This window comes from Armigeres subalbatus, chromosome 3 (genome assembly GCF_024139115.2).
Source record: "Armigeres subalbatus isolate Guangzhou_Male chromosome 3, GZ_Asu_2, whole genome shotgun sequence".
Lineage (NCBI taxonomy): Eukaryota > Metazoa > Arthropoda > Insecta > Diptera > Culicidae > Armigeres > Armigeres subalbatus.
The window spans coordinates 229,833,539-229,905,627 of NC_085141.1; the positions used below are offsets into that span (position 1 = coordinate 229,833,539).

A 72,089-nucleotide genomic window follows, 5' to 3' on the forward strand; every position below is an offset into this window, starting at 1 on the left:
CCATGTGGCCTTGTGGATATTCTTGCGGGGTAAGAAAGTGCCTCGGACTACCATTCCGCGGGAGGTTGCAAAGTTTATGCATCGTTGGCCATTATCATTCGATACGGTATGCAGAGTATCCGGTCCGATGACCGGTCTATACATTTCCTCCCTGCCAACCTGAGCGGTCATGTCACCGATAACGATTATGACGTCCCGCAGTGGGCATCCATTGTATGTCAGCTCCAGCTCTGACACTCCACATCGAACCAACCCGTCCTGGGTCGCCTCTGTGCAGTGCCTAACACTTCTCGTCCTGCTGTGCTCACCGCTCCATGGATCGACTCCCATAGATCGTTGATGTTGTCGCTAACGATGATTGCACTTATCCGTTCGTCGAGCTTGTGGCGGTACTCAGCCGGTACTCCTTCCGCCGACAATCGCTGGATATTGTAACGCATCGTTCGCTGTGATCTTTCGTTCGATACAGTTGACAACCGTGATCAAATTTTGCTGACAACGAGGTAGTGATCAGAGTCAATGTTCGGACCTCTGAATGTCCGCACATCGATAACATCCGAGAAATGGCGCCCATCCACCAGAACATGGTCTATCTGGTTGCAAGTTTCACCATTTGGGTGTCTCCAGGTGTGCTTTCGGGTGTTCTTTCGTGCAAAGTAGGTGCTACTGATGGCCATCCCTCTGGCAGAGTGAAGGCTCTCCCTACCGATTATGGGACGGAAAAAGTCCTCTCTACCGACCTGAGCGTTAGCGTCTCCGATAACAATTTTCACGTCATGCTTTGGGCACTCTCCATAGGCTTTATCAAGACATTCATGAAACGTGTCCTTCACGTCGTCGGATTTATCGTTTGTCGGTGCGTAAACGTTGATTAGGCTGTAATTGAAGAATTTGCCCCGTATCCTCAACACACAGATTCGTTCGCTAATGGGTTTCCACCGCATCACTCGCTTCATCTGCTTGTCCATCACTACGAAACCAACTCCATGCTCTGCTTTTTCACCGCCGCTGTGATAGATTTTATACTTGAATGCAGTGTTGGTCGTGGGGTCCACGGCTCGGAGCTCACGTTCTCCGGATCTAGGCCATCGGACTTCTTGAATAGCGGCCACGTTCACTCCAACCTTCTGCAGTTCGCGAGCCAGAAGGCTCACTCGTCTAGGTTCATTTAGGGTCCTGACATTCCAGGCACCGAGTTTCCAATCATAGTCCTTATTTCGTTGCCGGGTCGGTTGCCAAAAATAACGTTCTCTTTTTCTTCTATCTCCATTTTTCGTGGTATTTGAGAGGCTTCAGTAAGCTACATTACCGGGGTCGCGTTACCTACATCGCGATGATGGGGCTGCCACCTGACGCGATACAGCATTTCGTTAATCAGCCGCTGGGTACCAGGCCGCACCTCCTGGTGAACAGACGCTCGAGGTGTACCTTCTCACTCTACCTGATATTAGAAGGACAACAGTGCCCAGGCTGCACTACTAGCTGAGTACACAACCCTTAGCTGGCGGTCTTTTGTCATCGGACGACCCGTGGAAGCGTGAGATAGGGACTTGTGGGGACCAGAGCTCTGTTGGGCGCTCCTTCCTTGATGTCAACCCACCATTTTGCAGCCCAGCCCATTTTTCGGAACTCATAAGAAGAAGCAAAAATATGTTTGAACTTCAGTACCGATGCATGGTCAAAATCAGTATTATCCCACTTTTTGTTGAGCCAAAACTGATTGAGGGGCGCGCCTTTGAGAGTTGGTATAAACCATTTCTCGAAGGGTATAAATAGCGGTACCTTAATCTAAAGAGGCCTTACATGACACGGGTATACTACAAAAGTCCAATGGAATGGACGCAGTGGTTCATCCCGAAATAAATGCTGGTAGTCACTGATCTTGATTGAAAAGTGAAAGTTATCCAGTTCTTAGAATGATATAAATTCTAGTAAACTGTTCAATTGATTTATTATGCAATGCAGATTACGGTCAAACACTTAGTGGCAACTATGCATCCCAAGTAACATTTTAAGTTTTATTCCTCTCTTTGAACGGTTTTCAAGATCAAATTATAAAAACTCACAATGAAACCCACTACCACACGACGACCTTGTGATGACCACTATAAGAGTACGATATGACCAAGTGGCCCATAAACTTATTATAAGAGTATTCGGAAACGCTTTTCAAGCCACCCGCAAGAAAGGGAAATTGGCTGCGGCAGCTGTCAAAAAGGTTGCTTTGAAAAAGAGACATCACAGAAAAATAATAACAAAATGGATTGTAGATAAAAATGACAACTACAAAATATATTTTTTGACGTAGGACTTACGTCTCTCTTTACTATACCGGGTGTCATTTCAAAATATTCAAATCGACCGCGTTACGCTGCACAGTGATGCCACTCCATACAAAACATGGAAAAAAGTCTTTTCAATCACTTTTTGTCAGCCGATTTTCTCGCAACAGGTTGCATTCGCTGCGGAATATTGTCCCATTCTTTCCAATTGAAAATTGGCCGGATAGGACTATGGGCTCAAAAGCTGTGGCCAAAATACATTTTTTTCAAACAAAAAACGTGTAAAACCACATCACTCATTTTTTTGGCACTTATCCTCAACCGACTCGCTCGCAACAAACTGCATTCAAAGCAGAATCCTGCTCCATTGTTTCTTATTGAAAATTTGGTCAGATCGGACAATGGGATCAAAAGTTATGGCCAAAATACTAATTTCATTATTACAATACAAAATCACTTTTTTGGCACTTTACTTCCTCCGGAAGTTCCTCCAGGATTTTTTCCGGAAGTTCCTCCAGAAATTCCTCCGGAAGTTCCTCCAGGAATTCCTCCGGAAGCTCCTCCAGGAATTCCTCCGGAAGTTCCTCCAGGAATTCCTCCGGAAGTTCCTCCAGGAATTCCTCCGGAAGTTCCTCCAGGAATTCCTCCGGAAGTTCCTCCAGGAATTCCTCCGGAAGTTCCTCCAGGAATTCCTCCGGAAGTTCCTCCAGGAATTCCTCCGGAAGTTCCTCCAGGAATTCCTCCGAAGTTCCTCCAGGAATTCCTCCGAAGTTCCTCCAGGAATTCCTCCGGAAGTTCCTCCAGGAATTCCTCCGGAAGTTCCTCCAGGAATTCCTCCGGAAGTTCCTCCAGGAATTCCTCCGGAAGTTCCTCCAGGAATTCCTCCGGAAGTTCCTCCAGGAATTCCTCCGGAAGTTCCTCCAGGAATTCCTCCGGAAGTTCCTCCAGGAATTCCTCCGAAGTTCCTCCAGGAATTCCTCCGGAAGTTCCTCCAGGAATTCCTCCGGAAGTTCCTCCAGGAATTCCTCCGGAAGTTCCTCCAGGAATTCCTCCGGAAGTTCCTCCAGGAATTCCTCCGGAAGTTCCTCCAGGAATTCCTCCGGAAGTTCCTCCAGGAATTCCTCCGGAAGTTCCTCCAGGAATTCCTCCGGAAGTTCCTCCAGGAATTCCTCCGGAAGTTCCTCCAGGAATTCCTCCGGAAGTTCCTCCAGGAATTCCTTCGGAAGTTCCTCCAGGAATTCCTCCGGAAGTTCCTCCAGGAATTCCTCCGAAGTTCCTCCAGGAATTCCTCCGGAAGTTCCTCCAGGAATTCCTCCGGAAGTTCCTCCAGGAATTCCTCCGGAAGTTCCTCCAGGAATTCCTCCGGAAGTTCCTCCAGGAATTCCTCCGGAAGTTCCTCCAGGAATTCCTCCGGAAGTTCCTCCAGGAATTCCTCCGGAAGTTCCTCCAGGAATTCCTCCGGAAGTTCCTCCAGGAATTCCTCCGGAAGTTCCTCCAGGAATTCCTCCGGAAGTTCCTCCAGGAATTCCTCCGGAAGTTCCTCCAGGAATTCCTCCGGAAGTTCCTCCAGGAATTCCTCCGGAAGTTCCTCCAGTTCTTCTGGAGATTCATTTTGAATTTTCTCCGGAAGTTCATTCTGGAATTCCTCCGGAAGTTCCTACTGGAATTCTTCTAGTAGTTCCTTCTGGAATTCTTCCGGAAGTTCCTTCTGGAGTTCCTACGGAAGTTCCTTCTGGAATTTCCCCGGAAGCTCCTTCTAGAATTCCGCCAGAAGTTCTTTCCAAAATTTCTCCGGAAGTTTATTTTAAAATTCTTGCGAAAGTTTATTTCGGAATTCCTCCGAAAGTTTCTTCTGAAATTCCTCCGGAAGTTCCTTCTGAAATTCCTCCGGAAGTTCCTTTTTGGAAAGCTTTGGAAGTTATTCCTGGAATATCTTTGGAAGTTCCTTCTGGAATTCAACTGGAAGTTCCTCTTGGAACTCCTCTGAAAGATCTTTCTAGAACTCCTCCGGAAGTTTTTTTTTTGGATTTCATGCGGAAATTCTTTCGGAAAATTTCTTTCAGGAATCCTTCTGGAAGTTCCTCTAGGAATTCCTGGTAGACCAATTGATACGAACTCCAAAACAGTTTGAAAATTTTTGAACTTCTGGTTTAGATGAGGTGCGAATCATATACGCGAGCTCGACGGACGTGTATGGACATGACTGCTCTATGTCAGATTTTGACCTGTTGAACCAATTGTTCCAAACTTCACAATAGTTTGGACAACCTAGAACATCTGGTTTGGGTATAACTGAAACGAAATTTGTAAGCGTGGTGTCTACGGACATGTATTAACATGAATGTATGATATCATGTTTGTATCGAGCGCAGTTGACCTTGTAGACCGATTGATTCCAGAACATTTTGGGTAGATCATAACATCTGGTTTGGATATAACAGAGTTGCAAATCACACATATAGGCTCTACGAACTTGTATGGACATGACTGGTTGATGTTAAAGTTATATTGAGCGCAGTTGACTTGATAGACTCCAGAGCAGTATGGAGTACTTCGAACATCTGATATTGGTTTAACTGAGTTCCAAATCGTATGCATGGTCTCTACTGACTTGTATGGACATTGTTATTGCTGTCAGATTTGTACCGAGCGCAGTTGACCTGGTAGACCAATTAATCCAAACTCCAGAACAGTTTGGAGAACCTAGAACATCTGATTGGAGTATAACTGAATTGAAAACTATACACGCGGGCTCTTCGGATGTGTGTGAACACGACTTGTCAATTTCAGATAGCTATCGAACGCAGTTGACCTGGTAGACGATTGATCCAAACTCCAGAACATCCAGAGATCCTAGAACATCTGATTTGGGTAAAACTGAGTAGAATATCATTCCCCTGGCCTCTATTGACCTACATGGACATGACGGGTTTCCATTGGCGCGGGTTTCCGTAGTTTTCATCGTCAACATTTGCATATCATCTTTCATTACTATAGAGGTCATTTTGGAGTCGCTAGGGATGTACAGAAGAAACATTTTGTTGACATATAGTACAGTCAATGCTAGAATAGTGTTATAACATATTTTTTGAACCTGTAAATTCCGACTGAAGAATGTCATGTAAATCAAATTTTACTATATTTTGAATAAAAAAAAACATCCTTACTCACGCCCCTTTTGGGACAAATTGAGCATCCCTAGAAACATATCTCACCAGTATGAAGAAACTAGATGAGATAGGTAAGACAAACGTAAAAGAATTGTGAAAATCGGTCGAAAGACGCTTGATATACAGCTGTTTGAAAATTTAGTTTCCACGATTTTCTGATCACTTTATTCGGCGTGTTAATGCTTATGTTTACTTCAAGAATGCTTTGAAGAACAATGCTATTTGCGCAGATTTGCGCAAAACAATCATCATATCGCCGAAAAGCTGAATAAACAAGCTTTGAAATAAGCCCAATTCGGCATGCGTGCGATTGCGTGCTCATAGTTAAAAATCAGGTTGAACAACATCATGTCTTCGCCATACATGTTACAAGCAATTTTGAAAAACATCTTTGATTTACCATTGGATCCACATGATGCACCCCGTGTAATTTTCATCCAATCTTCGTGAAATTTTGAGGAAAGACATTTCAAACATTATGAAAAATTATAAAAATACTTTCGAAGCTGTACGCTCAACTCAATTTTCTTCACTTTTTTCCGCCTTGGCATTACTGTGCGCTGTGTTGAAAGATTTTAAACGTTAATAGCGTTCGTCTCAGTGAACGAATTTCTGCGGTAAGCCCCTCAACCGACAGGTTTCAAGTATGCCTTTCATGTCCATGCTTGATAAGACCCGAAAAACTTGTTTCAATAGGCATGACACTGTTTTCAATTAAAAACATTGAGATCAAGGGAACCTATAAATATGGGTACCGCATAATTCTTGCATCATTCCATTACCATGTTCTGATTGGTGCAGACATCAGCGAATGAGCAGCCGCTGGGTCTGCCGAAAAGCCATAAAATAGCGCAACGCGATTTTTTCCTTTCATTCTGACCGGGACAAGCGAAGCAACCGCATCATTGATTGAACAGCACTCACACCTTTTAGCAGGGAATGAAGTCATCGAAGCCACCATCATCAGCCGAAACCTAGCCAGTACAGCAGCAGTCCACCCTACAGACCCGGCAAAGCAGCAATGCTGAGCAGATACCAGCAGCAGCAGCAGAGTCGAGCCAAGACCGGGCGGCATCGGTGATGAGCCGAGACAGGCTGAAGAAAAGCAACATGATGTAGCATGTATGTCCAAAAAACAAACGGTTCTTCAGAGAGCCATGAGCCATGATAGAGATCAATATCAAAGCTTTCAATTCCCTTCGGAATAGAAATTGCAGGGTTGTTACGGAGATCCTGAAATATTTTCCGCGCCAAATCCGCGCCGACTAAATTCAAATCCACGCCATTTCCGCGCGACATGAAAATCCATTCTGCGCCAAATCCGCGCGACCCAAAACTAAATTCTAAGCAAATACACGTTAAATATTAATGTTAAATATTACGCTGAACATTACAACAATTTAGTGAACGTCTTTTTTCGAGTTCGTTTTTATAATATTTCTGATTTTAAGTTTATGTTTTAACTTCAACGTTACACATGTTTGTACAAAATAGAAAATAGGATTAAGGAAAAAGCAATTGATTTAACAACTCATCTAGATGGTCCTTCTTGGAATTTCTGAAGAAGTCGCTCCAAAATTGTCTGCGGGTGTTTCTCCGAGAACATCTGTGGAAATTTCTCCATTCTTGCAAAAGGTTCCCCGGAAATTTATGCGGAATTTCATTTTTTCATAAATTTTTGTGTATTCCTCAAAAACAGCATGCAGGAAATTTTCGGAAACTGTATGTGGACACCCCTAATTAATTCCAACATAAATCGCTTGGGAAATTCTAACAGAAATTGGTTGGTGACTTCCTGCTGAAAAACTTCCGAAAAATCTGTTGTTAAATTTTCAGGATTTTTCACAGAAATTCTTGTGATCATAGCTAAATAAACTTCGAAGGAAATCGCAACGTGAATTCTTGCGGGAATTTCTCGGGAATCTCTGCAAAAACTCTTCCGGGAAAACATTTTCAAAAATTTTCAACAATTTTTTTTCAAAATCAACATCAAAAACAATTTCTGCGGAAGCACTTAAAAGACGGGTGTTCATGTCCTTCAACAGACATGTTTTGAATGCGCCATGCTTCAGAATGGTTTAAAAATGACAAATAGTGGCGCCCCTCTCCTCATAACATTTGTTTAATCAATGCTCAAGAGTGTAAACATGGAATTTAAACAGGGTTTGTTAATATCCGAAAATTGATGTTAGTAAATGAATCATTTGTTTGAGAAACTACATAAGTCCATTTTACACTATTTCGAGAAAACAACAAAAAACTGTTTTTTAAAAAATTTGCACCGAATCGTTCGATTTCTTCGATACAGATCAATAGTTTTTGGCAAAACTCAACACCCTGGGGCACTTTCAGTGCAAAAAATGTAAACAGTACTCCACAATTGCTCTTCAAAGTACGTGGACATATGTAGTTTCTCAAACAAACGAATTTTTTTTCATACATTCCTGAACAAAATTTTTTTTTTCGTATTTTTTGCCAGAATATGTATTTTTGGACGAGGATTCAGAATATATAAAAATCTCATTTTGGCCAAAAATGTTACATATGCAGTTTCTCAAACAAACGGTTCAAATAACTACAAACATTAATTTTGTTTTCGAAAACATTTGCTAACGAGAATAAAGCCCATCTAGATAGACATAAAACTAATTTTCCAATAAACGTCCTTAGATATAGAATTTCATTTGTTGAAATACTCCTAACACTAAATCCGCACAAAGTCCTAAAATCGTTATGTAAATCCGCGCCGAATCCGCGAAAACCGCAAAATCCGATTAGTCGTAACAACCCTGAAATTGTACTTGAGTGCCAAATCCAATATTCTAGAGATAAAATTTTATGCGTGATTTTCATAAATAGCGTTAAAACTAACAGTGGATAATTTTTCCTACTTAACCGCGAAGTGGACGAAGGACTTCACTTGACCATGCCTTTAAAGATTCATAAGATGTTCAAATCTTTCAATCTTATTTGGATAAAAAAAACCACCGATAACAGCTCAAACATTAATAAACTATCAATCGATTTTTCATCAAATGTTGGATTTTTTGGCCTTGATAAAAAAAACATGTAGAAAAACATTAGGGGTATTCACTTAACAGCGTAAGCAGCTGCGTATCTGATTATTGAAATGTTTCATACGCAATCACATGGGACATATTTCAAATCACCTGTGAAACATTTCTATGAACAGATACGCAGCAACCTACGCCGTCAAGGGAATCCCCCTATTGTTTGATACTGACCGCACACAAAGCGAACGTGTTTGAATGATCGTCCCATGTTATGAATTCTAAATCTTATCACCCGAAATCCCATGTCCGGGTGTTTCCTTCCTTCTACTACTAACAATGTTGTCTCAGAAAAGAACACCCTACTTCCCACCTGAACTGCAATTCTAAGCTCGCTTGCCCGGCTTATTGGCCTGTATCAAGCGAAAAGTCCCGTTAAGAAATAGACGCCAGCAGCGAGCAACAAGCGTAAAAAAGAAGAAGCCCTTCTCGAACGCGTTGATGATGATGACGCTTTGGCTGACAAAGAAGCGGGATACAAGACACTAGCTGATTGGCCCACCAATTGGGAAGCAGAGAAGATTCAAAATTAAGTAGTATAAAAGAAAAGTGCATTCGCTCGCAGAGCATTCAGTCTTTTTTATACCATCACTAGAAACTCGCGGTTATTTGAAAAGATCGTTTTCTTACTTTTTGCACTTATCCGAAGCAAACAGCCTTTTTCAAGGCTCTAAGAGTTAAAAATAATGTTCTCCTGCAGTCGCTATCGCACGGATTAGAAGGCCCTTCAGTGGAAGGGCTGAGATACAGTCTACATCCCCTGCTTAGCCAACTTGTGGTTTATTTCAGGCAGTCCTTCAGTGGGAAGGTTGCCACTGTCGAGGCTAATATTTCGTGACCGGACAGATACTTCCTGAATTTTTTTTGATGACTTTTGTTCGAGGTAGATTTGATTTCTGTGTCGGTTTAATGAGAAGATTTTGCCAAGGAATGATATGCAACGACGATTATGTATCCAAAATAGTTGATGTGAGAAATTTGGACATATTATGTATCTTAAAGGCATGGTCAAGTCAAGTCCTACGTCCACTTAGCGGTTATGTCACAGACATTACCCACTGTTCGTTTTTTCTTCAAAATATATTTATTTTATTCATTCAGTTTTATTGTGAAACTTAGAAAAAAAAATGAGATTGGGCACTAAGCGCCGACAAAATTCTGTAGTTGTGGGCCATAAAATTGGACATAATTATAACATCGGTATCCCAAATATCCACTTAATCTATTGATTTTCCTCACCAATATATTTGTAAATCAATTGCTAAACAAGTTTTTTACGAGGTGTAAATATTGTCTAGAAGTGACTTTCAGTAAAAAAATTCACTGACTTGGAAATGCTTTTCTATTTTCAATATGGCAATCATGCATATCGAACAGAAAAACGTTGCTCTCAACGAACACCGTAATAAACTCGTTGACATGCAGGTATTCTTCCTTGGGGTTATTTATTCGACCACATTACGACCAAACATTGTGGCTTTGATCGAGTTTTGAGAATATGACAACCGTCACAACCGTAGAGCTGCCCATAAGAACAATCAGTACTTGACGTTTGAAGCTTTTTCAGCAGATTTATGAGAGGTTTATTGATAGTAATTAGAACGCCAATAAAACTTAACATCTAGTCTTGGTGATTGCTGTCATAAATCCGATATAAGAATTAAATTAAATCCAACAAGCATTGAAATTGTTACTTGGGATGTGAGATGCTTCTATGGGTTTATTACAAAATGTCGATCGAATCCGGAGACGAGCCAGCCTAGGGCTGAAAGTCTCCTTAATAAAGACAAAAAAAAATTTCGATCGGTATTTCATTGAGCTTCGCTTTTCCAAATGAAACAAGCTTTTAAAATAGACTTGGTGTTTTACGTTTCTCACACTAATCGAACAAAATCAATTCGTAACAGCGATAAATCGGCATGGGGAATTTTAAGGCTAAAATGAATATCGCCCCCTTGACATGCACTGTCCAATTATTCACAATTCTCATGACAATCCTTGAATGGGTGTAATTGGCAAAATTTGTCGCAAACTGCGAATTAATTGCTCTGGCGCACGTCCATCCACAATCAAAAACCATCAATATCCCATTCGCCGGGCTATCGATTATGATGGTCCTTCCAGTGTCGTTTTGATCCATCGGATCGAACTGAAATCGCAGATATCTCTAATGATGACCCTCGCGCTGCAACCGAAACTTAACAATCTGTCTAATATTTCTGCTTCGGTTCATATTCCCAGGCACATTGTCCCCAGACTCAGTCAGACTCAGCGAGTCCTTTCACCCGAGGCCTTTCGCCGCCGCATTCACCCGGTCGGACCGTGCAGCAAATCCGCTGCGATGACGGTGGGATCCGTTCGGCGTTCATCGTTGCCGTACCGGAAAAGGTCACGTTTCATGCTTCCTTTATCCTTCATTAAAATCTTCCCTTGCTAGGCGCGCGTAGTGGCGTGTTCAACTGTCTCGTTGCTGTACTGACTGGCAACAGCAGCAGACGCTACACTCTGTCAGCGGAAACTGTGCCTCGAACGACGACGATGCGCTGCACACGTCCGTCAGCGAGGAGTCTCGGCACAGTTCAGTGGAGGATGTGGACGAGAGTAGGATGAATTTTCCACGCCAGTAACAAAAGCGAAAATGCGAGGATGATTTGTCACACGCGATTCGCCCCATTTCGCATTGGGTGGCAAATTGATTGGTCCGTGCACGCTGGTAGGACAATTTCCTGTTTTATTTCACGCCTTTTTTGTTACGGCGAGGTGAGCGGGAAGCGACGTCACTTCCAGGCAGGGTTGTAAATATTCGGCAGCACTGGATGAAGGTGATGTTTTTTTATATCATTTTTTTATTTTCTTCCTGCTTTGAAATCCACCTCACATTCCCGGAGAGGCAGAAAAGTAAATAACAGAACTCACATCACCCACAGCGCCGCGAAGATGAAATTTACCACAGCAAAATGTACACATTCACCCAGCAAATTGAAAAAATTCACCACGCGTTTAAATGGGCCACTCACAGTCATACGGTAAGGCGCGAACTGAGCAGCATGTCAGAGCGACTTGTGAGTGGCTGAATGCGAAATTGAATAGTCGGTGTTGGAAATGATTTTTCGGCTGCACCCAGTCGCACTCACCACGGCGGCGATGAAGGCGACAGCAGATTTTACTGAGATCCATGTTTTTCACTGCATTGACTGTGAAATATTTCTACCCTGCTTCCAGGTCCGCTGTCGGCAATACGAGCGTGACGAGGCAGCAGCAGATCGATCCTTGGTTGATTGGATGTGTGCTGAGTCAGTTGGAAAATACTGAAAAATTTACGGCGGATTTTGCTCCAGGGTAAAGGTTACAATGTAAAGTCGCTCTACTGTTTGTAAAATTTGACGTATGCGTTGTTTTGAGTTACTGGTTCTCAAAGTTCTACGGTAAGACGAGTGATTACACAAGACGATGCTGGAAGTAACTAAGTTTGAATCCGATTCAGGCAATTATATCGAACTTAGCAAACACATTTGTCGTCAATTACTGAAAATACGTTTAACTGTAGAATTAATCACAAATCGTAATAGATATTCCTTGCAAGGATATCTATAACAAATGATCGCATAAACTATGATCGTAAAAACTGAAATAAACAATGGCCGGTCAGTTTAAGAGGCGTTTTATACCAAATTGAACAAATCTGGTAATTGAGTCCAATAACTTTAAATTCAAATGCAGTCAAATTAGGTCAAGTAAGACTAAAATAAAAAATTACGAACCCTATATAATGCTATGAAATGCCCTCAATTCACTCCCATGGCATCAAGCTCATTGCATATCGCACGTTAATAATGTCGTGTATCACAAAGAGAATTGAGATGAAAAGTGATGCTCAATATAAAATAAGTACAATCTCACCACGTGGCATGAGTTAAATATCAATCATAATTTGAAACGCTTTTTAATTAAACGATTTATCAGCTTTATGTAATACGTTTGAATCCTCATTTCGCAGCAAGCATCAACCGCCGGTTGCCTCAGGGTGAAGTGCAGCGCAGTGTATCGAAAAAATATCGTGAAACAAGAGCCAGCTTACCAATGATCGCCGCACACCTCTCCTGTGGGTAAGGGAGGAAATATCGTTTAAAAAACATTTAGGCAGGCCCGATCGTGCGATGATGATTCGATGAAACATTTCAGCACTGTGGTAGCAAGAAGCAGGACGGGACAGGGAAGAAATCGCATCTCAAACACCCAACCAACGAGCCACCGCCAATCGAACGAATCACGTGAAGGATAAGTGGGATAAAAACGGCACTTGAACTATGAAATTTAATGACTGCTGCACAGAGCTGCCAATAATGTTCGAGTCGTGAGATAAGTGATGAAGTTTGCACATCACTTTGCATCAGCAGCGATGATGGCTCGAAGACATGGCGGAGGTTTCATGGCATCAGCGGAACATTATGTAACATCGTGTTGCTCGTTAGTATGCATTTTGTTGGAAAGCGAAAACAGGCTAAATTGGCATGGGAGAAGCTAGGACGGGAACTATGGGGCATACCAGGACCTGCTATTACTTTTTGCTGACATGCATATGTTTTTGGGGTGCTCAAATCATTTGATTTTATGATCATCAGAGCATACTATAAGTTGTGTTCGAAAAATATGTCAAATTATTTCACACCGGGGTCAATTGGAATAGAATTCCAAATATTTTCAGCAGAAAACATCCTTCCGACGTCAACGAAAAAGTTGTATGCACGTTGCGGATAAAAAAAACAAGCTTTTCCTACTATCGAGATGTGATACAAATTGAAATTGGAGCATGGAGCTGGTTACGTGAGGTCATGCGATCCATCGGAATTAATAATTTGTTGATTTATCGTAACGAGAGCAAGTGCACGTGGATGTCCATCGATGCACGATATTAAGTTAAATTTCACATGTTGTTGCCGTGTGGGAGGATATCACATGCACAAACATGGGACGTATCAATTACTATCGATTGTGAAGCTTGTCAATTTATTCTCGACCCGAGTAGGCGCTTGATTGTGGTGAGTTACTTTTTGGTACATATTTCAAACATTATTTAATTATTGATTGCCTAAACGCTTGAACAGTTTTTCGTAAATTACATGACACTGTAAAAAGAGTGAGGGCTCCAACACAAGTTGTGCGATTAATACATGTAATATCTGTGTATCTTTGCGTTTTATAATTAGGATTGTGTTGTGCACATGGCATACTTAAAACTAGAAACTTAAAACATAAAAACCAGATTAATGGTGATGATATCGAAAAAAGATCATTAGGAAAGTTTAAACATCACAAATAAAAATCAATTTATGCCTATGCGGTGAAAATATATACACGGTATATTACGCCAGGCACATGTTAATGATTGTATAAAATAGACTTCCAAAAAATTCGAATAATTCTTCCTCAACAAACTTCCCAAGTAATGCAAAATTTGAATTACGTCTTAATTACTATCTTGATGTCAAAGTTCACACATCTTATTACGCATAGTTGATTATTATGTCGAGTTAAAAAGCTCGAAATATGAACACTTAAGCATGATTAAGTATTTTTCATTTTAGAAAACCAAGATTGTTTAAACGCTTGGATAAGGAATTGTGACAAACTATATCCTATTTCAAATTTTATTTGCAATTCCGATGCACGCGCCACGAGTGATCGATTGGCCAACTAATGTTTATTTGAAATGACCAGTAAATCAATGAACGATGGAAATTTGTCGAGTGCTATGTCTGTTTGTCTGTGCTTTCACCGAGATTCGCACAGTCGTGCCCCAGCAAACATGTTTTTTCCCAAGATTTCTGTCAAAGTTGCTGAAAATCAACAACTGCTGGCGCACGGCTGTACGTATTTTTGCCGTGCTGTATGGTGATGGGATATTTTGATAGTCGACTAAGAATCGTTTACATCGATGTCTAATTAGTCCCTCAAACAATTTTAAAATTACATCATCTGAGTTACCGAACTTTGGATTTTTGTAAATTTGCGATGGCTGGTCTGTTTATAATTGGAAAGCACAATCAATAGGGCAAATAACATTGGCGTAAATAAGAGGGGCTAGGGGGGCTAGTTCTCCCTAGAAAAAAATTAGCCAATCCCCCCCCCCCTAGGATTTGAGAACTTAATTGGCAGTGATATAAGATTTCCACATAAGGAGTTTTGGAACAGTTTGAAGACAAAAAAGTTATCTCCCATATTCATCCTATCATAACAAAATAAATGGATGACTTATGGGCGATGTGCTTCACTAAAGGTGTGGTACAAAGTCCTCTTTGTCTATATTAGTCAAAAAAATAACGTAAACATTGCCACCCACAGTGGGCGGACGGAGTTAAACGTCACGTCTGTTATAAAAAATGTACTGAGTATGCCAGACGTGACGTCACATTCGGTCGCCATCGGCCATCTTCGGCAACCCAGCTGAGAGTTTCTCTCTCAAAAGAGCGAATGTTCGTTGAACAAATACTACTTTAGGGTTTGACAGACACCTGTAGTAAAGCACATCGTCTTATGGGCTAAAGATGTACGCCTCATTTTCTTGGGAAACTCTGTAGTCCCAGCTTCGTGGACATGTTCCCACAATCTGTTGACGTCGCCAGATCCGGTGGCATCTCCTATCCGCTCGTCCAGCTTCTGATGGTGCTGTTCAGCAGCTCCTTCAACTGACAAACGTTGGATATTGAAACGCATCGCTCTGTAGTTTGGTGAATTCGTGACGCTGGAGAGTCGCGCCCGAATTTTTTCAACTACAAGATAGAGATCCGAGTCGATGTTCGGACCTCTGAAAGATATTACTTCTATAACACCCGAGAGCAAGTGTCTTCAATTGGATGTTGCCAGGTGTGTTTGCGGATATTCTTACGTGCGAAGTATGTACTGCTGATTGCCTTCGCTCTAGCAGCAGCGAAGGTTACAAGTCGCAGACCATTATCGTTGGTAGCAGAATGAAGGCTTTCCGTACCAATGACAGGGCGAAAGAAATTTTCTCTTCCGATCTGTGCATTTGCATCCCCGATGACAATCTTTACATCGTGTGTTGGGCACTCTCCGTAGGCCTTATCAAGGCTCTCAAGAACTCATCCTTCACGTCATCAAGCTTATCGTTCGTTGGGGCATATATGCTGATAGTTGAAGTACTTGCCCATCATTCTCAACACGCAAATGAAGTTGCTTATCGGCTTCCAGTGGATAACACGCTTCATCTGCCTCCCGATCATCATGAAGTCAACTCCTCGTTTTGCTCTGTCACCGCCGCTGTAGTAGATGTGGTACTTGAATGAAGTGTTCGCTATTGGATCCACCTCCCGGAATTCACGTTTTTCAGTTCTGGGCCACCGTATTTCCTGGATTGCTGCCACACTCACGCCGACCTTCTACAGCTCACAAGCCAGGAGCCCAACACGTGCGGGTTCATTCAAAATTATTACGTTCCAAGATCCGACTTTCCAATCGTTGTCCTTTATTCGTGACCGGGTCTGTTGCCGTTGAATCAATCCGTTTGCTCTACTTTTCCCTTTCTTGGTAACTGTAGAACCTTCGGTAGGCTACCTTACCAGGGTTGCGCTACCTACATCGCGTGGAAGGGGCTGTCTTCTCGATGTTGACACGTTGCAGCATGATGTGCAGATGCACGATCGGATTTGCACCTCTGGAAATTGAATCCATTGGTCAACCAGGTCAACTGCGCTCGACAATAAGTCAAGTCCATATAAGTTCGCAGAGTCCACGCGTATGCTTTGCAACTAAGATATACGTACACCAGATGGTCTAGGTTCTCTAATTTGATCTGGAGCATGGATCAATTGGTCTACCAGGTCAACTGCACTCGATAGATATCTGAGATCAACCAGTCATGACCATGAAAGTCCTTAGATCCCATGCGTATGTTATTCCACTTTGTTTTTCTCGAACCAAATATTCTCGGTTCTCAAAACCGAGAAATTCCTCCAGAAGTTGCTCCAAGAATTCCTCCGGAAAATCCTCCAGGAATTCCTCCGGAAGTTCCTCCAGGAATTCCTCCGGAAGTTCCTCCAGGAATTCCTCCGGAATTTCCTCCGGGAATTCCTCCGCAAGTTCCTCCAGGAATTCCTCCGGAAGCTCATCCGGGAATTCCTCCGGAAGTTCCTCCAGTTCCTCCTCCTTCTGGATTTCAACAGAAATTCCTCCGAAAGTTGTTCCAAGCAGTCCTCCAGCAAGTTGTTCCTGGAATTCCTACTGCAGTTGTTCCAATAATTCCTCCTGGAAAAATCTTCCTTGGAAAATTCTGAAAGAAACAGCGGCATAAGAAAATCATCGGCGGACTACTAAGGACTTGTATGAACATGACTGGTCTTTGTCAGATTTGTATTGAGCGTTGTGACCTGGTAGTCTAATTGATTACATTTTCAAAACAGTTCGGAGAACCTAGAACACCTGGTTTATAAGACCGGTAGTTCTCTACGGACACGAGACCTGGACGATGCTCGTGGAGGACCAACGCGCACTGGGAGTTTTTGAAAGGAAAGTGTTGCGTACCATCTATGGTGGGGTGCAGATGGCGGACGGTACGTGGAGGAGGCGAATGAACCACGAGTTGCATCAGCTGTTGGGAGAACCATCCATCGTTCACACCGCAAAAATCGGAAGACTGCGGTGGGCCGGGCACGTAGCCAGAATGTCGGACAGTAATCCGGTGAAAATGGTTCTCGACAACGATCCAACGGGAACAAGAAGGCGAGGTGCACAGCGGGCAAGGTGGATCGATCAGGTGGAGGACGATTTGCGGACCCTCCGCAGACTGCGTGGTTGGCGAAGTGCAGCCATGGACCGAAGTGAATGGAGAAGTCTTTTATGTGCAGCATAGGCCACTCCGGCCTTAGTCTGATAATAAATAAATAAATTGTAACATGATGTTTTGTGCTCAATATCAAACCGGATGGGGATCTCTACTTTGAACTAGGAACAAATCAATTTTTTTTACAAAAAAACAACACGAAAGTATGTTTGTCCTTAAGTGTCAAAAAAATGGAGTGATTTAATTCAAAAGTGAGTTACAATGCATATTCATACAGTTAATTTAATCTATTTTGAGGCTCAATAACGATTGTTATTGAAATTTTAGCTCGAATTTGTTTTTCTCCATTTTCCAAAAAGGCTGCGAAATTCGGCTGTGGACACCTTTATTTTATTGACGAATAATTTAATATCGTTTTAGTTGTCCCCTAGCTTATTTCAAATGACGTTTTTATACAGTTTTTATAATTATTTAGACCTAATTGATTGAAATAATGAGTTTAATTCATATTTTTGTTCTTTGGGTATGTCTAGTTATTATATTCACTCTTTTTGGAACAAATCGTTGACTGATTTGCTTACAACAAGTTGCATTTGACGGGGAATCCTTCCCCATTATTTCCTAGTGAAAATTGGTCACATCGGACTATGGGATTAAAATTTATGGCTAAAATATAAATTTTTGTAATGTACGAGAAAGGCACTATTACCGCTAGGGTGACTAATCAAGATTAGACTTGACTTATGTGTTTTTTTTTTAATATCCGCCGTAATGCACCGATGGAGGCACCGATGGATGGAGGATTGATCTGATTGTTTAGTGCCTCCTGGCTATTAGAATGAATAAATTATTCCTTTTTTTAATCTGGGTGGTTTCTATTCATGCTTCATTATTTTTAGCTGAGTTTTCAAGGGTGCCCACAACAGAACCACAAAATTGAAACGCCCAAAAAATGTGAAATTTGCAAAATTGTCAATATTTTTTTCAAACCGATAAAATCAAACTATTTGCTCATGAGCATCTCTAGAGTCATAACTCACCAGTATGGTAAAACTAGATTAGATGGGTAAGATTTTCGTAAAAGAATTGTGAAAATCGGTCAAAAAACGCTTGAGAACCAGCTGTTTTAAAATTTAGTTCCCATGATTTTCTGATCACGGTATTTGGCGTGGTAATTGTACCCACAATTTCCAGAATGAATGGATACAAAAAATCGAAAAGCCTTGGGATGAACTTTTGGAATTGGCCACTTTTACGGGTGTTCCGGATTTTCCAGAGGGCTTTCTGATGACCGCTCAATGGATGAAATTGCCAATAAATGACGCATATTTACAAGATAGCTGATACAGTTGGAATCATCAGAGCATACATTCGCAAGTAATTTTATGTTTTCTAGCACGAGGCTCAAAAATTAGATGCCAAATTGAGAATCTCAAACAGTACCTCTTTAGTACAGCTTTCCCGGGGACTAAAGAGTTCAATTTTGAGAAATAGGCACATGGCCTTATTATAGCATACTACAGCTTCCGTTTGGTGCTTAAAGATCGAAAATCGGTTAAAATTTTAGCTCTTGTGATCATGATGAAATCTTTGGTCCAAATGGACCCCAATGCACGATATGTAATTTTCTTGTAATGCTTTTCCTAGATGTCGCTGAAAGCTGATTTTCTCTCAGGGATATAGTCGTAGTTTTCAAAAGTTAGAAACAGTTCACTCCTCACGGTCACTCCTCACGGAATCCAAGTTTGAAAGTGTTTGCGTTTTCGGGGGCACACCACTCGATACGGAAGCAACACAAAACTGTCATTTTTACTTTTTCACGCATGCTGCAACGCAGCAAAGCCAAATCAACAAAAATGACAGTTGTGCGCCGCCTCCGTATCGAGTGGTGTGCCCCCGAAAACGCGAGCACTTTGAAACTTGGATTCCGTGAGGAGTGACCAAATATCACTTTAGGAAAATAGATTCCACTATTTCCATCAATTGCGTCCTAAAATGAAGAATCGATATTTTCTTTCAGAGAACGATAAAGTTAATCATCCTGAACACGTCAGTTTTTCTTCTGACTTAAAAGTCGAAAGGAACATTGTTTACTTTAAAGTTTAAAATCGATGGAAACTGCTTACTCGACATTTCAAGCTCTATCTAGAATAAGGGCGAATGTCGCAAGAGAGGATTCTCTTCGTCGACTTCCCCTCTTTTTAATAAAAGTGACAAGCAGCGGATTTTTTTGTGGTTTATCACTTCAGCACGATAGAAAACTTGATTTATGGTCTTGTTTGACGTTTGGAATAATATGATTCAAACTAGGGATCCTATAATGAGAGATATGCAAATACTTTTCCAGACGATTTAGCGACGCTGTTACTTTTGTTACCAAACACTTCCAGCACTTGCCGCAGCGCAAAATATTGAAGCTTGTATATGACTTTGCATTTGATAACAATTTGGAATATCCCATAAAAAATCCTCCCGACTTTCCCCTCGACTAAATCGGTTCACGTCGGTACGATCGACCTATGCAGGACCCGACGAATTTATAGATTGTTTCACCGAGCCTTATGGGACTTTTACAGGGTAGGCAGCCGACGCGACGCCAAACGAAATCGGTAGACCAACATCGATAAAATCGAATGAATGATAGGTCAATTTCGTATTGAATGATGTGTGATGAAACCAGAGGAAATAGAATGATTAATCTAGTTATTAAAAATTATTATTGAGCAAATCAGATCTAATCTATAGATTGATCGGTGTGGAAAATATTGAAATCAGACGAAATTGGATGTTTAATCGATTTATTAAATTTCTTTATGTAGCAGATTAGACTAAATCTACAGATTGATCGATGGGTAAAATAATAAAATTAGACGAAGTAGGGCGTTTAATCGATTCATTGAATTTTATTAGGAAGCAGTTCAGACTAAATCTATTGATTAATTGATGAGCAAAATAATGAAATCAGACCAAATAGGGTGTTAAATCGGTTTATTAAATGTTATCATTGAGTGGATCTGACTAAATCTATAGATTGATCGGTGTGCAAAACAATGCAATCCGATCAAATAGGGTGTTTAATCGGGTGGCATGGGCGATTATTTGAGGAATGCCCATACTTCCGTAGATATTGGTGGGAACAGGGCCTGGTGCACAAACACTTTGTTATCCTTTGGAATCGTCTCAAACTGCATAATTCTGCAAGCAAAGAAAATACTGAATCTTTCAAGAAAGTGATTACTGTTCGGTTCTCAGACTGGCCTAAGATAGTTCAACACCTCGAGAATTTAGTACGCCCCCATGTATCAATTTGATTGACAGCACAGAATACCAACCATTTAACCACGTTTAAAATACATGGGATCAAAGTCCGACGGAAAATTTTACTAATATGTATGATGCTACTTTTATGAACTCGCAATCTTCATTCTATTTTGTGACAATTTGGAAAATAATCTTTAGTATTCTCTTTTCAGATAGTTGGATGTATTTTCTAGAGTGAGATGCACGAAATGATGGTACGGATAATCAAACATCCCAACCTCCCGTTACAGGGAAAATTGTCATACTTTTCAGTTCTAAACTGTGACTGATCATCCGAAGCCTCAAACCAGGGAAAAAATTTCCTCCGGATGTTTCTCTCCTTGTATTTTTATTAAAACTAAACTAGAGTGTCTGAAAATCATTTCCAAACTTTATAGAATTTCCTCTGGGATCCAGTAATCTACACAACTGTTAAAATCTCACTAAATTGGAAAACTTACCTTGATTAACTGTTTATCACATAGAATTAGTCTTCCGACGTGTTCTGGGATGTGCCTCGTACTGTAAAAACTCACATATAATTCGCATTTAATTAATTAAATATCAAATACTCACTTGCTTCAATTTATATTTATAAACACAGGGACCCGATTTCGTCTGCATATTAATCAGGCAATCAAAATAAGCAACAAATATGCAATCAATCGATTATTTTACCGATGAAATCGGCAACAATTTAATTGTTCAACAAATCTGGCGACGAAATTAAGTAGTCTACGACATTCGACTTCGTCGGTATGAAAATAGGTCGATTTGGTGGTCACCCGATTTCGTCGGGTGATCGCAAAATTTCGGAGCTGTCAATTTTTTTATGGGGATGTTTGTCTGTCCACTAACAGTGTTTAAATAAGAATTATCACTAAAATAAAAGTGCAATACAAATAGGCGAAACACGATACATAAACTAGATTACCCATACTCGCGAAAGTAAAACAAACTGTTTATTCTATGAAACTTTTCTTAAAATCTATCTCAATACCTTTCAACCTCGTCTCAATCTGCAACAATAACAACGTTCATTTGGCTCACGTTTTGACAGTTCTCAATGCTCGATTGGCTTACAATGGCCGCTTTCGCATATCTCTCATTATAGGATCCCTAATTCAAACACACTAGCAAAACACATTTATCTCAACTTTTGACAGTAAATATATGGGCCTGACGTTTTGGGCTGATGGTTCATCTGTTTCTGATATGTTGCCTTTTCAGCAACAGCCGTTGCTCATCCCAAAGCATGTCTTGAAAAGTCTCAAGCACAAAAATATTATTTCTACTGACTTATTCTATTATCCTAATTTATAAAACATCGATTCATGTATCCTCGACCGATGCACCATCGTTGGAACCACAAACGATGTAGGGCTTCAGGACTCAATTTACATCTATTTGCCTTCATATTAATGCATTTGCCTTCATTCGATAGGTGTGTAAAATCAAGCAAAAATGAAATTCGTACCTTATTATTTTATTTATTCAGACTAAGGCCGAAGTGGCCTGTGCGGTATATAAGAGTCTCCTCCATTCGGCTCGGTCCATGGCTACACGTCGCCAACCACGCAGTCTACGGAGGGTCCGCAAGTCATCTTCCACCTGATCGATCCACCTTGCCCGCTGCGCACCTCGCCTTCTTGTGCCCGTCGGATCGTTGTCGAGAACCATTTTCACCGGGTTACTGTCCGACATTCTGGCTACGTGCCCGGCCCATCGCAGTCGTCAGATTTTCGCGGTGTGAACGATGGATGGTTCTCCCAACAGCTGATGCAATTCGTGGTTCATTCGCCTCCTCCACGTACCGTCCGCCATCTGCACCCCACCATAGATGGTACGCAGCACTTTCCTTTCGAAAACTCCAAGTGCGCGTTGGTCCTCCACGAGCATCGTCCAGGTCTCGTGTCCGTAGAGGACTACCGGTCTAATGAGCGTTTTGTAGATTGTCAGTTTGGTACGGCGGCGAACTCTATTCGATCGGAGCGTCTTGCGGAGTCCAAAGTACGTACGATTTCCAGCCACTATGCGTCTCCGAATTTCTCTGCTGGTGTCATTTTCGGCAGTCACCAGTGAGCCCAAGTACACAAATTCTTCTACCACCTCGATTTCGTCACCACCGATGCAAACTCGCGGTGGGTGGCTCACATTGTCTTCTCTTGAACCTCTTCCTATCATGTACTTCGTCTTCGACGTGTTGATGACTAGTCCGATCCGCTTAGCTTCCCTCTTCAGTCTGATGTAGGCTTCCTCCATCTTCTCAAAGTTACGTGCCATAATATCTATGTCGTCGGCGAAACCAAATAGCTGGACGGACTTATTGAAAATTGTACCACTCGTGTTAATCCCTGCTCTTCGTATTACCCCTTCCAAAGCGATGTTGAATAGCAAACACGAAAGACCATCACCTTGCCGTAACCCTCTGCGGGTTTCGAAGGGACTCGAGAATGCCCCTGAAACTCGAACTACGCACATCACCCGATCCATCGTCGCCTTGATCAACCGTATCAGTTTATCCGGAAAACCGTGTTCGTGCATTAGCTGCCATAGCTGGTCCCGATCGATTGTATCATATGCGGCTTTGAAGTCGATGAATAGATGATGTGTGGGCACGTTGTATTCGCGGCATTTCTGCAGTACTTGGCGAATGGCGAACACCTGGTCCGTGGTGGAGCGTTCGCCCATAAAACCCGCCTGGTACTGCCCCACGAACTCCCTTGCAGTTGGTGCTAGTCGACGGCATAAAATTTGGGAGAGTACCTTGTAGGCGGCGTTCAGCAATGTGATTGCGCGGTAGTTGCTACAATCCAGCTTATCGCCCTTTTGTAGATGGGACACGACACCTTCCATCCACTCCTGCGGCAAAACTTCCTCCTCCCAAATCTTGGTAATGACCCAGTGCAGCGCTCTAGCCAGTGCCTCACCACCGTGTTTAAATAGCTCTCCTGGTAGTTGGTCAACCCCAGGGGATTTGTTGTTCTTCAACCGGCCAATCTCCTCCTGGATTTCCTGGAGATCCGGAGCCGGGAAGATTATGTCCTGCGCGCGTTCTCCCAGGTCCATCACCATACCGCCATCTTCGTCTGCCACATCGCCATTCAGGTGTTCTTCGTAGTGCTGCCGCCACCTTTGGATCACCTCACGCTCGTTCGTAAGAAGGTTCCCGTTTATGTCCTTACACATATCAGGCTGTGAAATTCGTACCTACGTAAACAAATAAAGGAAGACACGAAAGAGTTAATCTTAAATTTATTGACATGTTGCTTCGTTCCCATGACAAACCGTGCACTTCAAATTGTTCAACCGCAGGGAACCGCCAAATCTTACCAATTTATCCAAGCACGACAAATCTCGCATTCTCAAGTGGTTTGCATCTCGCCGTACCGGCTGTTTATAGTTTAAATGTTATCATAACATAATTAGTAAAACATGGCCTGCCCACACTAAGCAGTACCCACTTGATCATGGATAGAGATAGGTGGTGACTGCGGCAACGACGACGACAACGCAACCGGCGCGGCGTGACCGCTCTGTGCCATATCCACAGTGTTTGTAGGTCGAGAGCGGCACGTTCTTTGTGCCGGCTGATTATGTCGTGCGATTTCCAAGAAGAAACCACTTGACATTATTGGACAATGCAATCAAAAGCAGCTAGAAAAAAATGTAGCTTGCTGCCCTAATTGATTTTGTTGGTTTTTGGACTGTCGTGATATTCATGAATGCTTCTCATGCGACCGTGCTGTGTGGCCTTCAAATTCCAACATTATTTTCCCAGCATAAATATTATTTTTAAGTGTTTTTTTTTAAACTGAGCCTAATGGTCATTTGTGAAATTTATTAAGTAAACATTCAAGTACCCGAAAAGTATTCGAGTTGTGTTGGAATTAATTAATCTATCTCGCGATGTTACTCTTTGATTATTCATTTCTGAGTCATGACATTATTCAGTCTGCGAAGATGAAAGTAGCCTCAGATCAAGTTGTATCAAATGATTCCCCGATCAGGTTCACACATAGCTGACGAAGCTCAAGCAAAAGTGTTAACTCACTCCCCATATCGCCTTCCTTATTCATCCTAAAGCAATATAAAATCTCTTTGACTTGAAATCAAATCACCACTCGTAGTAATTCCCGGTATTTGTCGGGACCATGTTCACAACTGCTCACTTGCCCAGGATTCTATTCCTTTAATAGATGCACACAGAGGTGGTACATTATTTACCAGCTGCTGCAATACTAGATCAGTAGTTTTCAGGTCAAAGCCATTACTGATTCCAAATGGTGCAAACATGGTTCTCCTTCCTCACGATCAGCTCCCCTTCCGAGTTCCTATTCCGAAGATCGAATGTTTCACGTCTTGCACGCTTCAACTAGTCCGCCCCCAGGTCTCATCATGATAGGAAACTGATAATTTTGACCATAGCGTAGATGCAGCGGGCCTGCTGCATGTGGACATTCCCAGCAAAGGAGGACGCAAACCTTAGCCGAGAGGACGGAGTAAAGACGACGACGACGATGATGATGATGACGATGTCGTACAGCCACCGACCACTACTGGTTCTCCTATTTCTGCTATCAGACCCAACCCCATTTTGGAGCAGCGCATCTTATAGCCTGCCGGCTGTAGAGCAAAAGCTACATAATGTTCACAATGTTACGAAAGGAAAATATGTTATACGAGAGGGCAACTTGAAGATGTACATCCGAGAGCGGCGGTCGTCGTTGTGCGGATGAAAATAGGAAATGTTCTGCTCATTGCGACAACTTAATTTCGTACCCGTTGATACGCCACACCAGGCAGGGGTTCCTGAAGCTGGTTGGGAAGCCAGAATAAGAAAAACGTGGCTTTGCGAAGTGAAAGTTGATTTTGCACATTATTAAGTTTTTTGGTGAATTTTTGTTTCTACATACATTAAATTAGCAACATAGCCAATGAACACATTTGACAAACTTTACAGATTTTTTTTATTAAAACGAATATGTTGTTGGCCGACAAGACCAGAAAAAAAAACTCGAACTCATCAGGAATTGAAAATGTGGTTCCATTTCGTCCTCTACCTCTTACCCAGCATCTTCTATCCCTAGCTCCTCGTGGAACCGGCCGGAGTATGAGCAACCTGCCGTGTGGACTGCATAATATTCGAGAGAACTACCTCATCGCCGAACGGAAGGGCTGTTGGCTTAATCCCACCGCAGTTCACAAGATGTCATGACCAGACGAGGAAATATCGTGATCAGAGTCTCTTAATTCTCGTGAATACATGATTGAGACAGTATGTAAAGAAATGGATTATTATCGAAGTTTCATGTACCTCTGATTTTTTTTTTCACATAAAGTTAGGCAAGGTCATTAGAAATGAGGTACGGGGTGTTTTAAAATATTTCACCGGCGATTTTTTGAAAAAGGTGATTTTTATTGTTTTCTTCTCTAATATACCGACATATCGTACAAAAAGTCAATTGATAACCCAACAAAGGATCAATCATTGTAATTTACCCCTCAAAATTGATTATATACACATTTGTAGCCTTTTTGCCTTTCTCGTATCTATATAGATATCCTATCTTGACACGGGAATAAAATTTTGAAAAATATTTTTAAAGTTCAAGCGTTTCTAAAGTATTTTTAGTGTTATTTTTTATGTTTTGAAATCTTTGCTGAAACATTATTCTATCTCTGGCATCTATATTATTCTCTGATGAATATTGTTTTTGCATTTCTATCTTCTGACATTTTTACTAGATGACCTGCCCACTGAAGTGCGCCGTATTTTATGAGATTCAGAATGTTCACTCCTTTGATGATGGATTTTGCTTGTAATTCATGCGTATGAGCCACATGTATTTTTTGGCCTCTCATCGAGTATTGTACGCAGCCTCTTCCGCTAGAAAAATCTGAAAGTATCCTAGGCTGCTTTTAACGTTTCATGTCCGTAATTGTCCACCCGAAGAATTGAGGAATTATGAAAAGCGAATGAATTTCGTTTCCATCTGAGTTCTTTTTCTTTACTGGTATTGTACGAGACCTAACTTAGACCTAAAACTGGTTATGTACGCCGAAGGTAACCCTGTTTAAAGCAGACAATCTTCATATAGGAAACGTCATTGCCAGTGTTTACAGCATTGTTAGTGTGTGTCAGTGTTTGTCAGCATTTCAAAGGTAAATTTTGTTTATACATCTTCAAACATATCCCCTTTACTTTCTTAGCAAAAACAACACTAAGCTTATCTCTGTCTCTGCATGTAATTATGTCCTTCATCTTGGCAGAGCTTATGCATATGCTCCTAGGTTTTGCAGATGAAATTAAGCTCCTTAAGAAACAATCGCAAGAGTAGTGGTGGAGACTTTTGTCTAACTGAAGATTGAGATAGTGAGAAAGCACATATCTATTCACACTACCAGTATGAAGTACATTGCTACGGATAGAAATAGAAATAAGAAGATGTACAGGAGATGATTGGAGGCGTTGAAGAAATAGTTCACATTGGAATGCTTGTGAAATGGGATAATGATCCCTAGTAACATCGTTGTACTTATGTATAATGGTTTCATAGCACACCTGAAAAGTAATTCGCTATCTTCAAAAACATTATAAAATCATAATTATTACTTGGGTGCAAAAACGGTTTTTACAGCTTACCAGATTACTGCTCATAAAAGTATGAATGATCCAAAAAAATATGGAATCAATCAAATGTGAGACAGTTGTGCTTGTAGCAACAATATAGCTTCCGTAACATGCAACCGGAAATGGAATTTGCTGTGTATAACTCCATCCAATAGCCTGTTTCGGACATGAAGCGTGGTAGTTATAAGAAGCTGGCCAGTAAGGTTTTGGGGGTTTCAAGCAAAATGTGCTGCGAACAATATTCAGTAAGGTTATTGTACATGGTATGTACCCCACAAATGATGAAATATAGATGTATATAGAGGAAAATATGAACCCTTTAAAATATGGCAGACTGACAATGGGCTGGTCTCATAGTGCGAATGTCGGAAAAAAGAAATGTGAATAAAACATTCAATAGAGAACCATATTGGGCTGGAAAAAGATGATAATTGCTAAAAAGATGAAAAACGCAAAAAATAATAATAAAAACATAGTTTAGGAAGGCTTGAATTACAGAAATTGATATTTTTTTCAAATATTTGGATCTATTTCAAGATAGGTTTTCTACACTAAAAAGTCTACAAATGTGTACATTCTCAATTTTGAGGATTAATTACAATGATTGATCCTTTGTTGGGTTATCAATTGACTTTTTGTACGATATGTTGGTATATTAGAGAAGAAAACAATAAAAATCACTTTTTTTCAAAAAATCACCGGTGAAATATTTTAAAACACCCCGTACCTCATTTCTAATGACCTTGCCTAACTTTCTGTGAAAAAAAATCAGAGGTACATGAAACTTCGATAATAATCCATTTTTTCACACCGTGTGCCATGAGCTACACAAGCTCACGTAGCATCGAATCGGTGCGACGAGAGAAGCTAGTGCGCGCAAAAATAACTGAGTGAGCGTGTCTCAAGTACGTCTCATGAGACTCATCTCATGCACTAGGAATACATAGATGGCGTTACTTAGAAGACGATATTATTGAATGAAAATTTCCCGCCCAAGTTGTTTTACGCACCTTCGCTGTTGTTTGCAAAGGTTTGCCATGGCAAACAGCGCATGAGCTGATCGCATTGAGATGTCTCAATGCGACTCATCAATGTTAATATGAGGTACACAAGCTTCGTGAGACTCGCGTACGCTAAATTTTATGTGTGCGTAAAAATCTTTGCTCAGTCTCATCCTTTTTTGTACGCGTGCATGATGTCTGATCGTGATCAGCTCAACTTATCCACCTAGAGCATGAATATATCGCGTAGAAGGATCTGAAACAAATCAGCGTTATCAACTACACTGTTGTTGACTGGGAGCGCGACAGGAGTGTGCACCGGGATGTCACACAGTGCACAAATTGTTTCAATTTTGAGCACGGCACCAGGAATTGTCATATGACCCCTCGCTGCAACAAATCACGTCCGGAGACGATCCAGCCTCGGGCTGAAAGTCTCCTTAATAAAGACACAAAAAAAAAAAAAAAAACAAATCACGTAACCGACCAATGCGACAAGATGAAGGTGGCCGATCTCTAATGCGCTGAGTGCGGCGACCTAAATCGGGCCACCACCAAGAGCTGACCAAACCGGGCAGCGTTCCTGGAAATTCGGAAGAAAGCTTCCACCAGGACCCTGCCGAAGAACCGCCTTCCTGCGCGCAACGAGGGAAACAGGGAAGGGTCGTTTGGCCGAAAGCCATTTGGCCACTAGTTCGAACAACTCATTCGGCTGAAACCCACCTGGCCGAAAGTCATTTGGCCGAAAGGGTCATTTGGCCAAAAGGGTCATTTGGTAGAAAGGGTCGTTTGGCTGAAAGGGTCATTTGGATGAAAAGGTCATTTGGCCTAAAGGGTCATTAGTCCGAAAGGGTCATTTGGCCGAAAGAGTCGTTTGGCTGAAAGGGTCATAAGGAGAAAGGGTAATTAGGCTGAAAGGGTCGTTTGCCGAAAGAGTCGCTTAGCTGAAAGGGTCATTTGGTCGAAAGGGTCGTTTGGCAGAAATTCATTTGGCTGAATAGAACATTTGGCCGAATAGGTCATTTGAGAATTGGAACGTCTCTCTTCTTGCTTCTAATTTCTCATTTTTCAAATGACCTATTCGGCCAAATGATCAATTCAGCCTAATGACCTATTCGGCTAAATGTCCTATTCGGCCAAATGGCCCTTTTGGCCTAATGACCCTCTCGGCCAAACGACACTTTCGGCCAAACGACTCTTTCGGCCAAATGAGCCTTTCGGCTAAATGACTATTTGGGCCAAACGACCCTTTGGACGAATAACTTTCGGCCTTATGGTCTGTTCAGCCAAATGGTATATTCGTCCTAGTGGCATTCGACCGAATAGGTGTCGGCCAAATGACTCTTCCCCCTGCTGCGTCGGTTCAAGCTCCAGCACCACCTGCTCCATCTACGTACCAGCAAATGGGCCCGCATACCTCTTCCTGATTTCCGTCTGCAGCCGAAGAACAAAACTATCGCTCCATTCTACACAAACTAGTTGACAATACCCAAGCCCGAATAGTGGACCTTGGAAATAATGATTTCTCAAATAAAATCTGTGCTCTCACAGACTGTGCTATATCGTTTTGGAAATTTACCGAAATTCTAAAATCCAAGCCTCTACCCATTCCACAAATCTTTGATAGAACATCGTCAGACAACAACGAGCATGCAATCAACATTCTTATGACTTTCAATGATTTCTTAGAGCTGGCAAATTGACGGCCTATATCAAATTGTTGAAAAACATGACGATTACACCATCTTCTATACCGCATACGAAGAGTTATTTAAGATCTTCTGCCGACGTCTATAACCAATAGTGAATGAGTTCGTGGGAAGTTATCAAGGCTTCGTTGACGGCCGCTCGACAACGGACCAGATCTTTACTGTACGGAAATCCCTAAAAAAAATCCGTTGCTTAGCTAGATAGTGCTATCGCTTGGCTTGATGGTGCTTGCGGTGCAAACAATAAACGTTCAGCACGTGCGCGGTACTGGACTGGAATGCTCCTACAAGCTCGCTTGTGTTGTGTACCACGAGCGTGCTTTTTTGGGTTTGTGCTGTACAAAATACAACAGCGCGCGTACCCGAATACGTACACTCGAAGGATTTTCTCTAGGCTCGTGCTTTACTTTATGACAATAATGTAATCAATTTTAGGTGAGCTGCTGGGCTGAAGTTCTTCAAAAAAAGATCCACGGTTCATTAGCTCAATGTAAAGAATCGAATCTTCCGAACAGCTCCTGAGCAGAGAACCCATCTCTAATAGGTAATGATTCGACGTTCAGCAGGTAGAAAATATTGGATATAATCTAGTCAGCCAGAAATCAATTAAGAATTGTACAATATCTCTCTCTCGATATCTCTCCCGATGTCGATGGTTTTCTTGGTTCCTTCAATATTTGAGGTTTCTACATCTCGATATCTCTCTATCTCGATGGGTTCTGGTCATATTTTGTTCAGGATTCTCTCTTCATATGACGATATATTCACCGTCTTTGAACAAAAACAAACAAATCAAAAACAAGAGATGACATTTGCTTGGTTGTCGTTTTTTTTATAGCAACAAGCTTTTCCGATCTGCACTCTACAGTCACTTCTCCACATCCCAATATTGAAGAGGGCATTGAGATATTGGAGAGATCGGGAGAGATCGAAAAATGAAGGAAAACTGAAAGGTGTACTAGATCGAAAAAAGCTCGTTGCTACGAAAAACGGCAACAAAACAAATGTTATTTCTTGTTTTTGATGAGTTTGTTATTTTCCAATGTGATCTAGTAGTCCTGAAATTAAAATAGGGACATAGGGAGAGAGAGTCCTGAATAAAATATAACCAGAACACATCGAGATAGAGATATATCTAGCTAGGAAGATTATCGACATTTAGAAAATGAAAAAGTATGTAGGGGGAATGACTGGTTATGCTCAAATTTGCCCTAAACATTCTTTCCATATCAAAAAATATTGTGGTCAAATTTCATAAAATTCGGTCGACAAAAACCCCCCTGACAATAATAGAACAAAACCTGCCAAAGTCGTCTTTTCCCCTATGTAAATATATTGAAAAAACAATCGACTTAGGGAGAGACATCGAGATGTTGACCGTAGTACTGTATAACCGCTTTTTATGCACGCTCCCCTCTTTATATGTTCCAAATTCAAAATAACGCTTCCTTTTTTACGCCTTACAGGAGCGTAAAAAAAGTTTCAAGCATTAATATGAGGCAAAGTTGTGTGACTCCTTATTGGTATGTGTTTGTATTCCAAGTAGTTCTTGTTGTTGTCGTGGGATCCATGTGGTTTTCAAACTCCATAGAGCCAAGGTCTGTGGATCGTCCCTCCATCCTCCGGCCTCTTCTTGGTATGTTTGTATTCCAAGTAGTTCTAGTTGTTGTTTTGGGATCCAGGTGGTTTTCAAACTCAATAGAGTCAAGGTCTGTGGATCAACCTCCGTAATGGAGGCAGTTATTGAAGAATAAACACATCGTAACAGGATGAAGATCTTTCAAGTCGGCCCTTTGCACCACTGGAAGTGTATTGGATTCATAAGGAGGGTTTTCTTGGATTACCATGAACATATGTAATGGACGCATTCTATTCTACTTAACACAAAGGGCATGCACCACTTTTGAAGATTACTGACTACGCGTGTAGATCTTAAGGCATATTCCAGAGTTTTCTTGGATGACCATGAACATGTGTGACCCCTTTTTGGTATACGTTTGTATCCTAAGCAGTTCTTATTGTCGATTTTGATTCCAGGTAGTCTAAGAACTCCATAGAGTCAAAGTCTGTGGTTCAAACTTTGTACCCAATGGAGGCGAATTCTGTACCACTTTTCAAATAATCCGAAAAATCTCTGGTTACGCGTGTAGATCTTAAGGGCTTTTCCAGGTTTTTCAAAAGCAAGAAAAGCAAGGGCTGCTTTTGCGAGTTTAAGAAATATCTGAAAAAACAGGCAGATAAGTGAACGCACCAAAATACGAATTTCTCTAAAAACTCTAAAGTGAAATCTTTTCTGTTATACGCTAGCGAACATGGTGTGTATGAGTGAAGAACACTCAACGGCTGCAGGTGTTCATCAACAGATGCCTGCGGTATATAATTCGGGCCTGGTGGCTTCACAACTGGATTAGACTGCAACCCAGCGGGACATCGCAGCAGAGGCAGACCCAGAGGCTCATGGCGGCGAAGCCTCAATAAAGAAATAGAAGAAGTCGACCGAAATCTAACCTGACATTAGATTAAAGCAATGGTTGGACATTTCTCAGGATGGATATCTCACAAGTCGGCCCTTTGCACCACTGGAGGTGTACAGGATCCATAAGGAGGGTTTTCTTGGATGACCATGAACATATTCAATGGACGCAATCTATTCTATGTACCATAGAGGGCATGTACCACTTTTGAAACAATCCGAAAGATCTCTGGTTACGCGTAAAAATCCTAAGGCCTTTTCCAGGTTTTTTCTTGGATTACCATGAACATATTCAATGGTTGCATTCTATCCTATGTATCACAAAACACAGGTCCAAGCTCCGGAGGTTCTCGAAAAACTATAAATACTAAATATACCACTTGACTTCTTTATTTCTTGGCGCACCAAGAACATCTTAAGGCCTTAGCACTCAAATAATTGGACGACTATTATAACGAAAACAATGACGACCCTAATACCCTAAATTCGAAATAACGCTCCCTCTTTTTACGCTCCATTTCACTCCCCCATTTTGGGCGCAAAAATAGGTTTTGCAGTACCCATTTTAGTTTTCCTTCCATTCCTCGATCTCTCCTAATCTCAATGGTCCTTTCAATATCGAGATGTGGAGTGGCGACTGTACTTTAATAATGCTGTTTTTTTTTAAATAATTTTATAAATTATGATTATTGTATTTCGTTAAATGATCTATTTCTATATTTAAAAAAAAAAACTTTGAAAAAAGAGATTAGTGTGATTAGTTTTTCCAACCGATTCAAATTGGAGGTTCATGACCGCTTCCCAAATGAACCACCCGGGAACCACTGCAAAGAACAGGCACAATTTCAAGTATCCACCAATGACATCACGAAGTGGAAGTAGAACCGGGCTGTTTGGTGGACGTGTTCTGCCGGCACATTGAGGAGCTGTGATAAGAAAATCTGGAGAACTGGTTGAAGGAGTTTCTTTTCTGTCTGCGGCATAGTTTCCGCCCCCATGCTACGTCTCTCTACGCCACCATCATCGACCGGAACAAGGCGAAAATATACGTGGATCTGTCGGAGGCAAACGATTTTCTTCTCCAGCAGTTCACATTCCCAGGACCAGCCGAGAACTGATTCGAGTTGGAGGGGCACTGACAAGGCTTGCAGTCTACCTCCGTTGCTGTTCTGCTGCTGCTGTGCCACCGGCTGAGATAATATGTGCTAAAGAAGTTCAAATCAGGTCTTGTTCAGCTTTTAAAGCATGTCCCTTTACTCATATGAAATTCTAAATGGTGCCGGCTACATGCCGTAATGTGTTTCGAATAGATTCAGGTGGTGTTGAAACTTAAATTAACTGCACCAGACACATGTTGGGCGTTGTGTTATGAAAGCTTCCTCATACATAACTCCAGAGCAGACGGGTAGTGCAGCAAAAACGGAAAGTGTGCTGATGTAGAATGCTTTTGACCAGTTTTTGATAACATGCCAGATACAGACTGCAATCGGGCTCAACTTGCAAATTAAACTAGATTATGATTCCCGCAGTCATGAGGAAAAAAATAATTGTGCCAGATTGGGTATTCCAATGGCGTTACTAGGGTTCAATTACAAGTCCTGTCAGAAACTAACATACAATCATAGCACATGGGAAAACGGAGATCGCTTTATTTAATTCATTATTTCATTATTCTCAATTAATCGAGCATAACCATCAGATTTGAACCCTTTCTTAATCACGTCGATGGCTGATCCACAGAGCTGGACCAAATCCAAGCCATTTCGAATTTCTACTACCATAGAATAACATCGTAAACATTGGAAAGCTTGCAAAGCATAGGGTTGCGTTCGGAAATAAAAGAAAGCTGACCAATTTCGTTTTTGCTTCAACTGTTTATAGAGAAAACATTCGCCTGGACACCATAAACATTTCGGCTGATAGAATATTGATGGCCTATTGTTATTGTTTTTGCTGCATCCTGAGGCATTGGATTGATTTTGTTTTTCCTAGTTGTGTCGATCCGATGATGGCCATTTGGCATCGATGTAGGCACTTCAGCAGCACACAGCAGCGCTAGTGCAGGGGAAACAATAACAATATGCCCTTTTCGTCAATGCATATGAAACGATGTACTTCATGGTTCACAGGACTTACGTTCAAAACAAACAGGCCAATTGGCTACAGCAAAGACTCACCCGCAGTAGAACTTTTTTCGACCGACCAGATCATATTGAATAAATATTGAGATATTGAGACTTATTTCTAAGAGTTATGATTGTGGTTTGGTGAAGACAGGTTCCAACATATGCTGCATTGATTTCGTTTTCGGACTTCATTCTTACTTAAACAGGAACCCTATCCCATTCTGTGTAAAATCATTCACTTATTGATTTTGCTGTCAGACAGGATTCTGCCTCAGTACTATTGAATCAAACGAATTTCAAATAGTTTCTAATTATTTCGATTAATCAAACAAATCTTGGGGACCTTCCTTAGCCGTGCGGTAAGATGCGCGGCTATAAAGCAAGACCATGCTGAAGGTGGCTGGGTTCGATTCCCGGTCCGGTCAAGGAAATTTTCGGGTTGAAAATTTTCTAGACTTCCCTCGGCATAAAGGTCCGTATACAGATGTGCTCGACTTGCGGTACTTTATACGATTCACAATATTTTCTTCATTGTGCACTTGTTACAGCTCGTGATTCACGCGTCTGCGCTACATACCATTTTCAAATTTTCCATGACAGCTTTCTGGTCAGACTCCTTCAAAGTTCACGATCCATGTCAGTGAAGGGCCACTAGTAGAATCAGAGTTTTATACACAGCAAATTTCTTTTCGTCTGCATGTTGGGGGTTACGTAATGCATAGAAGGCCCTAATCACATGTCACAAGAGTTCGAATTTAAAAAAAATTGTAACAAGGTTACAAGAAGGTGATTGTTCAAAATAAAAAAAATGGTAGGACTTTCCACTCCTCGGGTTAAAAGAGAGCCAATAGGGGTTAGATTTGAATTTTAGAATTTTAATCGACGGCAGCGCTATGGGTGGCGAGAATTTGAAGCATCCATTTTTAACGGATCGCGAAGCAGATCACATCGCTCCGCTCCAGAATTGGACAGTATGGCCAATGGTCTAGAAAAGATGATTTGCTAAATTTTGAAGTAGATGTATGTGTGGGAATCTCGCGGTTACGCAATGGCCAAGGTAAAGGTCATCTATTTTTAGTCCGAGTATCGTTCTTTCTCGAGTCGATCGGCATAGTGAACGGACGTAGGTCCCGAAGATAGTGGAAGCAAAATTGTACTAGTTGCTAGCCAATCTAGAAAAAGTTATATTGTTAGTAGTATAAAAAGCAAAAAGCTTTCAATATTATAAATGTTAATTTACATTGTATCCCATAGTTCTCGAGAGTTTTCCAAGTGGTTGAGGACGTGATAAAAGGCTCAAGTGCGCCTAGTTATTTTTACTGGAAATGAGAGTTTTTGTAAGAGAGTTAGTGTTTCCTATTTTAATGTTTAATGTCTGTAGATTAACGAAAGGTAAAGTGTATTTGCCTACGAATCGGAATTCGGTGATTGAAATTGCTCAAGGTCAAGGTAAATGTTCGACACAAATATTCTAGTCCATGGGACCGAAATTTTAATGTTGTGTGTTATCGCTTGAAGAACCAAATATCCTTCAAGCGAAGGTGTTTCGTCCGTGTAGGTGTAGGGGATTACGCACGTCGCGTGGCCTCTAGGAAGGTCCGAAGACTCGTTCGCTTGTAGCTGGTGGACCTTGACCACCGGTACCGCCCCAAGGGGGATTAGAATACTGGGGTCGCTCCCCATAGGCTAGATAAATAAAAAAGGGACTTGCCACAATTGAGAGTTGAACTCAATTACTTTGAAGGGTCGATAAAGAAGAGCCGAACCCTGTAGCTTAAGCTTGAAATTAAAAATACATTTTAATTCCGCCGCTCGAACTGAGTTTTTTTTTATTTTTGCATGCGTTATTTTGATTCCCCATTGACCCGTCTAACGATAGAGTTTGGAGAGTGTGAGTTGGTACGATTCGCCGGTTCGGTTGTTTTTTTTTTTTGAAGGACTCGCCTTGAGGAGTCTCGCCGGGATACAAATCTTACCTTTTCGCATGCAGGGGAAACTTTTTGCCTGCTTGGCGCTTAAGCGAAGTGGTTACTCCAACCGATTCGGACGGCGAAGCTAGCCGACCGTTACAAAATCTTCATCAATTTCGAACGCATTTCCATCACCCTACATTAACTACACTAACTCTAACCATATGTTTGTGAGCCCATCGAGAAAAAAACCATTCGTTTAATTGAATCTCACCGCGAAAAAGGAACACCCGAGCAAAGCTTGAGAGCAAATCGATAACTTGTTTTGATGTTGTGAAATCGCCGATTATGAGTACCTAATTTGTTATCTTTTTGGTGTTATCCAGCGTCATAGCGTGGGGTTGGCCGGGTTGGCCCCCGCCAAGGGCGCCGGAATCAAGAATAACGTTATGAGAAACAGAACAATTTTATTCGTTACATGGTCAAATAATAACCAAATAATAACAAACCGACCATAAAGTCCAAAGGTCTATGGCAGAGATATTCCAAGAAATCTAATCTTTCTTCTGTCTCAAAAAAAAAAAACCAGGTCGAATGATTTGGCCTAAACTTTGACTGCCCTTTCGATTTCTCTGAGCCTTTCGGAACCGTCTTCAAGTTGGACCCTTGTAAAAAGTCTAGAAAACTTATATTCAAAAAGTTATTTGAAAATTGTAAATCGGATTGTTTCCGAGCGGCAGCAAAATAAAATTTTAATTAAAAATTAGGAATTTTCCATAAACTATTATGAAATTGCCAATAAAGAAATCAGGGTATGAGCAATAAATAAATATAAAATTTACACAAATAAAACAAAAGTTCCGTAAACAATTATGAATTTTCCACAAAACAAAAATAAATAAACACAAAGCAAAAATGAAAATTTAGTATAAAAGAAGAATTTTCCATAAAAAAATGAAATTGTTCCACGAAAAAAATACAAAATTTCCATAAATAAACCAATACAAAATTTTCAACAAAATATTTTTTTTTTCATGAAATTTTCCACAAAATAATCAATAAAGAGCAATAAAAAAAATAAGAAAATTTTTATAAAAAAATACAAGAAAGCAATAAAGCTGATGAAATTTTACATGCACTTTAAACGCTTTTAAAGAAGGGGTCATCTATGGAAAAAAAAGCATAGTTTGATTGCTTTTTTATATTTCTTTATGGAAATTTTCTTATTTTTTATTGCTCTTTATTGATCATTTTGTGGAAAATTTTTATTTTTTTATGGGAAAAACATATTTATTTTGTGGAAAATTTTGTAATTTCTTATTGCTAATATTGATTTATTTATGGAAATTTTGTTTTTTTTTTCGTGGAACATTTTATTTTTTTTATGGAAAATTCTTCTTTTATAAATGCATTTTTTTGCTTTGAAAAGTGCTTATTTATTTTTGTTTTATGGAAATTTTTTAATTGTTTATGGAAATTTTGTTTTATTTGTGGAAATTTTATATTTATTTATTGCTCATACCCTGATTTCTTTATTGGCAATTTTCTATTTTTTTATGGGATTTTTTTAATTTTTTAGGGGGAGTATTTATTTTAGTCTTTTCGGGCACAATTACTGCCACAGGTGTTGACCAAAATTGTAAAAGACCTTTTGCGCTAATGACTTATATCGGGTTGGGGTTAGGGTAAGGATGGTGTAGATTTAAGACAAATTCTCTCATTTCATTCAGAAAAACTTCATTTAGTCCATAAAATTAGCATCATGGACGCATTTGACCTGGCGGCATTACGATAAGCAGTGATAATGTGCCTTGATTAAATGACTTCTGATTATGGATTGACTGTACGTTTTAATTATATTTATTGAACGGCTACTCAGTCTTGCAATTATTACAACGAGTTTTTTTATTTACCCGACGTTTCGACGCGGGGATTGTGTCTTTTTCAAGGGACAAAGCACAAAAGTAGACACAATCCCCGTGTTGAAACGTCGGGTAAATAAAAAAAACTCGTAATAATTGCAAGTCTGAGTAGCCGTTCAACAAATATATTTAAATGACTACTTTGGTTATCATTTATCAAAGCTCTCATAGATTCCGACCACTTCAAAGTTGGATGTTATTGACCCAACATCCATATCCATCCATATGTATCTTTCTTGATCAGAAATCCAATAGCGATTTCGATCATCGATCGATCCATTTCAGAGTTGGATTTTCTTGTTCCAACCATTTGACATTAGTTTTGTCACGATTTTCAAATCTCTTTTCTCTGCTATGTACTTGCAAGTACGTCAGTTCCCTCCACTAAGAGTAGGACACTATGAGCTGTAAATAGATAACTTTCAGCAATTTTAATGATCTGTCAGCCTGGATGTTTCAACAGATTCCATACGAGGATCCAGGAATGCCCACGACTCTACCAAGTTCCTAACATATCTCACCATATTTTGCAAATTAGTGTAAAAGCTCACAAAATTTAAATTAATTCCAGGGACCTACAGCCTAATACACTGCTTGTTATATGAAGCATCTTCAAGCCACTAAACTTTTTAATCTTACTGTTCTACAAGATAAGCCAACATAGTGAAGAAAACCTTGCTAATAAAAATTTTAAAACTTTAGGGTGGGATTCAAAATGTTATTGGATTGTTAAATACAGTCGACTCTCTACATCTCGATGTTCTACATCTCGATATCTCTCCCTATGTCGATGGTTTCCTCGGTCCCTTCAATCTACATACATTTGGGCATTCTACATCTCGATAACCTCCCTATCTCGATTATCTCTCTATCTCGATGTGCTCTGATCATATTTTGTTCTGGATTCACTCTCCTTATGTCGATATGTTCAAATTTTTAGGCTACTAGACCATCTTTAAACAATAACAAACAGATCAACAACAAGAAATGACATTTTATTTGTTGTCGTTTTTCATAGCAACGAGCTTTTTTGGATCTAGTACCCATTTCAATTTTCCTTCCATTCTTCGATCTCTCCCTATCTCGATGATCCCTTCAATATCGAGATGTGGAGAGGCGACTGTATTGCAAATTTTCGAGAGAGGGGCGCCCAAAAAAGATTTCGCCAAGGGCGCCGCAGCTACAGCTCTCTATTAATTAAACGTCAAGTATCTACAGTACAAGATCAGCTACATCTATTTGGCACCTGCTTCCTACCCATCTCCCGTCTACAGCGAGGTTGTGGACATTAGCTGATATTCGCCTTGCTAATCTCCTCGCGCCGCTCCAATCATGTCCTTCCAATCGACGTTCGTACAACAAACTTTCCAGCACATGCGCAAGTACAAGTGGTCCGACCCCGATGCTCGGCCCTTTTTTTCAAAATCAACTCTAGTCAACAGGCTGCAATCAATGGTTTTCCAATTCTCGGCTTCTGCCAAAATTGTATACCAACTTTAATCGCGTAACTTTAATCGAACTCCGATAATAATTGAGTTAATTCATCTTTTCGCAGCAAGCGATTACGTTGATCACAATTAACTTTATCGGCGATAACGATAAATTAACGGAGTTGCTGAGTAGGCTTTGCCGCGAACGGTTGACTGTCGGTTTTTTTCTGTCAATAATTTTCGAATCGCTTAAAAAATATATTATTAGGTCTTTTTCGTATTCTAAGTGTTACTACGTGATCATGTTATAAGAGTATTATAGTGGTTTGCTAGTTGTGGATATATTAACGTTGATGTTATCAAAGTGGAAAATTGTATCGAAGATATTGCAAGGATTCCAATCGACAAAGTATTCATCACATCAGGAAGTATTTCTCTTTTATATAAGCATTGTTGTATTTTACGTAAATTGTTTTCTCTCTGAGACTACTTTCCAAAGTGCACTTAACTGAACTAATACGGGATGTTATCGTGATATGCCAATGATTTTAGCATACTACTGTAGTATAACTTTCGTTTTAAAGTCGCTTCCGCGAACTTTTTTACATGTACTTTTTTCTATGAGAGAATCAACTTGTATGTCAAAATTGGAAACAAGCAGCTTTCCTACCATGAATACGTGTTTTAGCACTGGAAAAAATAGCCAAGATCCAACAAATTCATTAAAATAGGTTCCTTATATTTAAATATTCGTGCTTTAAAGTTATGGCATTAATGGAACTAGCTTAGTTACCATTTGTTACATTTTCACTTCTCAATCTAAGTTTTTATATTCCACCTTTAATGATTCTCTGAGATGTCAAAGTTCATTCTCCCCGCAATTATGATATTAAAAAAAAGTCCTTATATAGTGAGAGTTAGTTTCGTTGGATTTGGTATTATATTGGGTAAGATGTTGAACAGATTGTTGCCCATACAGGTATGTAAACACATTTTCAAATCGTTAACTATTTTTAAGCGCGTCACACAAGGGATGGGACGTGTTTAGCGCAATTCTGCTTATTTCTACTCTATCGCGTTGTAGTCATTACAGATGCGTGTTTCGATCCCAACTGTGGGGCCGTCTTCGATGTCTTGTATGAGACACTGAGGACGGTGTTGCAGTTGGGGTCGGAATACGTATCTGTAGGGACTGCTTTGGGGTGGAATTGAATGGAGTGGTGCTAGACTAGTCTTATGACAGGTGAAGATATTCTACAAAAAAAAATGGATTTCTTTTTCTTATTTTTCTTATAATGGGAAAAACTGTCAGTAAGGCATTTTATGAGACGTTTCGTGATGCCCCGATTATTTACTTCTAATGTTTTGTTTTGGTGTGATTCTGCGTGAACTTTCCGTTAGGTCCGAAAAGAAAATAATGTTTGTAATGTTTTACTTTTCATTCGTGTTTTCTTCAGTATTTCATGCTAAGAATACAATGGTATGAATAATCTAACAACACGTTTTAAGAATCACCCATCAGTGCAGAATTACCAAACAATGGGCTCCCACTAATTGTCAAAGTAGATAAACACGAGAAAAAGAGCTGTTTCGATCTGTCTCATAAAATGCCTTAGGGTCTGTTCAAGTATTACGTAACGCGAAAAACGTTGTTTTTAAGAACCCCCCACCCCCTCGTAACAATCTGTAACAAAATTTGGAACTACCCCCACCCCTATGCGTAACGCGTAACAAATACAATTTTTTGAAAATATCTTGTTTTTGGTAGAATTTGAACCACGATACAATAAATATAATTTTTGCTGATAGGTCTTAATGAAACTTACTACATTTATTTTTAATCGTTTGAATCACAAACATGTGCTTCTGCCTGTCGTATTGAGGCGGGTTTGCTTCTGCTACGACAATAGAGGCTTGTTTGCAGCCGTTTGATCATTTATTCATCCACTTAGAATTCATTTGTTGATCAAAATCATTATCATATCAGGGGGGAAGGGGAATTTAATTTCTTTTTGCTCTTTTTTCGTTTCAGAGAGCGAGCAAAGGCGCTTAAACCTAGGCTATTAGCCAGGGCAAGGCTAATACCTTCGCCCCATCCGAGGAAAATCATCGGCAAGGATAATAGAGTGACATAAATTTCTTAGCAAAGTCACTCCCAACGTATTTCCACAAATTTTCTATCATTTGCTTATAATGATAATCCTAAACCACATACCCTACCCACCATCCAATTCCTTGACATCTATGAGGGCGTCGGTGAGTCGCTGGCCTCTCGTTAAGTAGATGTCATATCATCATTTCCTTCCCTTTCCTAGTAACGGAGAAGATGGGCGTGGCCGGCAATGATAGCTTTCATGTTTTATCATTTTGGACCCCCAATTGGATTTCCATTGAATCCCAAATGGAAATCCATAAGCAATTGGGGTAAGAAAGGTAAAGAATATACATGACAACTATCAATATGCAATCTACGAAATACTCCGTTACAACGCAACGCAACGCAACGCAACGCAACGCAACGATAACGATAAATTAACGATTAACATCAAGATTAGGAAGCGATCTGTTCAAGATTAGAAAGAGCTGGGTTGGAGGATACTCTAGTATTTTGTTTTCCTTGTGAGTGGTTTCCCATATATCCAGTAGGTTATGGGCCCAGTACGGTGCATCTTCCATCTTTCATCACTAGGGTATTGAATGCAATCCCAGCAACTGTCTAAACCCAATTCATATTCAAAACAATGCAATCAGTCAAGCCGACTTCAACTGCCAGCGAACCCTTCTTCTCGGACTCGGCGATCATATATTCCAAAAGAGTACTCTACCTTCCGAGCAAAACGTGAATATTATTTGATTCTTGAAGTTGTTTGAAGAAGTTTTTTCGAAAAAATCGATTCAAGTGAGAATTGAATTGAGTTCCAATTTGAAATCTTTATTATCCGGCCTTTCTAAAATATGAATTTTACCCCTGCACATTGAATAAAATCGTTTGTAAATCAAAAATAAGCTTTCTAAGGAAACATCGAAAAATCCCGGGATTTCCCGGGATATACGAACAAGTTCATCCCGAATCCCGGGACAACGAAATGGCCGGGAAATAGAAACTCTAACCAAATTCCATTTTACCGTTCCACATTGCATAGTTCGATAAGCCGTGAAACGATTGATGTACTTGCCTTTGAAATTTTTTGACGTCATGTCCATCAAACTATTTCAATTATTACGCGACGCAGAGAATACACTATTTGAACACTTATCCAAGCTTATTCAGCAAAATGTAGTCATGTAACTACTGTTCTGACGTTGGTTTTTCATTATAGCACACAAATGAATGCTATAATTAATATTATGTAACCCATTTGAGTTGCATAATGGTCATTAAAGCACCCATTTCGTTGGTATGGAAAAGTAGGCCATTTTATCATTCAAAGACGAACTGTAAACCAGATATTATGATCAGGAATTGCAAAAAATAATTTAAACATTTTAATTTCAAAATATAGCACAACATCCTTTCATGACTGCCTTTCATGCGAAATCGATCAAAGAACCCACGATTCTTTCATTTGGTCGTTCTCTGTCTAATGATGATCACGACCTTTTGCAGTACTGGTTTGAAGTGATTTTCTTTGTGTAGTCTTAAGGCTACGCCTGCGCTGTTTATCTTAACAAACTCGCGGTCATTGAGGTTGTGAAGTTGAAAGCTTTCACATCAGCCATGTTAAGCTTCAGAGGTTCCTCAAGAAATTGTTTCACCTGGGCCAAAGGAGGCCGTTTCGGGAGGACACTGAAATCCACGACAAAGGTGTTCTTCCTGTACGACATATTACGCTGAATGGCACTTTATTTTTGTAACAAGATGCACGGAATTTTGTCGGCTGTTATCATACTTCTTAAAAGTAAGATCCAAATCATTCTCAAATTAAAACATACTGAACATATTTTTTTAGTAAGTAAGGGCCGCCCAATGAAACTTTCGCCAAGGGCGCTGAGCGGCTCTGCTTACAATATTTGATTCTGAGTTTTCATTTTTGGCATAAGAATCTATCAATTTCGCAATATATACCCAGTTCTTATATAGGTTTTGGTAGGTTCTTATGGGCCCTCCTTAGCCGTGCGGTAAGACGCGCGGCTACAAAGCAAAACTGGTCCCTAATTAAAATCAAAAACAATTATTTGAAAAGACACCGTAGAAATCCGTTAGATGAGAATACTTTAGAGCTACTGAAACACGTTTCAAAAAAGTAGAAATTCTTAAAAAGAAAATAAAGAAACAGTACTATGAAAATCTGCTAACCAACACATGTCATTCTAAACTTTGGAAGAATATCAACGCTCTTTTTGGTTCTCCGAAAAAAACTTCACCACCAAATTTAATATTAAATGGAATTCAAACAACGTCCAAAGTATAAGATTGTGAAGTGCTAAATAACCACTTTGCAAGTATTGGGTCTGCATTAGCCAGCACGATTCCAATTAATGGAGAAGACCCTTTGAGAGTAGTGGATTCCATCACGGAATCTATTTTCATTCAACCAGCTAGCATTAATGAGCTTATAATTTTAATTAGGGATTTAAAAAATAATAAAAGTCCTGGACCGGATAACATTCCATCTAGTATAGTAAAAAACAATGTTGACTTATTTGCCAAAATTTTATCTGATTGCTTCAATAAAATAGTAGAAACTGGGTGCTATCCACAGTGTCTCAAATTGGCCAGAATAGTTCCTATTTTTAAAAATGGTGATCCTTGCCAACCGGATAATTACCGGCCCATATCCACGCTATCAGTTTTTAACAAAATTCTTGAAAAGCTTTTAGTCAACCGTCTGTTAACCTTCATTGAACGGAATAACGTACTTTATAGTATGCAATATGGCTTTAGAAAAGGCTGTAGTACAACTATAGCCATTACTGAGTTAGTTGATAGTTTGATATCTGATATCGACTCAAAAAAACACGTAGGCGCCCTGTTTCTCCATTTGAAGAAGGCTTTTGATACATTGAATCATGAAATCCTACTTACGAAGCTTGATCGTTATGGTATCAGAGGTAGAGCTAATGACTTAATCTGTAGCTATTTACATAATCGTCAGCAGTTCGTATCATTAGATGGTGAAAAAAGCTCTTTCAAGTTAATCAACACGGGAGTACTACAAGGAAGTAATATTGGACCGTTACTTTTCTTAATTTATGTTAATGATTTATACAAAATTGGTCTGAAAGGAATCCCTAGACTTTTTGCAGATGACACTGCTCTTTTTTACCCCAATAGTAATCCCCAAGTTATAATTTCGCATATCAATCACGATTTAGAGAAACTACAAAAATATTTGTCTAGCAACCTATTATCACTAAATATTGGTAAAACTGATATTCCATTCGTCAAGAAGATCTTTGCCGCAACTAGAGGATCCAATACTTGGGCCTCATAAAATTGAATGTGTCTCAGTTTTCAAATATCTGGGCGTTCATTTGGACAATGTTCTTTCTTGGGATGTCCATATAAAACATGTTTGTAATAAAGTATCATCATTGTGTGGAGTTTTAAGACGTGTCAGTATTTTTGCCCCTCAAAAAATACTTCTACAATTCTATAATGCACATATTCACTCAATATTGAGCTATTTGATTTGGAATTGGGGCCGTGCATGTAAATCGAAACTCAAAAGGTTACAAACTTTACAGAATAAATGCATAAAAACCATATTCAAGCTACCCATACTTTATCCTACAGTGAACCTATATTCGAACTTACCTCATAAAATACTACCACTAATGTGAACTACAAGCTCTTATGCTTGTTCATGATGTTATCAATAACACAACTATCCATCATAATTTTGTATTACAAACAACTTCACGAATTCATAACACAAGGCGAGTAAACAATCTTGTACAAATTGAGCAATCTCCAGTTTTGGTCAGAAACGATTTTCAATTATTGGCCCACCAAAGTTTAACAGTTTTCCCCAAGACTTGCAGCGCATAACAAATAGATACAGCTTTAAAAATAGTGTCAGGCATTATTTGAAAAATAACATTAGTAAACTTTTGATATAAATTACCAAGGCAATATATTAACCCTCCAAAGATTCATTTTTGTTTAAATATTTGTATTAAATTAAGTAATGTGTTTTCTTAAAAGGACTTATGTCCACTGAAAACACAATGGCAGTTTTCATGTCCTTTTGCCTCACTGCCCTTATTATTTTTGTTAATTTTAGTTCTCAGCAATTAGTCCAATTGTTAGTTTTTATGTTGCCAATTTGCTGAGAACATACATAGATGCGTCCATTTCCAGGAGGCTCAATTGTAGAGCCTTTTGGTGTGGGGGAGAGTGGAGGGTCGCATAAAAAAAAAAAAAAAGAACCATGCTGAGGGTGGCTGGGTTCGATTCCCGGTGTCGGTCTAGACAATTTTCGGATTGGAAATTGTCTCGACTTCCCTGGGCATAAAAGTATCATCGTGTTAGCCTCATGATATACGAATGCAAAAATGGTAACTTGGCTTAGAAGCCTCGCAGTTAATAACTGTGGAAGTGCTTAATGAACACTAAGCTGTGAGGCGGCTCTGTCCTAGTGTGGAGATGTAATGCCAATAAGAAGAAGAAGAAGGTTCTTATGCAGAATTGTTAGAAAATCGGAATATCAGCCGCTGATTTGGTGTAGTGATTGCAATTTTTAATTGTAGTTTGTTCTACACTAAAGGCATCCAAACCTTTATAATTTTGGTTCTCTTGGAGTAATTCTTGGGTTTCTGAATGCTAGTTATCGATGTCCAACCACACGCTATCGTACTGCTTGCCACTAAAAACATCACTCTTCAAAAGACCCAAGCCCAATGCAGCTGTGAATAACGCTATTCTAGATACCCCATTTTCCACGATTGGTCTATTCATCAATCCAGTAATTAGCATCGGATGTGCATTTTCCTGATTGATTGAAGAGTGTTTATACCCTATCAAGGCAAAAGTTCGAACCGCAGCGTTTTTCATTACACTTCCTCGCCATTCGGTGCGAACACAGCGAGATGCATTTCAACCTGTCGGCTGATATATCTATGCAGATACGGTGGTGGTGGGCTCAAATTAGCAATCATACAAATGTATTATCTGATCGGAGAAAATGAGAAAAATGCGCTCGAACGTTCTCAAAGGTAGGAAAAATGTGCTAAAATGGCAGCTTGATTACCCGTGTCTAATTTATGAGAGTGTGCCATGGAAGCCAAGCGAGCAGAGAAGCAAAGTGACCGCATATGGTTCCGTTGAGCGGCATCATCGGAATATTGGCACGCCGAGTGAAGGCTGGATAAATGGTCTAGCGCTTCTGGCAAAGTGGCAGCTCGAAATGCCTAGGAATACTTACACATCGGTTTCGTGTCCAAGTTTCCTCCCCATGCCATGCAATAACTAGTAGCGGTAATGGCGATTTGATCAGTTTGACATCCCTTTGCGAAAAGTAAATGATTGATATGGCCAAAAGAAAAGTGGAAGAGGAGCTCGGGATAGATAACAGTTTCTTGCTCTAATTTATTTAGACTTGTTCTTGAAAATGTTTTGATTATTCAGGTTCCTTATAGAGGTGTTGTGCAGAAAACAGTTTTGCTTAGAAATCGTAGTTGACTTACATAGTTCTGCTCTTAGGAACTTTTTGCAATCTTATTGTTTATGACAATCCGCTTATATACCTATTTTTAATTGGTGTTTTGAATATACTTCCATAAAGAGGTTTCGACGACAACCAGCGCCGTAGCGTGTGGTTGGCCAGGTTGGCCCCCGCCAAGGGCGCCAGGCCGTAGGGGGCGCCGAAATCCAGAACTGTGAAAAATGATGAAAAATCTCATCAAGTTTTTTTAACACGCTTGGTTACCACTTGAATTGAACAGGAAATACAATTGAAAAGAAGTATGGAACAAGTTTCTGGGGAAGAAGCCCTAGATGAGGACTTCAATACGCCAAAGACGAAACACAGAGTAGACTGTAAAAAACCGCGTATAATTTTCGTTCGTGGCTAAGAAATCTAAGCCGTTTTCGAATAATAGATACTTGGAAGTAGTGAGAGGAAGTTTTTTTGAATTTAAGACCAATTCTCTCATTTTATGCAGGCAAACTATTTGAGGTTCAAAAACGGACCATTTTATCTAGTGACATTTTTTATTCCTTTATACCAGACCACGGTGCCTCTATGGGGAAATATCATCTTTCAAAAATTAGTATCTCTGAGACACGCACCACGTGAAAGTATATACTCTCCTTTTTCATATCGAGGGTAAACTAAAATGTTCTATCGGGGGATCTAGAACAATTTTTATTTTTTTCACAATTTTTGGTGCAAACTCCTCAGAAATCTCAAATGATAGCCGATTTAACAATGTATGGAAAAATGACCCCCGATAGAACTTTTTAAAAATGCACCTACGTGAAAGAGGAAAACCTCTACTTTTGTGTAGTGGGTGTTTTTGAATTACTGATTTTTTTTAAATAAGCCCCTTCGGACAAAGACACTTGTATGATGGTAAAAGAACAAGCAAAGTTTACTTAAAGAGGAATTCATTAAGCAAATATTTATTAAATTCACCAAGCAAAACATAAATTATTAACAAAAAAAAATAACTTTCGTTTTTTTTTTGGAAGGCTCATTTGCCGTTAAGCGTTACGAAGCTAAAATCATGTTTTAATTCCAATTTTTCATGATTCTTATGTACTAATGTTAGTTTTGGGGAACTGAAAGACTCGCGATTTTGTTATGGAATACAATAATACAGTAGGAAAGGAAGAAAATTTAGGGTGCTTAAGTAATAACGATGCGGATGTTCACATAGTTGCCATTCTTGACGATGTTTCACTTCTGTAATGGAACGAACAAACATTTTCTTGGGAGACAATACCGAGAGGAAGACATATGAAAGGGAAACGACAGACATTAAACGGGGAAACAAGAGGAAGATATTCGTGATGGAGTATGGCAGAAAAGAGGATGGGCGGACTATGATTACATTCTTACATCAGAAACTCTCAAAAATTGGTTATTAAGGGACATGTAATAGAGATCAAGACATGCCAACACATTGCTAATCCCTAAGCATATGCGGTATTTCGAAAAATTTCGTTTCAGGTGGTTCGAAACGAAATTCCGCGGAATTTCGCGGAATTTGGGCATGGCGAAATCTGATTTCTTGATTTCGTTTCGTTTCGTAAAATAGCAAAAATTTCGATAAAAAAAACTAGCTTCTAACGAAATTTAACGGAATTCCGCGGAATTTCGAAACAAATTTAAATTTAAACCATACTTTATATTATCAAAAATTTTGGCTGCGCCGCTGAACAAAATCGTTGTTTTCAAAACTTTAGGTTATACATTTTTTCTATTAACGCTTACTACATAACCCCATTCTTAGTCGAAGAATGCGTATGTAGTTTTCTTCTATAAAACGTCTTCAGTGTTTCCAATATTCAAATTTATATTTTGTGATATTTTTTACTATTTGTACAATATGAATGCGAAATCGATCGTGTCATGGGACGGCAACTAGTCCGGGAGAACGCAAAGTGAAAAAAATCTACCTCACGTAGCAAATAGTAGTTTGTGCAACAAGTTGCAAAAAGATGATTTTTTCAGCACGAGTTGTACGTTTATCCAACGAGGCTTGTCGAGTTGGATAAATACTACGAGTGCTGAAAAAATCGAGTTTTGCAACGAGTTGCACACGCTATTTTTTGCAATGACGAAAATTGGACTTTAATTTAATAAATCTGCACCAAAATTATACAGTCTAATTTAATTCACATGATCATTCTTGGCAATAAATTATGTTGCTGCAGAGAACAACCAAATTCCATGTTACTATTTCACATTGCATAGTTCGATAAGCCGTGAAACGATAGATGTACTTGCCTTTGAAATTTTTTGACGTCATGTCCATCAAACTATTTCAATTATTACGCGACGCAGAGAATACACTGTTTGAACACTTATCCAAGCTTATTCAGCAAAATGTAGTCATGTAACTACTGTTCTGACGTTGGTTTTTCATTATAGCACCCAAATGAGTGCTATAATGAATATTATGCAACCCATTTGAGTTGCATAATGTTCATTAAAGCACCCATTTCGTTGGTATGGAAAAGTAGGCCGTTTTATCACTCAAAGACAAACTGTAAACCAGATATTATGATCAGGAATTGCAAAAAATTTGATTAACCGGTGTACAATCGACCTTGTTGATGTTGATCACGCCAGCTAGTGTGGGAGAACGCGAAGTAATAACACTAATGTCTGCATCGAAGAGCACACAATTATTTAGTGCGGAATCGATCATATTGTAGAAGCTTATTAAACGAAGCACATACTTAATTTTTTTTACCGGGATCTCATCAAAATGGTCAACTTTTACCGAGATTCGCACAGCCGTGCCCCAGCAAACATTTTTTTTTGCCAAGATTTCTGTCAAAATAGCTGGAAATCAGCAAATAATCTGCTGAAAATCAGCTAACATACAATTTTTACCGGAATATCAGTTTATTATTTTGCTGGCGCACGGCTGTGCGGATTTTTGCCGAGCTGCAGAAATAAAAACTAAGTGTGCCGTTAAATATCATATACTAGTCGACCCGGCAGACGTTGTTCTGCATAGTAGGCGAAAAAGCCCATGTCAAATTTTCATACAGATCCTTATTTTAGTTTTTTACGATTTTCTCAACCATACTCCGTGATTTTCGCATGAGTAAATACGATATAAACCCGTCGGAAACGATAACGAACATATACTGAAGGAATGGAGACAATCCATCCAGACGTTTTCGAGTTTTGCGGATACGAACACAGACCATTTCATTTTTATTATATAGATAGATAGATAACAGCCAAGATATTAAACAGAAATTGATTTTCGTACGGCCGAGTTGCCGAATAATATGCAATTAATTGTAAATATTTAGTCGCTTACCAAGGGGTTTCACATGATACCAATGATTCCTTTCCCGAGATGCAGAGCATTCCTCGGTCTTTTATAACAATGAGTGATAAACTAATTTTCCTCTCTCAAACCTAAATTGACTGTAAGAATGTGAAAAGCATCGTTATTGGCCATAAATTGGAAACTCCGGAGCAAGTATACAATAAGAATAACTTTTTTGTAGCCCAAGAATATTATTTAGTTGGTGAGCTGTGCATATTTGCTGTTTCTCGGCCAATCAAGATTAGAAACTACGACGTGTACAGATAATCAAGCTAAGCTCTTCTTTGACTATTTGCACAATATGTAAGGAACATTGAAGATTTGTGGGCATTTCTGTGATTGTTTATATGATTTTAGAAAGCTGCACAGGACTTTTCTAAGCATTCATTTTTTAATTTGGTCTTAGCTCAATACTATAAAATCACGCTGAAAATACAATAAGAAGTATGCTTCAGCATAATTACATTATGCTTAAGTGAACTAAGGTTTAAAACGAAATTTGAATCCGCATATGAAAAATCCCACATTTATTTTTTATGCTTAGGCCGATACAAATATTTAAAAACAATTATGTCTCTCCCCCCCCTCGGTTTTTTTTGCCCAAAAAAATATGGCGAGGGGGCCTCAAAGAAATTCGGAGGATTTTGAGGGGTTTCAAAACATTCTTTAACAAATCCGAGGAGTTTTATCGATTTTTTACATTTTAATATTTATTTTTTTGGAGACTAGTAGGACATAATTTGAATTAAATATTTGTAACGGCCTCACTGATATAAAATTGATCATATTCGGGAGCACACGCTCCACGATAAATTCCTTTGAAAGCGGCACAAATTCTGGGGTATTGCCTTATTGTCAATGGTATATGCGGTGATTTACCACATACTGCCTCTTCTGTTATTATAACTCTGTTGATCGCAAAACAGTTATTTGACTGTGAAATCAAAATTGCGTACATAATGAAAAACCAATTTAATTAAAATTCCGCGGAAAAAAAATAAAATTTCGTTTCGTTTCGAAAAATTTCGAATTTAATGAACCTTGATTTCGTATCGTTTCGAAGTCTCGAAAGTAAATTTCTATTTCGTTTCGTTTCGATCCGAATCAACATAGACATTTTAAATTTCGTTTCGTTTCGTTTCGTTAGGAAAAAGTGTGTTATCGCATACCCTTACTAATCCCAACAAACAATTTAAGTTGAATAAGCTAATTTTTCCAAGACTATTTTTAGCTGAATAAGCGCTTCACCCGCTTTCAAGGTTTGTTAGGAGGCTTTTGTTGTTTTCCTCGGATCCGGAGATATTCCTTTAGCGCAGATCTGGGGCCACGATATTCCTTGCACGCCCACACGACGTAAACAATATCCTGAAAAGATGTACATTTAGAGTGTAGTGATTGGACAGTAGACGGCACATAGTTCGAATGAAGTCTCGTCCCTTATTAAATTTTTTGAACCATGAACGCTTCGACATCTACATGCGAATTAAATACAGCCAACTACTCAACTCCCCTTTTTTGCATTTCGGTTGGTCTTGTTTCAAGATTTCTGAGGCTGCTAATTCAAGGTTTTTCTGACGAACTAATAGAAAAATTCATCGAAGGTTATTTTCTGATCGTACAAGCGCCCACCTTATCCAAAGCATCCGCTTCCTCATTTCCCGAGATCGAGCAATGAGAAGGGACCCAAACCAATTTATTTTAAAAGTATCCCAGCTCTTATCATGCTTTTTGTTTTGAACATGCCAAGCAAGTAAGGGGCGCCTAATAACGGTTTCGCCAAGGGCGCTGGGAGTCCACGCTACGGCTCTGCCGACAACTAAACATGAATTTATATTTTTCAAACTACGATAATGCTCTATGCGCGGAGAATTCGAGAAAATGTCTGATTTTAAAGATCTTCTCGAATAGCCCGGGAATTGAACTCGCCTTCCGTCTTATACATAAATATCCCATCTCAGTTACAACTTAAAAATGCAATGAAAACAATTTCAGCACCTATCAGTATAAACTGTCATTGAATGATAGTATGAGGTCGAGGATGTGGTGGAAGCGGTTTTGTATAACTATTTCTTTGGGATAAAGTTGAATAATAATAAGGGTATGCGATAACACACTTTTTCCTAACGAAACGAAACGAAACGAAATTTAAAATGTCTATGTTGATTCGGATCGAAACGAAACGAAATATGGATTTACTTTCGAAACATCGAAACGAAACGAAATCAAGGTTCATTTTATTCGAAATTTTTCGAAACGAAACGAAATTTAAATTTTTTCCGCGGAATTTTGATTGAATTGGTTTTACATTATGTACGGAATTTGGATTTCACTTTTTTGAAGTCAAATAACTGTTTTACGACCAATAATAGAGTTATAATAACAGAAAAGGCAGTCTGTGATAAATCACCGCATTCCCGCCTCATATACCATTGGCGATAAGGCAATAACCCAGCATTTATGCCGCTTTCATATCAGAAAGTATAAAACATATATAGTATAGTAATTGTGGGATTTTTCATATACGGATTCAAATTTCGTTTAAAACCTTAGTTCACTTAAGAATAATGTGATTATGCTGGAGCATACTTCATATTGTCATGTCAGCGTGGTTTTATAGTATTGAGCTAATTCAAAATCAGAAAATTAATGCTTAAATTTATTTTTTTATTTAGTGGGATACTCAATTATGTATCCACATAGTCTTATATACAATCAGCTCGACGGACTGAGCTATTGTCTGTGTGTCCTTGGCATATGAGAACAGCTGTTTTATTCATTATGAGCTAAAAGCAATCATAGGTAAAGAACTTTCAGAAATTTTAATGATCTTTCAACCCGTCCTGGATTTTTTTTCAAATTCCATGCGAAGATCTAGAAATGCCCACAAATCTTCAATGTTCCTTACATATTGTGGAAATAGTCAAATAAGATCTAAGCTTGATTAACTGTACATATCGTAATTGCTAATCATAATTGTCCGAGAAACAGCGAATATACACAGCTCACCAATTAAATAATATTCTTGGGATACAAAAAAGTTGTTCTTATTGCTTCGGATTTTCCAAATCATGACCAATAACGATGCACTCATTGTTATAAAACACTCATTGTTATAAAACAACATTTTTTTACTGTAAATGAAAATAGTCGTAGCTCTTCAAGTATATCAAAAATGGACCTTAAATCTAACGGAATATATGGCTCTCCATAAACTTTACTGAAATTTTCATTTTTTTTTTTAATTTTCCAATTAAAATTAAGTTCTTACATCAGGGGACTGACTGTAGAAAATGTTTTGACTATTGAGAGCTTCCGAGCATATTGAAAATAGGATTTCGAGGCTCTTGAAAGGAGGCTTCCGAGCCTCTTGAAAGGAGGCTTCCGAGCCTCTTGAAAGGAGGCTTCCGAGCCTCTTGAAAGGAGGCTTCCGAGCCTCTTGAAAGGAGGCTTCCGAGCCTCTTGAAAGGAGGCTTCCAGGCCTCTTGAAAGGAGGCTTCGAGGCCTCTTGAAAGGGGGGCCTGAGCCTCTTGAAAGGGGCTTCCAGAGCCTCTTGAAAGGGGCTTCTGAGCCTCTTGAAGGGGGCTTCCAGGCCTCTTGAAAGGGGCTCTGAGCCTCTTGAAGGGGGCTCTGAGCCTCTTGAAGGGGGCTGAGCCTCTTGAAGGGGCTCTGAGCCTCTTGAAAGGGGCTTCCGTGCCTCTTGAAGGGGGCCTGAGCCTCTTGAAAGGAGGCTTCCAGGCCTCTTGAAAGGAGGCTTCCAGGCCTCTTGAAAGGAGGCTTGAGCCTCTTGAAAGGAGGCTTGAGGCCTCTTGAAGGAGGCTTCCAGGCCTCTTGAAAGGAGGCTCTGAGCCTCTTGAAAGGAGGCTCTGAGCCTCTTGAAAGGAGGCTTCCAGGCCTCTTGAAAGGAGGCTTCCAGGCCTCTTGAAGGAGGCTTCCAGGCCTCTTGAAAGGAGGCTTCCAGGCCTCTTGAAAGGAGGCTTCTGAGCCTCTTGAAAGGAGGCTTCCTGAGCCTCTTGAAAGGAGGCTCTGAGCCTCTTGAAAGGAGGCTTCTGAGCCTCTTGAAAGGAGGCCTGGGCCTCTTGAAAGGAGGCTTCTGAGGCCTCTTGAAGGAGGCTTCTGAGCCTCTTGAAAGGAGGCTCTGAGGCCTCTTGAAGGAGGCTCTGAGCCTCTTGAAAGGAGGCTTCCAGGCCTCTTGAAGGAGGCTCTGAGCCTCTTGAAAGGAGGCTGGAGCCTCTTGAAAGGAGGCTTCCTGAGCCTCTTGAAGGAGGCTTCCAGGCCTCTTGAAAGGAGGCTCTGAGCCTCTTGAAAGGAGGCCTGAGCCTCTTGAAAGGAGGCTTGAGGCCTCTTGAAAGGAGGCCTGAGCCTCTTGAAAGGAGGCTTGAGCATCTTGAAAGGAGGCTTCCAGGCATCTTGAAAGGAGGCTTCCTGGCCTCTTGAAAGGAGGCTTCCTGAGCCTCTTGAAAGGAGGCTCTGAGGCCTCTTGAAAGGAGGCCTGAGCCTCTTGAAAGGAGGCTTCTGAGCCTCTTGAAAGGAGGCTTCCAGGCCTCTTGAAAGGAGGCTTCGGGCCTCTTGAAAGGAGGCTTCTGAGCCTCTTGAAAGGAGGCTTCCAGGCCTCTTGAAAGGAGGCTTGGAGCCTCTTGAAAGGAGGCTTCTGAGGCCTCTTGAAAGGAGGCCTGAGCCTCTTGAAAGGAGGCTTCCAGGCCTCTTGAAAGGAGGCTTGAGGCCTCTTGAAAGGAGGCTTCCTGAGCCTCTTGAAAGGAGGCTGAGGCCTCTTGAAAGGAGGCCTGAGCCTCTTGAAAGGAGGCTTGAGCCTCTTGAAAGGAGGCTTCTGAGCCTCTTGAAAGGAGGCTTCTGAGCCTCTTGAAAGGAGGCTTCTGAGCCTCTTGAAAGGAGGCTTCTGAGCCTCTTGAAGGAGGCTGAGCCTCTTGAAAGGAGGCTTCTGAGGCCTCTTGAAAGGAGGCCTGGAGCCTCTTGAAAGGAGGCTTCTGAGCCTCTTGAAAGGAGGCTTGAGGCCTCTTGAAAGGAGGCTTCCGGGCCTCTTGAAAGGAGGCTCTGGGCCTCTTGAAAGGAGGCTTCCGGGCCTCTTGAAGGAGGCTTCCAGGCCTCTTGAAAGGAGGCTCTGAGCCTCTTGAAAGGAGGCCTGAGCCTCTTGAAAGGAGGCTCTGAGCCTCTTGAAAGGAGGCTTGAGCCTCTTGAAGGAGGCTTCCTGAGCCTCTTGAAAGGAGGCTGAGCCTCTTGAAAGGAGGCTTCTGAGCCTCTTGAAAGGAGGCTTCTGAGCCTCTTGAAAGGAGGCTTCCAGGCCTCTTGAAAGGAGGCTTCTGAGCCTCTTGAAAGGAGGCTTCTGAGGGCCTCTTGAAAGGAGGCTTGAGCCTCTTGAAAGGAGGCTTGAGGCCTCTTGAAAGGAGGCTCTGAGCCTCTTGAAAGGAGGCTCTCGAGCCTCTTGAAAGGAGGCTTCCAGGCCTCTTGAAAGGAGGCTTCTGGGCCTCTTGAAAGGAGGCTTTGAGCCTCTTGAAAGGAGGCTTGAGCCTCTTGAAAGGAGGCTTCCAGGCCTCTTGAAAGGAGGCTTGAGCCTCTTGAAAGGAGGCTGTGAGCCTCTTGAAAGGAGGCTTCTGAGCCTCTTGAAAGGAGGCCTGAGCCTCTTGAAAGGAGGCTGGAGCCTCTTGAAAGGAGGCCTGAGGCCTCTTGAAGGAGGCCTGAGCCTCTTGAAAGGAGGCTTCCGAGCCTCTTGAAAGGAGGCTTCCGGGCCTCTTGAAAGGAGGCTTCCAGAGCCTCTTGAAAGGAGGCTTCTGAGCCTCTTGAAAGGAGGCTTGAGCCTCTTGAAAGGAGGCTCTGAGCCTCTTGAAAGGAGGCTGAGGCCTCTTGAAAGGAGGCTTCTGAGCCTCTTGAAAGGAGGCTTCTGAGCCTCTTGAAAGGAGGCTCTCGAGGCCTCTTGAAAGGAGGCTTCTGAGCCTCTTGAAAGGAGGCCTGAGCCTCTTGAAAGGAGGCTTCTGAGCCTCTTGAAAGGAGGCTCTGAGCCTCTTGAAAGGAGGCTTCTGAGCCTCTTGAAAGGAGGCTTCCAGGCCTCTTGAAGGAGGCTTCTGAGCCTCTTGAAAGGAGGCTTCCAGGCCTCTTGAAAGGAGGCCTGAGCCTCTTGAAAGGAGGCTTCTGAGCCTCTTGAAAGGAGGCTTCTGAGGCCTCTTGAAAGGAGGCTTCCAGGCCTCTTGAAGGAGGCTTCCGGAGCCTCTTGAAAGGAGGCTCGAGCCTCTTGAAGGGAGGCTTCTGAGCATCTTGAAGGGAGGCTTCTGAGCCTCTTGAAAGGAGGCTTCCAGGCCTCTTGAAAGGAGGCTCTGAGCCTCTTGAAAGGAGGCTTCCTGAGCCTCTTGAAAGGAGGCTCTGAGCCTCTTGAAGGAGGCTTGAGGCCTCTTGAAAGGAGGCCTGAGCCTCTTGAAAGGAGGCTTCCGGGCCTCTTGAAAGGAGGCTCTGAGCCTCTTGAAAGGAGGCTGAGCCTCTTGAAAGGAGGCTCTGAGCCTCTTGAAAGGAGGCTTGAGCCTCTTGAAAGGAGGCTTCCAGGCCTCTTGAAGGAGGCTTGAGCCTCTTGAAAGGAGGCTTCCGAGCCTCTTGAAAGGAGGCCTGAGCCTCTTGAAAGGAGGCTTCCGAGCCTCTTGAAGGAGGCTCTGAGCCTCTTGAAAGGATGCTTCCGAGCCTCTTGAAAGGAGGCTTCCGAGCCTCTTAAAAGGAGGCTTCCGAGCCTCATGAAGGAGGCTTCCGAGCCTCTTGAAAGGAGGCTTCCAATCCTCTTGAGAGTAGGCTTCCGAGCCTTGAAAATGAGGCTGTCGAGCCTGTTCAGAAATCCCTTCCGAGCGCCTTGAAAAGATCCGAGGCTTTTAAAAGAAGCAGAAATAAAAGGAAATTTCTAGAAAAATAAACTTGGCTTCCGGGCCTCTTAAAAGAAAGTTTCTGAACATCTTAAAATGATGTTTCCGGGACACTTGAAAGGAACCTTCCGAGCTGCTTGGAAGGAGGCTACCGAGGAGCGTAGAAGAATGCTTCGAATTATCTTGTAACGAAGCAACTGAGTTTTTCGGGAAAAAGTCTTCATGTATTTCAAATGGAGGCTTTCGAATCTGTGGACTCTAGAATCATATTCTTACCATATTATTCAACATTCTGTTCTGACCCGGTAGATTGCATAGAAGATTTTAAAATTGGTTCATTCGAGGTTTTGCCCTTTTGATCTTTTGTCCCACATCTCTTCATCCATTGTACTGGTTGTGAAGGACAGGAATCAATAGGCCATGATTTACTGATCGCCATGCATAGGATAAGGGAAATATTTTGGACCACCAGTTCGAAAGCTCATATTTTGGACCACTGAGTGCAAATATTCTTTTGGTGGTCCAAAACCCCGTAAGGGTCCCGGATAAAAAAAAATAGGTTTACAATAAAATATTATAAAAAATACAATAAATTTTATTAATGAACAATAAACTCTACTGTTCCTATATTATATCAATCAAGTTGCCATATTGTTGTTTCATTAGACGTACAATAATAGATTCTATTACCGGAAAAATGTAGGCAATAGAATTACAATAATTTCTATTGTAATGGCAAAATTTTGTTCGAGAAAAAATCGATTTTTTTTATTGTAAAGATACATAACAACCCCCATTTTCTATTGTAAAACTGCCATTTACAATAGGCTGTATGGTAGAAAACAATATTCTCTGATGTTATTCTATTGTGAGTGACAATAGAGTTTGGCATCGTACTGTTACAATTATTCCTATTGTTTTTTTATTGAGATTTTTTTAGGGTAGTCCAAAATACATCCTTTACCCATCCTAAATAAAAAAAATACAAAACTTTATCAATAAGTTTGGATTAAAATTGTAATTCATCCGCCATTAAGCATTTCGTCCGAGGTACCCCCTGGGCCCGGCGAAAGTACCCCCAGGGGTACATGTACCCCAGGTTGAAAACCGCTGTTACAAATGACCGAGGAATGCTCTGCATCTCCGTGAGCGCTACGGGAAAGGAATCGTTGGTTAGTAGAGAAGGTAATTCATGTGAAGCCCCTAGGTAAGCGACTGAATATTTATTGTAAACAAAGTTATTTTGAAAACATGAAGACGAAAACTATGTTTCAAATCAATCGCGTTCTCCCACACTAGCTGGCGTGATCAGCATCTACAAGATGCCGTCCCATGACCAGCAGCAACACGATCGATTCCGCATTCATATTGTACAAATAGTAAAAATTATCACAAAATATAAATTTGAAACTTGGAAACACTGAAGACGTTTTATAGAAGAAAACTACATACGTAATTGTCGACTAATAATGGGGTTTTGTAGTAAGCGTTAATAGAAAAAAATGTATAACCTAAAGTTTTAAAAACAGCTTAACGATTTTGTTTAGCGGCGCAGCCAAAATTTTTGATAATATAAAGAACGGTTTAAGTTTAAATTTGTTTCGAAATTCCGCGGAATTCCGTTAAATTTCGTTAGAAGCTAGTTTTTTCTAGCGAAATTTTTGTAATTTTACGAAACGAAACGAAATCATGAAATGCGATTTCGCCATGCTAAAATTCCGCGAAATTCCGCGGAATTTCGTTTCGAACCACCTGAAACGAAATTTTTCGAAATACCGCATATGCTTAAATAATAACAGCAATATACAATTAACGAATTAACAAAATAGAAATATTTTAATCATGTTTCGTGCCTCGCCAACATGGAATATCACTATGTTTTTGGATCACAAAAATCAATACATTTGAGACAATAGCACGGACCGAAATACCGCCATTAATAATGCCTGATGAATACGTGATACTTTTTGCTGCAAAAGTTGAGCCCACAGAAGATGTACGGTTTCACACTGCAGTGTACTATCTGGAATAATGTATACGATCTTCTGCTACATTGAACCACGGTTATAAATTGTTCTCAAGAACATATTTTGGATAGCATTTTCCAAAACATGCATCGCATAACTGTCAGTAGGTCGATAGTTTTCACAAGCCACTAAAATCAATTCCGCAAGGTGCTTCCTATCGAGAAATATACTGCCTACTGGTCAAAGGGCAATCCAACACCACAGAATAGACTTTTCCACCACTGCACTGGTCCGGCAAATATTCACTGGAAGCGCATGATGTTCAACCTCGTCTATCGTTTCAATATAGCAGCTTGGCGAAAGAACGTGACGTTAACTGCCATGCTCCGGAAAATGAAAACGTTCGGTTCCCTGGAAGAGTATTTTCGGTTCATTGACAAAGCCAACCGGAAGAGGGATGAAAAAAAAACAAGAGCTGGCCACGTTCGAGCACACGAGCGCTGGAATTTTGGAACAAGCAAAATTGTTGATGAACGGCAGAAAAAAAACATGAACTGGCTTTAGTTACTTGGTGTGAGATATCCTGGACCATGTCGTGCGCTGATGGTTCGCCATGTTGTCGAAGTATGGCAAACGGGGAATGTCCTGGCATAAACCCCAATGCTCGCACTCGGTCACATATTAGTCACTCGATGTATTCCCCAAATCAACCGCAACGGCATCACAACTAGGTATCGAGTTCTCAGCGGGTAAGCAACCGATGGAGGGTTGTTCTAAAATATGGCACAGCGTGCTTTGTTTATGACTTAAAGTTCAGTCGAAAGACGCAAAATGTTGAATTCATTTTTTACGTTGGACAATTTTGCTCTAGTTGCTGTTAGTGGTTGTAAAAGCGCACAAAGAAGCGTAAATCTGTTTTTGTAAGAACCATTATATTAAACGTAAGACTGTTTATTTGAGATGACTTTTCTTCGAAATGAAAACTAATAGGTATCGGTCCAAACGGCATCATTGATGGTCGTCGGCAGTGATTGCTGCAGAAAGTTTATTCGCCGTTGTAGCGCCTGTAACCATTCACATTTAGACTATCGGCTTTTGTTTTACTTTTGACTATGTGGAATATTGCAGACCGAGAATACGTATTTTGACACCTCCCAGTACGCTAGACGGGTGCTCTACCACTACCTACCTGGTTGGCTACAGCGTCGATACACCTATGCCTGACGTATTGTAGAGCTCCATAATCGTCGGTCTTGGACGATGTTCCTCCAGTTTCCTCGAACGTTCAGGGTCACCAGGTCCGATTCCACCGCGTGCAGCCAGCGTGTTCGTGGCCTTCGTGGTGTTCGTGGTTCGAAACGAAATTCCGCGGAATTTCTTGGAATTTGAGCATGGCGAAATCTGATTTCTTGATTTCGTTTCGTTTCGTAAAATTACAAAAATTTCGCTAGAAAAAACTAACTTCTAACGAAATTTAACGGAATTCCGCGGAATTTCGAAACAAATTTAAACTTAAGCCATATTTTACATTATCAAAAATTTTGGCTGCGCCGCTGAACATAATCGTAAAGTTGTTTTCAAAACTTTATGTTATACAATATTCCTATTAACGCTTACTACATAACCTCATTCTTAGTCGACAAATTCGTATGTAGTTTTCTTCTATATGAATGCGGAAACGATCATGTGGATGCTGGTCATGGGATGGCAGCTAGTCCGGGAGAACGCGAAGTGAAAAAAATCTACCTCGCGTAGCAGAAATTTGTTTAACCAGTGTGCAATCGATCATGTTGATGCTGATCACGCCAACTAGTGTGGGAGAACGTGAAGTGATAAAACTAATATCTGCATCGAAGAGCACAAAATTATTTAGATCGTGTTGTAGAAGATTATTAAACGAAACACATTGATCTTGCGTTGGATTGATTTGAAACACAGTTTTCGTCTTATTGTTTTCAAAATAACTTTGTAATACATATTTTGTCGCTCACCTAGGGGTTTCACAAGAATTACCTTCTCAACTAACCAACGATTCCTTTCTCGTAGCGCGCACGGAGATGCAGAGCATTCCTTGGTCTCTTATAACAATGAGTGTTAAACTAAGTTTCCTCTCCTAATCCTAAATTCACTATAAGCACGTGACCAGCATCATTATTGGTCATGAATTGGAAACACCAAAGCAAGTATACAATAGGAATAACTTTTTTGTATCCCAAGAATATTATTTAATTGTGAGCTGTGCATATTTGCTGTTTCTCGGCCAATCATGATTATCAACTACGATGTATACATAAAACGCGACGCGAGACTGGACACAACACTTATGGTTCTTACAAACGAAAAAAGGACAAAAAGGTAATTTAAAAAAAAAATCCTTTTTTCGTTTGTAAGAACCATAAGTGTTGTGTCCAGTCTCGCATCGCGTTTTATGTATGTGATATAGTTCTTACGTTAGCACAATCTCTAAAAAATGAGTGCAACTACGATGTGTACAGTTTATCAAGCTAACAACCCGAGCAAAGCTTGAGAGCAAAACGATAACTTGTTTTGATGTTGTGAAATCGCCGAATATAATTACTTAATTTGATATCTTTTTGGTCGTTTTAACGGTTAAAATAACAAAATGTATGGCAGAAAAAACTTACTGTGACATCAAATCGAAAACTATTCCTGCTATCGATGAGAGCAAGCCGAAAACCAAATTTGATATTGGTTCTGATAACAAAATAAGTACACAGTTTGATGTCAGATCATACAATTTAAAAATCAACAGCAAAATGAGATCAAAATATGTAATCAATCATGATGATTCATATTTGAAAACAAATTATGATTTCAATTTGATGTCGAAATCAAAATGTGTTTTCTATATGCTCTCATCATGTTTTCAGACTTTGCTCGGGAAGCTCTTCTTTGACTATTTGCACAATATGTAAGCAGAGCCGTAGCGTGGACTGCTAGCGCCCTTGGCGAAACCATGATTTGGCGCCCCTCTTTTGATTATAAAAATGGGAAAATTTAACAACAATTTGACAATTTCAAATACATGAACAGTAAAATTAGAAGGTTTAGTGGTTTAAAGATGCTTTAAACATCATTCAATACTGTGAAGAGAACAAGAACTTTTGTTCCTGAAGTTCATTTGAATTGCAGAATGTCCATCTAAGATTTGTTTCCATTTGGTGATACTTTTTTTGATTATTTCACAAGTTATTTAAGCGACCCTCTAGAGCCGTGCTGGAAGTTCATTAATAATGTTAAGGTTTTTTTCAGAGCCTACGCTCTGCTGGGTCTAGTTGGGTCAATAAAATCCAGTTATGAAATGCGTCGGTCGATTATCGGAATCGTTATCGTACCTATTCGCGTCAAGGAAAATCCGATTCTGGAGTGGGTCTGACGGGGTTTTGAAACCATTTCTGGGCCTAACAGAGTTAATCAAATTTCACTCTGGGGTGAGATGGTTGAAGGTCAGAGTTTCTACCGGATCTAGTCGAATCAGGGAAAACCATATTTTGGAGTTGGTTTGTTGGTGGCCGGGAGTTGCCATTGAACTTATTTGGATCAAGTAAAATGTAGCTTTGGACCACTGAACCCAGTTAGGACAAATTAAATCAAAAATAACTGTATGGTGTGTAGATTGGTTGGTGGTCGAATTCGCCAACGGATCTGCTTGGATCAAGGAAAATTTAAGTCAGGACTGTGTCTGTCGATAGTTTGAAGTCACTTCCTGTACATATTTGTGTTGATAAAATTGAACTATGCAGTGGGTTGTTCAATGATCGGAATTGCCGTCCACCTCAGGACCAATATACATTTGATTATAATAAGAAGAAATGAAAAAAAAAAAACAAACACCGGGAAATTTACCTGAACTATAAATTACACAAAAATCCATACCACTACTTCCGGATATAAGAACAAAAGGCACTTCTTAATTTTGTCAATCGGTGTATTATGAATGTAACCTTTTAAAGATGTCCACTTAAAAAAGCTGAATAAATTCAAACCAATGAATTTGAGTGTGAATTGTCCTTTTTTTAGTTAATTAAGTTATTTATTTTTCTCATATATTGTATAGTGTCCTACAGGGTTACTCAATAATCGGACCACAATACAATACAGTTTTAAAGCTTAGCAAAGCTGCTAGTTTCGGATAATCCTTTTGAATTGCGAAAGCTCCATAAAAATGTCCACTTCGTTGTAGCCCTCGTTGTAAGTCTGGCATAAACGAGAAAGAGGTGCAGCTTTTCCCAGGTTTGTCCTTGATCTAGGGATGTAGAATAGATCCAACTGACGTAGACCATGCGTGGGAAACCAAAACTGGAGGTCACTAGGAATGCTGCAGTGAATAGATCCATGTACAAGTCGACGAAGCGTAGACGCATCAAGGACGCGCCGAGTTAATGATGTGATCTGCATGCGACTTATTCTTCTCTGATATGGTTCATAAGGGTAATAGAATTTTCTATTCAAAAACGCTTAAATGTATGCTGCACTGCTTCAATAAGTTCTACATTTCGCGAATAGTCACTGCTATAACATGTTGATGTGGAAAAAAGGCAATATTTTTGGCTTGCTCTAGATTATTCTACATATCTCTTACTTGTCATAAGACATATCTCTACCATTGCTAAATACCAACCAACCAACCAATAATCTCTACCAACCCTAAACTAAATAAATTTGTCTTTTGCTTAGGGGAAACTGGACACACATGATCCCCGGAGACACATGATCCCCCCCCTATTTTCTCGAAAACTAATCACATTTTTATACCAGTGATATGTTCAAACGAATCCGTTAGACAGAATATTGAATCTGAGTAACATTTGATATTAGTTACTTTATGTATATGAGTTTTAGAGAGGTTTTATTATTTAAGCATTCTCAATCCTTTTTTTCTTCAAAGGAGAAAAGTTTAATAACTTTGAATATGTCCAACCAAAACGTACCAAATTTTTACTGGACATAGTTTTATTATTGTAGAATTGAATAAATTCACTCAATTAACTATTGCTTATTTTCCATTGAATACTAAAACAAAACAAAATAAATACTCAACATGGACACACTTGATCCCACACAGTTTGGACACACTTGATCCCGATATTGCATATATTAAGGCGTTTGTTCTATACCGTCGCATATTATTGTATTGTATGTAACTAATTAATCTTTTGAAATTCTTTTCTAGTTATGAAAAAAGTATAAATAATTTTAATTTCTCTTTAATTTTGTCAATCAGACAATACATGCGCAATTTGAATTTCTCAATAGGCTTATTTCATTAACCAGAAAAAAGTGTAGTTGAACATGAACATACTTAGTTTTGATTAGTTTTATTAAATGCATTTTAATATTATTTTCAATGAAAAAGAGTGTAAATTAAGCTTTGGAAATACTCAACAAATCACAGGGCATAAAATCAGTATTGTTCGATCTGGAATTATTTTTTTTTTCCGTTTGAACTAGGAGAAGTTTGCTTACAATCACCATTTATTTGTAAATCTTCTTAAAGAAGTTAAATAATAGGCTCATTCAACATCTTTTGATCAGTCGTTTAAAAGAAATCGCATTTGTGTAATAATAACACGCACTACAACAATGATGATGCGTGACAGTACCATATTGATGTATGAAGTCATCATCCTGGTATGATCACGGTTGTGGTATTGATAGTAGTCTGGCGATCTCGATGTACCGTCGTCGGGAGAGGCAATGGGTCAAATAGGGGTGAGAATGGGTCACTGTTTCAGCTACTTAGAATACTTGTAGAATAGATTGAATGCATCTGAGGACAAGAAGACCAAAATATAAGAGACCTTTTTGAACGATTTTGCTATACTACCTCTAGACTGCCGGTGAGAAGGATGACCTATTTTCACCCCCAGACCCATTGTCACCCTGATGGCGGTGAAACAGTCTTTTTTTTATTGGTCCCAAAACAGGTACTCAGGGATATTTATCATGGGCCATGGCATTTGCAGTGCAGCCAATTTTTGGAGATTTAATAGAATAATTAGATTCTAAAATTTTAGTTTTTAGTGGAGTGAATGGTTTGCAGTTTGCATCATCACCATGCAAATTTTGTTGCTATTGCAGACATTCTATCTGTCACTATTACTCTATTCGAGAACTAAAATACTTGCCTTGCTTAATACTAACAATATTTAATTTTCGCACGACTGATATTACGCCAGACTATGAAGAATTGTTAGGATTTGAGGCTAGACCAATTCAACATTTCATTAGGCTTGAAAGAACCTAAACATGTTCAGCTCATAACGGGATCAATTCCCCCCTATATGAGGATCAAGTCTCCCGCAAGTTTTGAAAATTCCAAATTTTCTATCTTTCGGCAAAATCGATTTTTAGGTAACATTCATGAACAAATTATTGCTTCCAATGACGTTTTTGAACAGCATATTAAATTCTTTATCAAGTCCATCAAGAAGCGTGCAAATCTGTGCATGTTACATCGAGAAATATGCTAAACCAAAAGTGGGAATCATGTGTGTCCAGTTTCCCCTATAGCGTAATCCTTGATTTCGGCGCCCCCTAAAGACTGGCGCCCTTGGCGGAGGCCTGGCCAACCGCACGCTACGGCGCTGTATGTAAGGAATTTGTGGGCATTTCTAGATCTTCGCATGGAATTTGCAAAAATAAAATTCAGAACGGGTTCAGCTTATACTGACCATAACAGCTGTTCTCATATGTCAAGAACACACAGACAATAGCTCAGTTTGTTGAGCTGATTGTATATAAGACTATGGGTCTGTTAAATTCAATCGGAAATACATATCTTCGTACATTTTAGAAAGGTGCACAGGATTCTTCAAGTGAGCAAATGTATGCTATATATGTAGAATAAGAATCTTATGAATCCCTTAAAAGGAGAAAACTCCACTGGGATTCTGGAAGTTAATTAGCATAGAATTCACTCTCTTACACATTTAATTGTTATTTGTGCTCAGCTCAAGTAAATTAAGTCTTTCTTTTTAATTTTGTTTTTTGTTGCCAGTCGAGCTGAGCTAGTTGCGTCCATTACCAGGAAGCTCAATTTTGAGTTTTTTGGTGTGGGGGAGAGTGGCGGGTAAAAAAAAAAGAATAAGAAGGAATACATTTTGGCTGATACTCTCTTTCAAATGTTGTTCTAGTATTATCAATTCTCTATCTGCGTATACGCCTCGCAGATGTGGATACATAATTGAGTATCCCACTAAATAAAAAAAATAATCTAAGCATTCATTTTCTAATTTTGACTAAGTCAGTACTTAGTTCACGCTGACAAGACAATATGAAGTATGCTTTAGCATAATTACATAATTCTTAAGTGAATTAAGGTTTTAAACGAAATTTGAATCCGTATATGAAAAATCCCACAATTTCTTTATTTGTATATACTTACTGATATAAAATTGATCAGATTCGGGAACACACGCTCCACGATGAATTTCTTTAAAAGCGAAACAAATGCTGGGGTATTGTTTTATCGCCAATGGTATATGCGGCGAGAATGTGGCGATTTATCTCAGATATACTTTTCTGTTATTGTGACTCTTTTGGTCGTAATACAGTTTCGACTTCGAAAAAGTGAAATCAGAATTGCGTACATAATGTTAAAACAATTTAATAAAAATTCCGCGGAAAAAAAATTAAAATTTCGTTTCGTTTCGAAAAATTTCGAATTTAATGAACCTTGATTTCGTATCGTTTCGAAATATCGAAAGAAATCTTTATTTCGTTTCGTTTCGATCCGAATCAACATAGACATTTCAAATTTCGTTTCGTTTCGTTAGGAAAAAGTGTGTTATCGGATACCCTTACAATAATGATGATGCCGCGTCCCAAGCAGCACGCGCAACATCTTTCAAATAGGTATTTGTTCCTAATAAATTGCATTGAAGACACTGGCAATACATCGTGTCACATTAAAGCCACTTCCCAGTTTCAGTAAAAACACAATGTTTCATTTCCGTTTAAGTGGCGTTGCAATATTCTACCCATCTGACTTCTTGGGTGGTTTAAAATTCGATGTGTTTCATATCAGAAACAAAACAGATAAGTTGCAGAATTAATAACACTTCGGTTCATTGCTGTTACGACAATGTTTCTGATATGTTGCAAAACACTTTGAGCTCAGCTGAGCAGTATTTAATTTTTGACAGTCCCCTGCATGTTCCGTATAAGGTACAATGAAGTTACAAATGACTTTGTTGTTTATGTAGTGCACTTGTAGCAGAATCTCCAAATAGAATTGATGGTGTGATGGTTATAGTAGAAGGTTGCGAATCTCAAGGTCCATGGTTCGATTCCCGGTTGGTTTTTGTGTTTTTATTTTCATTGTAGCCGCAAGATGTTGCAAATAGGCTCCACCTCTTGCGCTTTTTGTGTTACAAAGGAGTTCCAAATACGACGCGTTGTGCATAAGTCAGACCTTTAGTAAGTCACACCACAGTTGTTGTTACTCACTGGGAAACAAGAGGTGTTGCTTGGGAAGAGTCCTGGCAACATTTCAGGCAATTTGGTGGCCATTTAGGGGTGGCGCGAGGTCAATTTATGTTTATATGGAAATTTGCATGGGAGAAACTTAAATTTTATTCAAATCCCCCTACATCTCTTAAATCGTGATGAATTCAAATAAACATCCCCAACCTCCATTTTTGGAGTTTATTTGAGCTTAAACAGTGGGTAACTCATTAATTTTGATTTATGTTTCCACTGCTACGTTGAGGCTAATTACACCATTTTAGCCATTTATCTCATATTCACGCTGTCAACCGTTCAACCCACTCATAACTAATGTGTTATCCGGAGGTCTCATTTATATAGTTTCCAAAAAGAGAGGTTGGGGATATTTATTTGAATTCATCACGATTTGACAGATGTAGGGAGACTTGAATATTTGTTTGGTTTTTCCCATACAAATTTCCATATAAACATATTTTGACTTCGCGCCACCCCTAAACGGCCACTGAATTGCCTGAAATTTTGCCAGGACTCCTATATTATTAAAATGATGCTAATAGACATATGGGAGTTGGAATTTTCGAACATTTTTGAAATTTGAACTGCCCTAGGGGGCATAGATGCAGATCAGGCTATAGTTGAAGAATTTGCCCTTCATTCTCAACATGCAAATGCGGTCGCCTATCGGCTTCCACCGGATAACACGCTTATCTGCTTCCCAATCACCATGAAGCCAATTCCTCGTTCTGTTCTATCACCACCGCTATAGTAGATGTGGTACCTGAATGAAGTGTTCGCTATGGGATCCGCCGCCGGGAATTCACGTTCTCTAGTTCTGGACCACCGTATTTCCTGGATTGCTGCCATACACACGCCGACCTTCTGCAGCTCACGATCCAGGAGCCCAACACGTGCGGGTTCATTCAAAGCTCTCACGTTCCAAGATCCGACTTTCCAATCGTTGTCCTTTATTTGTTGCCGGGTCTGTTGCCGTTGTATCAATCCGTTTGCTCTACTGTTGTCTTTCTTTAGTTTAGAGACCCTCGCTGGCACTCGGACGATGATCAGCCGCCCCTGACATGGAGAACAGACGTTGTTGTGAGTCGATTCTGACATGGAGAATAGACGCCCAGTAAGATTTGCATCTCCGGAGAGGAGCAAACTCCTCTTTCCCTGTCAGTTTACGACCATAGTTCCCACCGGGGTTGGTTACCCGATCTTCCCTAAGGTTGCTCGTATACCGGCCAGCACCACGAGGAGGTAGGGATAGGAGTTGCTGGGTAAGAGGCTAAGAACCGCGAGATGGGGTCTATTTTATTCCTTCAGGTACGCGAAGTACCAATGGTACGCTTTACCCAGCATTTGCCGTGCCATTAGGTCATGCATGCTAACACATAATAAAACTTGTTTGAAGTAAGAATCGTTATTGAGTTTAAGGAGCACATTCTCATGAACAATATAGTTGAATACTTCAAAATGAATACTGGGGAAAGAAACTAGAGAGATTGTTCGACACTGCAAAAAAAACGGAGTGGCAGTATTAAGGACGAACTTTTCGGAATCCAATGTTGTTCCAGCTCGCGTTTTCTAGGGCACCATTTGGAATATTGAGGCAACGAGCAGCAGTCATCTCTCTATTCTACGCTTGCTACGACGCAGCAAGGCTGAAATAAAAAGATGACAGTAATGCGTTGCTATTTTGTTGAGACACCTTAACAGAAAAGATAAATTTTCATATACGATTATTTTGATCTATGCATTTTATAATCGTGCTCCATACATAAAACAATTGGGAATTTCACTTCATCTATTGTTTTGCATTCGCTCTCTGCACCGAACTACATATTTCGAAATAACAGAATAACCCTAACTCCGGTTTCCGTTTACCCTTATCGCATGTATTGAATTCACCAACCAACCAAAGTATGTTAAAACCTCCATCGCAACTACTCATATTCGGTTTACTCTCGTTCATCATCTTTCTGGTTACCACGTTACCACTACGGGTATGTGGTTCGTTCACATGCATCCCTTTTCTCTGAAGGGACCACTGGTCATCAATAAAAAAAATACTCACATGTAGTAGTACGATGTGCAGCACAACCACGAGGACGGGCGGGCATCTACGGTTACTCAAAGTCAATGGGGGTAAACCGTTCTGACGTCCAATATGGTGAGCTGCTGTGCAGCTTAATCCACCGGAGAAGAGTTGCTTTTTTCCTCCGGTTTTTCCCCATATCATTAAATTGAGCCACATAGAGACGACCAAACTTACTGTAAGCCACATGTTGGTATGTAGTTTCTGAGAACGGAGAAGCATCGAATGCTGAACGGCGAGGTAACGTGATCCTTTGATAAAAAAGCATTATTCACACTCAATCACATTAATATCTCAATCCAAATACGACCGGCAATGGTCCGTGGCTTTTGGAAGGTGATGCCGACGATATGTTTTGCATCATCGTCCTTTTTGTCCGACCTCTTGTTCACACATCCCCGGCACTTTAGGCCCAGACAAGGGTGATGTTTGCTCTTTGAGGTCGTGTTGACTCCTGTTTCATGCATGGTTACCTTCAATTTGTATCGTGTTGCAAAGCGGAGTGATTTGAAGGAGCTCGTTCATTTTTGGCTGTTTGCTCATTGGATGCAGACAAACGGAGCGGATAAAAACTGTTTCAAGTATGAACAATATTTACTAAATTTGAGCTTGGAACATTGAACACTGATGGGTACTCTTCTGATAAAAAACATGATTTTGTGTTTTTTTTTTCAATTTTCTGACATTCTTGTGCTAGCAAAATTTTCGTATGGATTCTTATCTCAGGTGTACATTTTCAATCGAATCGAGCTGATCCAGCAGAACGGTTAACAGTGTTAAAATAATAAGACGATTCATTTGGAGCAGCACTTTATATTTGTTATTAATCTTTGTCACTGAATCGTTTCAAGGGCGTATTACATAAGGGATTTTTTTTGGGGTTTGTCAACCCTTCCCAAGTAGGGGCCAAATTTAAAATAACTTTTAAACAAAAAAGCGAGCCTCTATTCCTTGAAAAAGGTTTAATATAAAACCGAAACCGTCGGATGTAAAGGCAAACTCGTTTTTGCTGCTTTTACAGACTGCCAAGGCTGAAAGAAAAACCATAAAGCTAAATATCATACAGTCGTTAAGCAAGTACAGTTTAAACATAAGCTGTGCTGTTATAATATTGTTAAGAAGAAATGTCAACATGATTTATCATAATTCATTCATATCAACGGTTGTTTTAAATAACTGATGCTGTAAAAATGTGTCATTATCTTGTCTTGCCTCCCTACTCGAGTTCCTCTATCACAATATGATTCTCTAGACATTTTTTATTGTGTTGAGCCTAAAGAAATGCTCCTCCCTCCTCTTGCCCTAACAAAATTAATGTACGACCCCCATATGTTGTTTCGATATTTTACAGGTGACTCATATATCTGAACTTTGTATCATTGGAAAAGACAATCGAAAGCTACCCTTAAGAGCTCCCTGCTCTGACCGGCTACAATGGAATTAAAAACTTTGAGCGATCACGTCGTTAACAAAATCTCGTCCCCACATGTCAATCACTAGAAATGTTACAAGAATATTGTGGTTTATTAAATGCTTTGACTCTAATGCTAGTCTCGAGGAAAATAATAAGCCAGTGCTGCTGTTGTTGCTTCAGTTGTAAGTAGCTGGTTCCTTTGCATCGTGACCCATTCCGACCCGAGTGAAGCACACCTCGCATAATCTAAAGAACAGCTCTTTTCATAGCAAAGCTAAAGCTCCATTCGAGAGTGAAAGGGGCAAACGTGGACACGGCCATTGCTTTCTGCCCTCAGGTTTCCTCATGATCAAGGTGATCTACTTCTTATAACTAGGTACTTATAAGTGAGCTGTCTCTAATGCGGGATGTTGATCGTATCTTGGATCTGATGGATTTGTGGTAAATATCGTGCTTGGATCGATCGCTCTATCGGATTTAATTATATGCATTTAAGTAGTTAATGA

At 40.0% G+C, this 72,089-nt stretch overlaps 1 protein-coding gene and 1 long non-coding RNA gene across 2 annotated transcripts; both read right to left on the reverse strand.

Annotated features, from left to right (window-relative positions):
* Positions 1-20,303: 20,303 nt before the first annotated feature.
* LOC134224337 (uncharacterized) lies at positions 20,304-21,271 on the reverse strand. The gene is made up of 3 exons (XR_009982914.1): positions 21,197-21,271; positions 21,082-21,142; positions 20,304-20,515 (listed from the first exon to the last, which is right to left on the reverse strand). It is a non-coding gene; the product is annotated as an uncharacterized LOC134224337 (long non-coding RNA).
* Positions 21,272-21,911: 640 nt separating this feature from the next.
* Positions 21,912-24,075, reverse strand: LOC134222339 (uncharacterized). Its single transcript, XM_062701500.1, has 3 exons — positions 23,954-24,075; positions 23,468-23,830; positions 21,912-21,932 (listed from the first exon to the last, which is right to left on the reverse strand). Exons 1-3 carry the CDS (start codon positions 23,981-23,983, stop codon positions 21,912-21,914), a joined length of 414 nt encoding a protein of 137 aa, XP_062557484.1. The 5' UTR covers positions 23,984-24,075.
* Positions 24,076-72,089: the final 48,014 nt, after the last annotated feature.

Coding starts and splice junctions, on each gene's coding strand:
- LOC134222339 (XM_062701500.1), bottom strand. CDS start 23,983: ATGCGAGATTTGTCGTGCTTGGATAAATTG. Junction 23,831..23,953: donor TGTCGTGCTTGGATAAATTG/GTAAGATTTGGC, acceptor TTGTTTACGTAG/GTACGAATTTCACAGCCTGA. Junction 21,933..23,467: donor CGCAGGAGTGGATGGAAGGT/GTCGTGTCCCAT, acceptor TTTATAAATTAG/GATAATAGAATAAGTCAGTA.